The sequence below is a fragment of the Phragmites australis genome, chromosome 11, assembly GCF_958298935.1.
Source record: "Phragmites australis chromosome 11, lpPhrAust1.1, whole genome shotgun sequence".
NCBI classification, from domain to species: Eukaryota; Viridiplantae; Streptophyta; class Magnoliopsida; order Poales; family Poaceae; genus Phragmites; species Phragmites australis.
In genome coordinates, this window is record NC_084931.1 from 32,802,459 (window position 1) to 32,853,459 (window position 51,001).

The 51,001-nt window shown below is 43.9% G+C and overlaps 5 protein-coding genes across 5 annotated transcripts in view; 2 read left to right on the forward strand and 3 right to left on the reverse strand.

Moving 5' to 3' along the window:
- Positions 1–6,491: 6,491 nt before the first annotated feature.
- LOC133885117 (alkylbase DNA glycosidase-like protein mag2) lies at positions 6,492–7,639 on the reverse strand. The gene has a single exon (XM_062324767.1). It carries the CDS (start codon positions 7,560–7,562, stop codon positions 6,708–6,710), a length of 855 nt encoding a protein of 284 aa, XP_062180751.1. The 5' UTR covers positions 7,563–7,639; the 3' UTR covers positions 6,492–6,707.
- Positions 7,640–17,928: 10,289 nt separating this feature from the next.
- On the forward strand, positions 17,929–22,656 carry LOC133885671 (sugar transporter ERD6-like 4). Its single transcript, XM_062325409.1, has 17 exons — positions 17,929–18,364; positions 18,453–18,542; positions 19,126–19,185; positions 19,275–19,340; positions 19,590–19,655; positions 19,746–19,821; positions 20,072–20,136; positions 20,227–20,319; positions 20,476–20,556; positions 20,641–20,725; positions 21,194–21,240; positions 21,311–21,373; positions 21,452–21,511; positions 21,687–21,752; positions 21,834–21,893; positions 22,069–22,183; positions 22,270–22,656. The coding sequence occupies exons 1-17, from the start codon at positions 18,059–18,061 to the stop codon at positions 22,380–22,382; spliced, it is 1,512 nt and encodes a 503-aa protein (XP_062181393.1). The 5' UTR covers positions 17,929–18,058; the 3' UTR covers positions 22,383–22,656.
- A 4,531-nt stretch (positions 22,657–27,187) lies between these two features.
- On the forward strand, positions 27,188–33,969 carry LOC133884873 (sugar transporter ERD6-like 6). The gene is made up of 17 exons (XM_062324451.1): positions 27,188–27,713; positions 27,813–27,902; positions 30,129–30,188; positions 30,274–30,339; positions 30,606–30,671; positions 30,762–30,837; positions 31,030–31,094; positions 31,183–31,275; positions 31,439–31,519; positions 31,606–31,690; positions 32,445–32,491; positions 32,569–32,631; positions 32,709–32,768; positions 32,950–33,015; positions 33,103–33,162; positions 33,339–33,453; positions 33,543–33,969. The coding sequence occupies exons 1-17, from the start codon at positions 27,399–27,401 to the stop codon at positions 33,653–33,655; spliced, it is 1,521 nt and encodes a 506-aa protein (XP_062180435.1). The 5' UTR covers positions 27,188–27,398; the 3' UTR covers positions 33,656–33,969.
- Positions 33,970–35,687: 1,718 nt separating this feature from the next.
- On the reverse strand, positions 35,688–37,053 carry LOC133885557 (GATA transcription factor 15-like). The gene is made up of 2 exons (XM_062325285.1): positions 36,268–37,053; positions 35,688–36,130 (listed from the first exon to the last, which is right to left on the reverse strand). Exons 1-2 carry the CDS (start codon positions 36,658–36,660, stop codon positions 35,825–35,827), a joined length of 699 nt encoding a protein of 232 aa, XP_062181269.1. The 5' UTR covers positions 36,661–37,053; the 3' UTR covers positions 35,688–35,824.
- A 13,520-nt stretch (positions 37,054–50,573) lies between these two features.
- LOC133884874 (3-ketoacyl-CoA synthase 4-like) overlaps positions 50,574–51,001 on the reverse strand; it is a 2,348-nt gene continuing 1,920 nt past the window's right edge. The window contains exon 1 of the mRNA XM_062324452.1: positions 50,574–51,001. This exon is cut by the window's right edge and continues 1,920 nt beyond it. The gene's annotated coding sequence lies outside the window, so the exon portion shown is untranslated.

Sequence of the window (51,001 nt, forward strand, 5' to 3'; positions counted from 1 at the left end):
GCTGAAGGAATACAATTGCCGAATCAGGATAGAAGAAATAGACATCTTTATAGCGTACAATTGAAGAAGCCACTATATGGGTTGAAACAGTCAGATCCCAGGATGGATTTGTGCATATGAAGATGATCTAAATATCATTGGTACAAAAGAAGAAGTAAGGTTGTACTTGAAGTATGAATTTGAAATAAAAGATTTAGGTAAAATCAAGTTTTGCTTAGACCTGTAGCTAGAGTATATGACAGATGAATTTTAGTACATCAGTCAAACTACACTCAGAAGTTGTTACAGTGGTTTGGTTTTTGAAAAATAATTTTTCGCTAAACCCCTATGGTCGGAAGATCATTGCAAGCAGTTCAAGATCCCTATAGATCAAGAGAAGAGATGGAGGAAGTATTAAGACCGAAATTTCCATACTTAAGTGCAATATGTGTGATGATGTATCTGGCTAATTGCATTAAGCTCGACATAGCGTTTGCAGTAAACCTACCTGCACGATACAGTGTAGAGCCCACTAAAAGGCATTAGAAGGGTTTGAAGGGTATTCTGCACTACTTGTAAGGTAGCAAAGAAATGTGTTTGTTCTACATAAAGAATTAAAACATAAGTCTGGTTGGATACACAGATGCTAGGTACCTGTCAGACCCGCATACAGCAAAATCACAGACTGACTATGTTTTCCTATGTGGTAGAACTATAATATCCTGAAAATCGTTGAAACAAAGTCTTGTATCTACTTTGACAAACCACTCAAAAATAATAGCTTTATATGAAACCGCACGGGAATACGCATGGCTTAGAAGAGTGATCAATCATATCTTGTAGTCATGTGGTTTGAACAATACTAACACCCCTATTATTATCTATGAAGATAATATTGTATATGTTGCACAAGTGCAATAGAGATATACGAAAAATAACTTAACAAAACATATCAACCTAAGTTCTTTTATGCTCATTAATTGCATAAGCTGAATAAAATAAAAGTAATGCATACCAAGTCATGTGAAAATTTTACAGATTTATTTACTAAGTCTCTTCCCACATATAGTTTTAAAAGATGTGTTCGTTGCATTGGGATGATGAAACTTAGAGAGTTGCATATTTCAGGGGAAGAATCTTCACATAATACTAATATGAAGAATTAAATCTTAGTCAAGAAGATTATGTGTCCAAAGTTAATTATGAAGATTATTTGAAGTATTTTGGGTGAATTGTACTCTTTTTCGCTTAAATGAGTTTTTCTGAAATTTCTCATGTTAAGGTTTTTAATGAGGTAATTCGTGTGATCATGTCACGAGCTATGTAATTTTTCTCAGAATTTTTCTCACTGTGTTTTTTTAAAATTTTGATGAGATATATGTATTTCGCGAGAAGTGTCTAATAGGGAGTGTTAGTAAACCTTAAGTTTTACGATAGAATTTGGACTCGTCTCGATCTCTAAAGATTTGGTATTCTTGTAATAGGTCTCTATCTTTTAAAGATTGATTCTATCTCTTAAAGATTTTTAGCGCTATATATACGAGCCAGCACCTCTCATTATAAAAAATAAGTAACTTTTTTCCTACATTATATCTTATTTATAATTATTTTTTTTAAAAAAAATCGCTAGACTACATCTAATAGCAGCGATTTCTCAACAAGCATCAAAGCAGCTGGCAAGCATCAAAGAAGCTGGCCAGATACCAACTGACGATGGCTTACAGCAAAAGCCGTTAAGAGTTGGCTCATACTGAAGCAGTTATGCTAATACTTGACGAAGGATTTAAATAAGAGACAAGTTGACCGTATAACTCACTGGTGGATGTTCTGAAACTTCAACGTCAGAAGAATCGGAAGAACCGATACATCTTTGTAGACAAAAAGCTACAGGATAATGTATATTTTCTATAAAAGAAACAATAATGCAGTCACTTCAATACCACCATGCTTTCCCGTTTCATTTGAAAACAACACAGTATACTCAATCCAGAATCTCCAATTTTACAGGATAAGAAGCAAATACAAATAGAGATTCAAGATTTGAAGTATCTTAAGTCACAATTGATCTGTCGTAACAGCCCATACGAAGCTGTAAACTCGAACAATAACCCAAAATCTTCAGAAACGCTTGCGAAGTGAATGAAAGAAGCCTTCATTTCACTGCCCAGCATCTCCCTGAAAGCCTCGCCCGGATGGTTCAAAATATCAGAAGGAATCCTGCATCTTTCCGACGGCTTTATGCAGATATGATTCCCAGGGAGAGATCTCCGGATGGCTTGATCACTGTTGCAAGAATCAAGACTGCAACTTGCTGCTCCGATGCATCCGATGGACACATACCTTCCACGCGAGTTCATCTGAAGAAGAAACGGCAGCCGTTGGACAGGTCAAGTGGCGGCTAAATCAAATCTTCTTGCGCGGGACAATATGCGAATTCCCAGGCTCTATGAGCACGAACAATCCAGGAACAAGATTGGAGTGTAGTCAATTCCCTTTCCAGGGTCATTGGAGATGAAAGATACATATACCCACATAGATATATTCCTCTGGTCCCCAGAGGTATTCACCGGCTGCTTTTCTCCTTCAGAATATGTTCTATGGATTGTACACTGGATGGCTGAGATTGTAAAGAAAAACATGGTGTAAAGAGTGGATGTTCTTAGCCCACATCATAGTATTCTCCATTCTCCAATGAATTATGCATCATACTACAAATTACTTTCTTGAGTTACATGCATGTCCTTGTTTCAAGTAACAGAATTTTGGGAGTATCTTTGTCGAACCAAGCACTAGAATCATGTTAGCCGTGGAACATGTTGAGAGGTGATTGCGATCAGATGCATCAAGCTGGTATGCCAATGGGCAATGGTAAATAATAGGACATCAGATAGAGACAGGAATCTAGGAACTATGAGGCCTGGAAGCATTCAATCAGAGGTTTGATTTGCGCACCTTTGCAGTTCTGACTTCTGAGGAAGCACGTCCTTCAGGGCACCTTACAGGGACAGCCACTGCCTATTGGCTGATACGCACACGTTACGAGCTCTGTGCTCTCAGCCATCAACCTGCATGCCAGCCTCATATGTGAGACACCACAGAGAGCCTCCATGCTGCTGCGACAGCATTTTGCAGACATGACATAATAAGGATTTACTGATTAAGGGTTTTAAAACATGCAACAAGTGCCTTGCTGTTAAGTGCAGTTTCAGAATCATGAGGGTAGTAGCATTAGCATGGACCACAGAGAACAGATGTAATTCCCTCTTCCAAGGCCCTGGCAACAGGTGAAATGTATTCTTCAGTGCAAAAGGGCTCAACATGCCTTGCTTTGGCACATAATCATCCATCTCTCATCATGCATGGGGCATGCATGCAGCCCAGATCAAGCCAACTTCAGGTGTACAAAAGTCTAGGCTTAGATTTCCTTTCGCTCACCAAGCAAAAGTTAAAACCCTTTAAAGCCAACTCATCAGACATGCCACTTAGAGGAGAGGCAAACAAAATTTGTCAGGTCACCAAGGGCATTCACCAGTTTCTACTTAAAGAGCAAGTCCAGCTAGTAACTTAGCTGGATTATAGGTGCATGCATCCACAGCACCATGCCTTTCTATCTTGTGGTCTCTGCAAGGATGACAAACACAAAACAATAAATTTGATTTGATATCCTACTTTGATGTTACCCTCTCTTCTGCCTGTTTTAGCGCTGTTTTTTGCCACCTTTGCTTCAGAACCCTAGTTCAAACAAACAGAGGTGACCTGGAGAATGGAACTTTGATCAGAACTTGAGCCATATTACTTTATCACTGATAAAGAGAAAGTGTCTTCGCCTTTTTTTAATCATTTTTGCATGAATACAAACACAACATATTGTTTTGCCATTTGAAAAGGCATAAGATACTGATTTGGTAATTTTACTATGCTAATGCTTGGGAGGAGAGCTGATATGATGGCATGCAAGTACTATTTTTTCCTGTAAAAAGAGGCACTCCATGCGTGCGTAGTGATGAACAGTTGTTACATTTCCTCAGTGGGGTTCAAATGATCAATGCTTGTGCATCAGAGAAGCAACTGCGCGCGAAACAAACTATTGGCATTATCAGTGACACAGTGGGCTGCTGAATTGGGGTTTCCAGATCAGGTCAGCTCCATTTCGATCGGGCTAAATACACACAGCAGGACCAGAATCTATGATTTTTCCCTTTTGAAGCAGAATGTCACCCCCTCTTTGCGAGCTTTACACACCTGCAATTTCATGCAAAAGCTTGATTTGTTAAGGCAAGGTGACGGAGTACAATTGTAATTATGACAAGTCATCCAAACATCACTAGATTAACTTTAACAACAGATGAACTCATGGGTCCTAGGCTCGCCGCCTCGAGACACAAAAACTCATGATGCTGTATCTAGCATCATGCACCACCAGTCATCTCAATACATAAGCTTTAAGATGCTAGCAGACACAGGCATCCTACTCTTTTGAATTTCGATCACAAGCTCTCCATGTCCCTTGGCTCATAAACCAGCCAACCTTATTCTCATCAGCCACCTTTAATCCACCATCATGATTCCATACAACTTACAGCTCACACACATATAGGTAGCTCCAGGGCTTATAAATAGCTGCCCTTGTTGCAAGAGAAACCAAAACATAGGAGCTTCTGAAGAGTAAAAGACCCAGTCTACACACTAGATACAAGAAACATTAGCACCAGCACTGATTCAGTATCTTACCAGGGATACTTACTCCAAAGATGTCTGGGTCACGGAGCTCCTCTCCTAACTCCATGCCAGTGTGGAGCCTGAAAGAGAACAAGATGTTTGAAGAGGCGCTCGCCTACTATGGCGAGGGCACACCCAACCGCTGGGACAAGGTGTCCAGCGCCATGGGAGGCATTAAGTCCGCTGAGGAGGTGCGCTGCCACTATGAAGACCTTGTCGATGACGTCAAGATGATTGAGTCAGGGCGTGTGCCGTACCCCAAGTACAAAACACAGGGATTCTGGACCTGAGGTAAAAGTCTATGACACTTCTGTAGCAAATTGAAGCCACAAATAATATAACATGCTATGTTTCTGAATCCATATAAGCTTTCAGTTAAGTATAAGCATGCTAATTAGCCAAAGTCACGAGCATCAGGCCTGCAACTATGAGTAATTCAGTCACTGTTGCCATACCTTTTTGTGAATAGTTTGGCCATGCAGCATCATTGGTGATTGAAGTCATACACTTAACATGCAAGAGTATTCAAGTATTTTACTGTAGACATCCTTTGGCACCTTGAAAAAGGATCTGGGTCTGATTGGTCGATCTTTGTCCTCTAATCTCACTAATCATGTGGCATCTAGTCCTAGTACTATCAGAAATATCTCCTCCCTCCAAAAGAAAAAAGCTTGGATTTTGTCTATGCCCTCATGCTTCCATCTTGCAGCCGACACACAGTTCTCATATTCCTTTACAAGTCACAGCTTATTATTGTTTATATGCCTAGCTTTTTGAGCAGTGCGGGTGGGCATGCTTTGGGTGGTTTCTTTTCTTTTCTTTTTGTTTCTTTATGAGTGGCAATTTTGCACATGCAGTGCTTTACAAATTTGGAAGCAGCTGCAAGCTACCGAAATCAATAGAATTAGATCTTACAGGGTACATGGAAGAAGAAATCTTGAGAATTTAGATGAACTCACACTGCATGTATTTGACTTTGTTTTCAGGATGAAGAGTTGGACGCTCAAATAGGCAGAGAACAAAGCTGTGTAAACTGTAAAGTAGATCTCTAGAATCTAAGATGGACTTAGGTTCTTGAAGGAAGCAAAGTAATACAGCTATGGTTGGAGAATAAAATGAAGAAAAGCTGTGTACATGTATATAGTAGTAGGTTAGTAGGTTATGAGCTAGATTAAGTCTCCATGTGGACGTAGGATCTGGTGTACATTCATAAACTGCATGTATTCATTGTCCTCTTGAAGTTCAACTAAGTCATGCAGCAAATTATAATGTAAACTCATGTATTTGTGTTCATTATCCAAAACAAAAGGTTCTGGGCTGCATTATGTTGCCACCAAAAGTAGGTTTAGCTGGCTATTGTATTCATTCTGAAATAGAAATACACTACTTCATTCTGAACTACACAACTTTAATAAACTAACATAATCCTCATGACCACCACCTTCGTCTTCAAACATTGGGCTCATGAAAGAGAGATAACTAGACTGTACTCAAGAACTACACAAAGAACCTAATGCCAGAATCAGCTACATCCGAGCCCACCAATACTCACTGTTAAAGAATTCTTTGTATGTATGTACAATCAACAGACAAATGACAGTATAATAAAGCGGTTCAGATGGAAACATTTTCAAGGAACAGTCTGGGCAAGTTTAAACTGATTATATATCGATTTCTCTGAGATCTACAATCAAGTGAGGACTGAATAATGAATCAGAACGACAGACATGAACAGATGGAAATACCATATCAGTTCCAACCACAACATCCTCCCTGTTCTCCACAAGAATTGGTACAGTAAGCCCTTAAATTATGCTCCACGACAATGCTTATATCTAATACAAGTACAATCTTACAAGCATAGTAGCATTTGACTCTGATAGTGTGAGCATACACACGTCACAAAATTTCACTAATCTGGGAAACCATCTACCACAAATTCATCTAAATTTAACAGCTTTGGGACAACAAATACATACCACCATCACATCAAGATAGTACATACCTAGCTACGAGTTCACATTGCCCTTCTTCTTGGCCGCGGCGCCCTTACCCTCCATGAGGCGCCACATGTACCACGCGCCGACCGACCTGTACGGCCTCCACCGCTCGCATAATGCAGCCATCTCCTCCGGCTTGGGCAGCGCCTTCAGCTTGTACAGCTCCTGCACGCCCTTGCGCACGCCGAGGTCGCCGCACGGCAGCACGTCGGGGCGGTGCAGCGAGAAGATCATGAACATGTGAACTGTCCACTCGCCGATGCCCTTCACCCTGGTGAGCTCGGCGAGGAGCGCGGCCTCGTCCATCGCGCCGATTGCCGATTCAGAGAGCTCCCCAGCGGCGAATCTGGTGGCGAGGTCGCGGAGGTACGAGGCCTTGCGGGCGGAGACGCCAATAGCGCGGAGGTCAGTGGCGGCAAGCGCGAGAACAGCGGTCGGGGTGACCGCGTCCGAGGCGGCGGCAGCGGCTGCGGTGGATGGGATGAGAGAGAGGAAGCGAGCGTAGATGGAGGCGGCGGCGGAAGTTGTGAGCTGCTGGTAGAGGATGGAGCGCGCGAGGGAGTGGAATGCGGCGAGTGAGGGGGAGGCAGTGAAGGTGGGGGCCTCGGTGGAGGCGATGACAGCGGATAGGAGCGGGTCAGCCGCGTGGAGGTGGCGCAGCGCGGCTGCGAGTTCACCAGGGGAGGAAAGCGCGGGAAGTGCTGGAGGCGCCGGCGCCGGCGGTGTCACGGCGGTCGTGGTGAGAGGTTTAGCAGGTGCTGTCTTGACGATTTTACGGGAGCGGAAAGAGATCTTGGTGGTGCGGCGGTCGGTGACCGGTGGCGGTGCGTCAGCTGGATATCGCGAGCGCACCGGCCGTCCCATCGGCGTCTCTGCGGGGATAGTGCGGTTGCAACGGAGGGCGTCGCCAATTCGCCGGTGAAGAAGTGTTTTTTTTTTTTTTTTTTTTTTTGAGCACGATGGAGTTGGAGGTCAAAGGAGTAGGCGACTGGAGGTGGGCCTAAATGTGGCCCACTCGTGTTCAGTTCGCGGACAGATGACGCGACCCAAGTCGGCCCACCTAATTTGGATCGCGGGGAATAATCGCGGAGTTTATTTTATTTTTATATTTTTTATTATTAATATTTAAATAAATAGACTACTGATAGTAATATTAACATAAATAGACGTCGACCATCCTTAAAAGAAATTTCAAAGGACGATAAAGATGGTAACGTGACACCGGAGGCTCTTACCGTACTCTGAGAGGACGATTAGTCCTTACGACTCTCTCAATGGGCGGGTAGGCTCCACCCTCGAGCCCCCGCCGTGCAGTGCCTCTTACCACTATTTGATAGGACGGTTAGCTCTTATTGCCCTCCTAGCGGCGATTAGCCCCATCGCTTGAATTTTTTTAGCCTTACTTTTGTATACGTCAATTTGAAAAATATTGCACATTCATTCAGTGAAAAATATTAGTTATGTAAAAAGTGGTCAAAATGGCATCACAAAATAGTTATTTTTTGAAATTTTGGATCAATGTAAATTTATTGATATTTGTTTATTTATTTGATGAAAAATTATATGAGTAATTTTTTATTAACGTAATATTGAGATGATACAAAATCTAATTTTTTGAACAATTGTAGTTGTGAAATACTATTAGTATAAAACCCGGTACGGAGGTTACAAACACTGACAAACATTACATGGAATATGGGGTTTGTCGTTACTGCGCAAATGTACCATAACCATAAAGACATGACGACAACAAACATTAGCATGTACGGTACGCCTAAAGACTAACCTAATAGCGTGCCGCTGCTAATCCTAACATGCCTGAGTGAATAAAAATTTGCTTGATTATAGTAGACGCTCTCTACTGAGTGCTTCTAGGATATTCGCCCTTTTTCAGGGCATCGGGGCCACCCACCTTAGCGCAATGAGCCCTCTCCTGCTTCTTTGCCCTCTCTACTTCGCATTCTTGAGCCACGGCGAGCTTCTTCGTTGCCTTCCTCATGTGTTCCTCCTTCTGCCCCCTTTAGCCGTAGTTCTTCCTGCTGTTGCTCGTACTCCCGATGTTCATACACTTTCCTCCTCCACTGCATGCTCATGTCGATCCATCGCTTTTGGTCTTCATTGCTTCATGTCGAGCAATTTCATGAAGTCACACATAGGTGGAGGAGACTGGACAAATGAAACAAGATGTGAGATTAATAAAACAGTGCATGAAGACATTACACTTGTGAGAGTTTGATGGAGTTGAGGAAAACATTGTAGTTAAGAGAGCTGAAGAAGGAGTGATCTATCCATGGATGAGGGTGGGGTTTTTTTATGGTGACTGGGGGCTGGTGTATTGATTGAGTGCATGGGCTTGACTGGGGGCTGGAGCATAGAATTCTCTGTGAAAGATGAAAAAGTTATGGCATTGATGCTAGGCAAAGATTCCTCGTGTTAGGATAGAGGTGTTGTCATTTAATTTATGATTAAAGCTCTGTAGTGTGGTCATTTCATGTCTACAGCTTGCGTTATGACAAAGTTATTGTCATTTCATGGTTAAAGCTGAGTCGTGTAGTCACTTCGTGTCTAAAAACTCACGATAGAAGTGTTGTCATTTTATACTTAAAACTCTGTTGTGCTTGGATAGTACATTCATATAATAAACTTACCATCAAATTGATTAGACATAAAATTCATAAATAGTTCATAACATAGTACGTTAATATAAGATAGTAATAGTATACCCATCGAACTGAACTAATGAAATATAAATGTAAATAAAAGAAATAGTTGTGGCTGGTATTTACATAGTTCTTAGTGGATAGATATCGAATACCTAGATCATCTCAAGATGGTGGAGGAAAGTAACGACGCAAATTAACAAAAAAAAATACCAGTTGTGCTAGTCAATACTATCAGGGTAAGATGGTTGTCGTCTCTGAGCTGGTGATGTGAAGTTGTATGGATGGGTACCAGTAAATCCACCATCATTTTCAAGGTCATCAATATCCTTCGGAGATGGAGGCCTTCGAGGGAGGGGTCGTTGTGGCATAAAATCATCGTCGTCGTTGTCATCTTGAACTATCACGATAGTAACACGTCCTATTTCCTTATCCTTTGTCCGTCATCTTGATGTGGTGCGTGAACGTCCTCTTTCATTGTTCCTTGAACCTTCTCCTGTATTGCTGCAACAACGTCGAGGCATTAGGGGCATGAAATCATCATCCTCATCATCGTCATCAATTTGTGGGTGAGTAGTAGAGAGCACCCTTGTACCCTTTAGGTTCCCTAAACGTTGTTGTCTACTACACGAATCGAGCATTACACCCCCGTCGAAGTCATATACATCACCAAGAAGTTTGTGATTTCTTTGTTGATCAACTGTGCATCTTCCAGGAGCATTCGAATCAATGAAAAAAAGATAAATAGTATGACCAAATAGAAAATGACGACCCTAAATGTATGATGCATACTGATCAGGCAACATCACTATTGCTCTTTGCCTCCTAGAGAAACCTAGCACAGAAGAATGGTCGGCTAGTTCGCACACTCTGAGATCCTAAGGTCCTTGATGGTTACATGTTGGAGTACAGCGGTTAACGTAGAATAGAAGGGTTTAGCATGCAATTTGACCATGGCTTGGATTAGGTTATTCTTCTTTAAGGGACCATCCTTCTCTTCACGCACAACCTGCAAGGAGGTATTAAGTGCTATATGGATCTTTTTAGGTATCTATGGAAAGCCTGTACTCGAAGATCTCGCTATAGATTTATTGATCTTTCACTGCAATATTATGACTCTGCACCAAAGCACGACTCCCTGATTATTTAAGAGATATTAAATATCATAATTAATATGTAACAAAGCTTAATAAATAACTAACAAATAAATTAGAAATGTGAAATGGCAATCTCTGGTATGCTACGTTTGGTATACCACCGCCATTGTGCAAGTGCGGGATTGTATGCGAAATGAAGGTATCCTATGAGCTCGAAACCTATGTGAGAAGATTCTTCTAGTGCTCAAACATTGATTCTTCATCTGTATGTTATGGGGTATTTAATTTATATCATATTTCACATAATTTATCAACTTTTGTTTCGGATAGTAACTAAATCATGTGTGCAGTCGTCCATTAGGCTTTGTGACTTCATAATGTGGATCGACTTTGACATCAAAGTCGAGGACAAGGAATGGGTCAACTCGTTGAAGAAATACAACTAGTGTGCGGTCACGTGGGATTAAAAAATGCAGTAATGACATGGTACGTAGTACATAGAAAGTACACACGTCCGAATATTTAAGACTAGTTCATGAATGGAAGACGCATCATGAAACAAACATATAAGTTACAAAATTAAAGGTAAAATCATACTGTTATCTCCCTCGCTGCTGTCAGTCATTCCCACAACTATGGTCCCGTAGCCGCAACCACTGGTTCGCCCTCATGTGGCCCCTAGAGTAGGTCAGGGTGTCCAGTGGACCAATCTACCTGGCAGGCCTTGTAGCGATCACAAGTGTCGAGGTCTCCTCTTGGGTCTGCTGTATCGATAGTGGGTGAAAGGACAATGATGTCACTTAGAGGGGGTGAATAGGTGTTTTTACAAAAATTCGTCCCCTTTTACCGTTGGTCTAAACTTGCAGCGAAATATAAACTAACGGGTTTTCACAAGTGAAAAACCTAAATATGTTAGGCTCAACTAGTGTATAATCACCCTAAATAAGTGTGAAAATTACAATCCTAAGGTGACTAAAATTATTCAATTCTAGCGAGAGATATGCAATAAAATTTAAATTGAAAAATGCTGAAACACTGTTCATACTCCTAAAACACTGTTCATCTGGAGTATCCGGTGTAGTCCGGATACTTCGAATTGTACAGGTCCAGAAACTCCGGTAAAGTCCGGATTCTCCGGGTTCTGTACAGAACTGAGCCCAAAACTGAATATAAAGGATGGGTAGAGAGTTCTAGCTCAAACCAAGTGATATCGTGTGTTTACAGAGATGATTCCACATAGATTCACGGAGAACCTACACTCAAATACACACAAACAAGTAGATCGGGCAATATGCATAAAGATTTGAACAAGAACTCAAAAGTAAAGAAACAAGAGAAGAGACACAAGATTTATTTCCCGAAGTTCGTATTCACCATCGTGAATTCTACATCTCCTTTGAGGAAGCTCCAACGAGCCGGGTCTCTTTCAACCGCTTTCCTCGATCCACTATTGATTTCTTCCCTTGCGGAGACGAAATCGAGTCCTTCACAAACTTCCGCGGCAACCCACAACCTTAGGTGCTCGTCGGCAACGCCTAGCCGCCTAGGAGGCTTTACCTCCAAAAGTAACAAACACGACGACGAACTTCTTGCAGAGAACTCAAGTGCTCAAGATTGGATTTTAGCTCACTTGCACTCAATCTTTCAATCTCTCAACCCAACTCACTTTTCTTCTCAAATCACGCACTAGAATGTAGTGGGAGAGGTTCTTTTAGCTCTAGCGGATGTTCTTTTCGTGCCCTTGCAGCTGCCCCAAAAGATGGGGTGAGTGGGGTATAAATAGCCCATTTCAAAAAACTAGCCGTTAGGCGCTTTTCTGGACTTTGCCGGAGTATCCGGCCTACACCGAAGTCTCCGGCCACTCCAGGTACCGGAGAATCCGGTCTTCACCGGAGTCTCCGTGTACAGCACAGCTGACCTCCGAAAAATGGCGATAACTTTTGATCCCGGAGTCTGATTTCGACGATTTTGGACTCTATAGAAAGTTTATTCAGAAGGTTACACATCCCAACTGAATTCATGACCTAATACATATGGGATCAAACTAGTAACACTCCAAAATCCATTTTAGATACTTCCACACTTTCCGCTCCGAACTTTTAACAACAAACTCTCACTTTGGGTTTAGTTGGGAACTCACGTTGCATCCCTCTTAATAGTGCGGCATACCTAGACTCAATTTCAAAGATAAAACATATTTGAACCAATTTGAGCCTTTTGAATACTTTCAAGTACCGCTTCTTACTTTCAAACCTTTGAGGGTTGCTAACTTCAATAAAATCTTCACTCCATCTATTCTTGATTCCTCATGTGATTGATGCGAATCACTCATAGCTTCTCATGGCCTTGCACGGTCTATTGTCGCAAAGCTTCACTCGCTCTTCACCATCGCCTTGGTCCTTCGGCGTCAAGCCATTTTCTTGCCCTTCACCACCGGATGGTCCATTGCAGCCGAGTATTGCTTGCCCTTCACCGTCTTGCCATAGAAAACCATTTTGTATTCGACATCTTCAGAGAATTCACTTTTTGATATATAGAGTCTACTTTTGTTCTTCACTCTTGGCATATGTGATTTCAATTCAACTTATGTCTTCTTATAGATCCTAACCCCAACTCACTCTCAAGCACAAAGCACATGAGTTAGTCCATAAACCCTAAATGACAACTTTTATACCTTAAATTACTTGATCTTCACAAATAACTTATTAGCCTTCATGCATATTATCAATTTTCATATAGAACCTAACATCACTCATTCTTAAACACATAGCGCACGGGTTAGTCCATAAAACTCTATTAACAAGTCATACCTTTAGTTACTTGATCTCCACAAGTAACTTAGCCTTCAAGCTTATTGCTAATCTTATTGAGCTTCTTCTTCTTCTTATGAGCATCACTAAAATCTCAATTACTTTTGATGCAATTCTTTGAACTCATGGCATTTCTCAAAGAATCCATGCTTCATCATTTATGCATCTCCTATGGAATAACCTAATAGCGATTCTCAATATGATTGTTAGTTCATAGGCATTGTCATCACTTACCTGAGCATCACCTAGAGCTCATGCATATCTCTCATCCATGCATCACCTATGGAACAACCTACTAACAAACTCAACACCATTGTTAGTCTATAGGTATTGTCATTAATTACCAAAACCACACATAGGGGCTAGATGCACTTTCAGTGGGGCACTGAGCAACTGGGACCACGTGATGACATCGTAGTCTGGTGTGGCACCGAAGAAGTCCCTCACGAGGTCAAACGGGGGATCTGGCCAAGGCTAAGCCTCTTGACTCGGGTATGACGACTACGATGGTGTCACCGTCATCCTTGTATAATCACTCGAGGGGCCTGCGAATGGATGAATTTATTAGATACGATAAATGTGAAAATGAATGTATTAGTATAAAATGCAATGTTGTATTTGTATGGTATGCAGGTGTAGCAGTAGATGGCCAGACACGAATGCCAAAGTAGCGTGTGAACGGTGGAAGTTCGAATGATGGACGTGCGAACGATCGAGGTGCAGATGAAGACATCCCGGCTTCATCACTGTAGTAACCTACGGATGGGTAATTATATTAGATATATTATTGAATATATTGAATGCGGCAGTATATTGGCGCCGATTACATGAGAGGCCTATGAACGATGAAGGTGTTAGCACTGGCCATAGTCTATGTGTCAGTGTCGATAAGTATGTAGGTGCTCCTGATGTATTTTTTGAAATTAATAATCAGTAACAAAAGAATATCGCTAACCGTCTTGCGTATGAAAATGTGTATTTGTTGTGTCCGACCCTAGAGGCAGTGGTCGAGGTGGCGGTGTGGATGCCGATCCCGTTGGAGGTCGTTGCACATCAAATCTTCTGGACGACTCTGCGTGGACCTCACTTGACCTGAAAAGAGCACTGGCGATGTCTACGGTGGCTCGGCATGAGGTAAGCTTCAGGGCGTGCAAGGTCTTGTCGAAAACCCGCTTAACAAATCCTGCTACATCCGCCGTACTAAGCTGCATCCCTTGCCCGAGACGCTCCATAGTTCCAGTCACGTCTCTCTGGATATCATTTATGATATCGGCCTGTTAAAACAAACATGAAATGAGAATTTCAGTTTATAATGGTTCTTTTAGGATTATATGATAAATAAACAAGACGTTAATTAAACATACCGCTAATACAGCGGCCTCGTCCCAATGGCCTGGGTAGGCCTCCGTTGTCAAAGCGATGTGTTGTCGGATAGTATGTGGGGTGTAGGTGACCCCTGTACGTGTACGCGGGACGTACCACCTTAGGTACTCCTCGAAGCTCGAGTCGGTGAAAGGATGAGTCTCCTCGGCGAGATCCTCAAGGGCATGGACCCATGCCAAGATGTATGGTGCCAAGTGATCTGCTTAGATGTTACCACCCGGTTGCCCTTACGTCTATACCTACAAGTCAACAACATTAGATAGACTATAAATGAGACGAATGCTATGGATTATATATTTGATTTTAGTTACATGTGAATGTGGCCCGGAACCGTGTGAACGTTGATGGGGGGCACCTGGAAGCGTCTGAACTGCCTCATCACGCGGTGGTGTGAGTACTCCTCAACGTAGATGTCGAAGACAAGCGGAGTCCTCGTCGTGGCTGCACAACGGAGACGGACTGAAAGGCGCATATGGTGATATCATTAAGTGGCTATAGGGGGTCCAGACCACGTCCTCTGGACGCAAACGGTCGAACTACGACCTAAAAAGCCCGTACGCGTTGTGGGTCTGCTCGTGCCCCTAGTGCGACTATGAAGAAAAATAGTAAGAAATTAGAATTAAAAAATGTGGCAAGTGAAGCAGAATTATGTTTCATACGTACCCAACGTCGACACTACAACGAGCTCATGGTGAGCCTGTCCTCCTCAGGTTTCCTGTACCATTCCTCAGGGTACGGGGACTGGTGCACAGTGGGCCGGCCGATCGCGAACCACTCATACGACCACAACTGCAGCAGGAGTGGGCACCCAGCAAATATGGGTTGTGGCTTCTTCTTCTTGCACTTGTCGCACAAAGCCCAATACGTCACCGCCAGGATAGCGGAGGCCCAGCTCAATCGGGAGACATCATCGGGCTCCGCATCTGCGATTCCCCTCGCGTACGGAACAAGGGTCCTCGACACCAAGTGGCAATGGCTGCTGGTGAGCATAACCCAGCCGAACAACCAAAGCAGGTAGGCCTCTAAGTGCCTCAAGACCGAGTAGACATCGGCGTTCGGGTAGATATATGCAGGCTTGAAGTAATACAAATGATGATGAGTAAAATATTTTTGAAATCATAAAGTAAATAGGAAGGTAAATTGCAACGTATCTGAAACTGGAGGATCTACTTCTTCGTGGGCCCTCATAGATCCGACAAGAACTCAGGCACCTAGGCGGGTGCGTCGTCTGTCCACTGAAGAGCGGTGAACCGCTAGAGCATGACATTCATCCAATCTGTATCCATGTTTACGACTCCAATTATGGCTCTAGCTCAAGATAAGCCTAACAGGTAGGCTACGTCTTGCAACGTCAACGCTATCTCGCTGCAGAGGAGGTGAAAAGTTTGGGTCTCAGGCCTCCACAGTGTAGCGATCAACGAGAGATCGAAATAGAATCACCTCGTGACTGCCTCAGAGTTCTCTGTCGCTCAGACCTCCACCAAACGACACAGTGGAAAGATTCCAAATGTGTCCATTAAGCATGCATTAGCACTAAGGCATCCTAAAAATCATGTTAAAGTATTTAAAAATATTTCAAAAGTACAAGTCTTTAGTCTATGCACCTTTCCGCTGTGTATATTTTGAGTAAAAACCGTGTAGGGTGGTAACGAAGACCCAAAACCTTTAGAAAACAACTCAGAAGAAATCCTCCCTGATGATCCAACCGAGCCAGCGCCGGTCTGACCGTTATTGACGAGCAAAGTCATTTTTACCTCTGTTTCAGGATGGTCTAACCGTCCGAGCTCACGATACGACCGTCAATACTGCAGGGAATAATCGCGACCAATTTGGCCTACCAAAATTGTACCCTCCCGACCGTGGTGCGCGTGGAGGCCCAAGTTTATCATGAACTCGTGGGCCGTCCACTCGCCGACACCCCGTCGTTGAGCTACTGAGCTCGGCGACGAACGCAGCGTCGTCCATCGCCGCGACGGTGCGATCGGTGAGCTCCCCGGCGGCATGGTCGTGGATATTGGCGACCTTTCGGGCGGACACGCCTGGGCTCGCGGCGTCGAGGACTCGACGGCGAGGAGAGCGGCAGGCGCGACAGCGGGGAAGGCGAGAGTGCGCTCGATCTCCCAGTGAGTCGCTGGATGCTGAGTGTGCATCAGGCTACCACGCACAGAAACTGCCGGGGACGCATCCCCATCAAATCCGGGAATGGAAATCTGCACATGTTCCATGGACCTTTGGCCTTGGCAGCTTCCAAACAACCGCGCGCACATGGTCCTTTCACCAATTTCCCATCGAGGTCATTATTATTATTCTACGCGCCACGAGAAGCACGACGGCCCGATCCAAGAAGGAGAGATGCTCGTGCTCGTCCCAGCTCCCACATGAACATGACGTGGCCGGGACGAGCAGCTCTCGATCGCCAGCTACCATGGGGTTGGCACGAACGTGCATGCATGAATGCCATCTATATTCTCGCAGCATCCAAACAAAAAGCTTGTAATCTATTGCAGCCAGCATGCGGCCGTATCAGTCGGTCCAAGCTCCCCGCTTTCGGAGGCAAGATCTTAATCATCTTCAGAAAAAAAGGGTTTCTCGAGCATGCATGTCACTGTCCATCCAGCGACGTGATGGATGAGTTCATCCCGGCGTCCTTGTTCATTATCCAACTAAATTTTGGTAGGAGGTTGGGATGGGCAGAAGAAACTAAAAGACCATTTCCCGTCGACACGTCGTTGTTGATCTGAATATGCGTCGGCCATTTCACGTTGGCAGAATAAAAATATTAGTAAAGTTAGATCACTACAAGTATATAAACTCATTTGAGACCTTGGGTAGAAGCTTGGGTGCTCAATGAAGATAATTGTATTTTTTTTATCAGAGAGGTTTATATGATCTTTTCAGTGGTAAATATGTACCTGTGGATAGCGAGACACTCGTAATAGTATATATTATGTGTGTACGTATGTATAATAGTGCATGTGAGTGTATGATTACGTCTACATCCTGCACTAGGATTTTATAAAAACTACTTCTTTATCTTAGTTAGGTTTACATGGCATAATTAAAACGGCAAAAACGATCTTATTAGACAATAACCACAAATGGAAAAAGAAACACTAACAGCATTTTCCATAATTGGATATGTAAATTACGATCGGTTTAAGACAAGAATGCAGAAGTACCCCTTCTGTCCAGCTGATCGGCTCGAGAAGCCCTCTGAGCGACTGACCGGTGGGCCCTCCCCAGAGTCCAGACAAAGCAACCGCTCCCCACTCTCCCCCATTTCAACGGAGCGACAGAGTCTCCCTCTTCGCATCGTCCTCGTCGTCTCTTCTTTCTTCACCCTCCGAAACAGGGGAAAAGAAGCAACCTTGCGGGCAAGTGGTGATCGAGAGAATCAGACGAGCGACGCCATGAGTAGCAGAGGCAACAGGGGAAGCGGCGGTGGCGGGGGCGACGACAGCGGCAGCGACCGCGACGGCGGGCTGCAGAAGCCGCTGCTGGCCATGAACACGGGGAGCTGGTACCGGATGAGCTCGCGGCAGATCAGCGTCGCCGCTGGGGCCTCCTCCATGGCCGTCCTGCGCGAGTCACACGTCTCCGCCTTCCTCTGCACTCTCATCGTCGCCCTTGGCCCCATCCAATTTGGCTTCACTAGCGGCTTCTCCTCCCCAACGCAGGACGCAGTCATTCGAGACCTCAATCTCTCCATCTCTGAGGTAACTCACAGCTGTAGTGACCTCTATGTTTGCCTCTTCTTGGGTTCCGCGTTTATTCTGGTCTGAAAATGTTGACCGTGCGCTGCAGTTCTCGGCGTTCGGATCGCTGTCCAACGTCGGCGCCATGGTTGGGGCGATCGCCAGCGGGCAGATGGCCGAGTACATTGGCCGCAAAGGGGTGAGAAATTTGCTCCTTTCCTTCCTTTACAGTTATTACCGGTTCACTAATTGGATGATCAGATTGTTACATGTGTGACAGTTAAGAAGGATCAACATCACATTTCGTTTCAAGAGATTTACTTTTAAAAACTTTTTTAGAAAGAAGGTGAGGATGGCGTGATGAGATTTAAGAGCCTTTATGTAACCAACGAAAAAACTCATCATTTTCGGTGATAGAAATTAAATACGATACAATTGCAGAAAGTAGGTGGGAGTTTTTTTCTTCGAAAATTAAAAGTAGGTGTGAGTTTGGAAATTAAAAGTTGATTATTTTCTCTCAATTGATGCTTGTGGGATGTGGAATTTCTGGTACAGATTGCTAAATTGGGACTTGACCTTATTTTCAATGTTCATGACTTTGTTAGTTATGTTTCTATTTATATGGTAATCATTAATCAAGCAGTTGGCGTGGCAGAAAATGTGTGAGTATTGTTTTCTACTAAAGTTCAGTCTTTTGTTCAATGTATGGCAACATTTCAATATTTAATTGCAATAAATTTTTAGTACTATTTTACTCTAACTGACATGCTAACTGCTTGCAGTCATTGATGATTGCTGCGATACCGAACATCATTGGTTGGCTTGCGATCTCCTTTGCAAAAGTACAAAACCTCATGTTTCCTAAGTTTATTTTCACCCATTGTTGTTTCTGACAACATAAGATCGATGGCTGCCAATGTCTGTTTTACAGGACTCCTCATTTCTGTATATGGGACGATTGCTCGAAGGATTCGGTGTTGGTATCATATCATATACGGTTCGTATGAGAAGACTTCATGCCTGCTTATTTTGTGCATAGAAGGTTTATGATATGAGAATTTGAATACTTCTACGGCTGTAAGTTGTTCGCTTGTTTGGAAAAGACAATAAAAAAACCCTTGAGATTTCAAAATTTTGGAGACAAAGTGGACCATCCCAATGCAAAGTTTGTTTGTCGCCTAAATAACCTTGGAGGCTTGGACTGGTTGAAAGACTAACTCTTGATCTGTGAATTATGTGATACCAGGTACCAGTATATATAGCAGAGATATCTCCTCAGAACATGAGAGGAGCTCTTGGTTCTGTGAACCAGGTGCGCTTCCTCACAAGCATCTTATCTTTTTGTCAGACCAGTACTTGGTTTATTTATGTTTGACTCATTGTGCTATTGTCCATCCCACAGTTATCTGTAACCCTTGGTATATTGGTGGCCTATTTGCTCGGCATGTTTGTCCCTTGGAGGCTTCTTGCAGTGATAGGTAATGCGGCTAAACACTAATGTATTAGTTTTTTTGTGTGTGTCGTTGCTATTAGTTTACACTTAACCTCAGATCTTTCAGTTTGCAAGATCGATAATTGCAAAAGCTTTTGTCTGATATGACTATAATCCTAGAATTACATGAGGCAAATATTTTTCACTATAGATCCTATAGGAAAAGTGAGGACTTGTATATGTCCCTAGACTCCAGATGATTTCTTACCCAAATGTGTGTGATGCCATGCTTGCAGGAGCCTTGCCCTGCACAGTGTTGATACCTGGCTTATTCTTCATCCCAGAATCTCCAAGATGGCTGGTATATGCATGCACAAGTTGGATATGAACTATAAAGTATTGCACCAAACTGAAACTTTTAATGGACTTTTTTTTCTCTGTATATCTCCAGGCAAAGATGAATTTGATAGACGATTGTGAGACCTCTCTGCAAGTTCTGAGGGGATTTGAGATTGACATCACTGCAGAAATGAATGATATAAAGGCAAGAACTTTGTTTAATTCCTCTGGACTGACTGACCACAATCTGTGCAAATTATTTTCAGTTTAGTTATTAAGATTTTCTTTAACACTGGGCGTACAACTTTAAGTACATCATTCTTCTGGAATCAATGGAATCAGCTTTGGTCCCGTTATGCAGAGAGCAGTGACATCAACGACTAAAACGACTACAATCCGTTTTCAAGAGCTAAACAAAAAGAAATACCGCACGCCTCTAATTGTAACTTCCTTAACTTTGTTGGCCTATTCAATACCAAAATTAGTAACTATAGTTTGTAACTTTGATTATGTGTCAACTTGGCAGATAGGAATTGGCCTACTTGTTCTGCAAAATCTAAGTGGAATCAACGCTGTGCTGTTTTATGCAAGTAGCATCTTCAAAGCTGCAGGCAAGTTGTGCCATCTTTCTCTTGTCTGTATTTTTTCCCTTAGTAATTTGGCATAAAGTTTTAGGCGTGACTTTTGGATACCGTGCAAATTTAACTGGAATTGTGGGAGAGGTATTTGCTAGATAAATAGGTAACCTATATAAGTGTTTGTTTGGCAATATTTCTTCCAGACACAGGAATAACATAGCAGACTACAGGTTCTCATACCACTGAAATTGGGACAAACTGATCTTATTTGTTATGCGCCATTGTAGGTTTAACAAAAATGATAAAATGAGTCACCTTGTAATGTGGTTTATCATTTTCCTGCTTTCATGAAAGATGGCATTTCATTGTTTATTGTAAAATGACTATCGTTTCTACTATCTTAGATGGGTCCTATGTATTAATAATTTCCTATGCCCTTTTGTATGACAGTGATGTTATAGTCAATTTTTGCTTTCAAATTTAACATCAAAATATTTTCAGGGATTACAAACAGTGACTTGGCCACTTGTTCACTTGGAGCTATTCAGGTGTGTAGCTAGGAAGACCTGATTTAGTTTCTCTGTAATTTGTATTAAACTGCTCGCAACATTTCATCAGGTTCTTGCCACTGGAGTTACAACCTGGTTATTAGACAGAGCTGGGCGACGGATTCTCCTTATTGTAACATCTGCTTCCATGTGAAATCATTATTTGCAAGTTTTCTGTAATTGTAATTTAACTCTTGACTTCAAATTACAGATTTCTACTGCTGGCATGACTCTAAGCCTTCTTGCAGTTGCTGTTGTATTTTTTCTCAAGGTATGTTCAGGTTTCTTTAGTCTTAGATTTTTATGAGAAGATGTTCTTCGTCTGCACTCTTTGCAGTAGGATACTAGTGCATGGCATATGAAGATTTTGATACGCAATATTATTACAGTCTTATCTCAATCCACTGAATATTATTCTATTCTTGTTAATGGCTTATTTGTTTCAGGATACGGTTTCACATGATTCTAACACATACTCCATCTTAAGTATGATCTCCTTGGTTTGTCTAGTTGTAAGTCTCAGTTATGTTTCATCTGAAAATTTGCATCTTAATGTGGAATCTATGCCAAAAGTCTTAACTCACTATGTTCAGGCTTATGTCATTGCCTTCTCTTTTGGCATGGGTGCCATTCCGTGGCTCATGATGTCTGAGGTACAGTACTTCGTTCGTCTTATATAGCTCGTAAAACGTCTCTCTCCCAGTTTTGTCATTCCACTGAATAGCACTATTCGCAAAACCATAATTTTGGAGCAAGTGTCTGAGTTTCACAAGTCAGGCAAATGCTGTAAGTTCTCTGAAGACTCAATTCAACTTTGTATATTGTCAGATCCTCCCGGTTAGCATCAAGAGTCTCGGAGGAAGCTTCGCAACACTTGCCAACTGGCTGACATCCTTTGGTATAACAATGACAGCAAATTTGTTGCTCACCTGGAGTGTTGGAGGTCCACACTTTTGTGCTTCGCTCTTGCTTAGGGTAGGATTATGAACCATGAAACCTGATGTTTATTTTTTTTTACAAATTAAACAGGGACTTTTGCCGCCTACATGCTTGTGAGTGCTTTCACTCTCGTGTTCATCATCCTTTGGGTGCCAGAGACAAAGGGAAGAACTCTTGAGGAGATACAATCGTCATTTCGCTGAGCTTTTATAGCCTGGAGCATGCGTGATAACTCTTCAGAGTTTTTGTCCACTTTTTAGAAGCAAGGGGTGATTTGTGCAATAGAATTTTTGTCAATTCTTCCCAACACAATTATTCGGTGAAGGCCAAGCATTCCTTTTGTTCATACGACACTTTGTACATTGTTGTACAGTATTGTGTTGGCTTATCCACAATTCACATGCAATGCTTGTGCGGTGACTTGTCAAATTGCTCCCTTTTTTGGCCTTAAATGTAAACACGAGTGCTTTAGCACTACCTGATCAATCTCAAATTCTCATGTAAGTTTCTTGAAGCATGCCTGTTTTGGAATTCCTCTGTTCGAGAAGAACTTCTGCTAACTGACACTCTGGATCTTGTTGGTTCACACTTTCGTCGGGGATTGTTTTGGTAATGAAGGAGCAGAATCTCTCTCTCTCTCTCTCTCTCTCTCTCTCGCACACAGAGTCTTCTGATTATTGACAAGGTTCGGTCAATTTAAACTGGAAACAACTCAAATCAGGATGAAAAGGAGGATCCTTTCGTGGGTCCAAAAAATGTATGCAGAGAAGCCAGCAGGTGGTGATAGATCGTTGGTGGAGTGACCTTTTCTAGCGCGCCGGCCGTCCCGTCGGCGTCTCTGCGGGGTGTTGGTTGCGGCTGCGACGGCGGACGGAGGGCGACGCGACGCCGGTCGCCGGAGATGGAGTTCAGTATGCAAAGAGTAATCGCAATCCATGTCGGCCGGCCCAATCGGGATCGCGATCCAGTTAAGCCCATGTTATGAACACGTTGGGCCGTCCACTCCCCGACGCCCTTCACCAGCGAGGAGTGCTCCCTCGGAGAACATATCGTCCATCGCTATCTCGCCGGCCGCGGGGTCGTGGATCTAGGCAGCCTTGCGGGCGGACATACCTGAGACCATCGGTGGCGAGGTTGAGGACGGCGGCGGGGGTGCCCGCGTCGGCAGCGGATGGAAGGAGCGCGAGGAATCCGGTGCTACCGGAAGGTGAATGTCTCCAAACAGCCTATCAGTATAGGGTGTCTATTGGTTGTCCGCATCAGCCTTACTCGCATGGATCATCTATATAGGCCAACAGAAATAAGCAAAACGGTGTTATATTAGTTGAAAATAAAAATATTTAGTTATATTTATATTTATCTATATAGGTTAAGTTAGGTTTTTATTTTTTATCGAATCTGAGATCATATGATTATATATAAAAGTTAAGATTATAATTAGTTATTCGTATGAAGATGATTTTATGATATTAATGAGTAGATATATCTATATAAACAGATACAGATGGTTGCATCTGTCGAGCTAGTTTACGAAAGTAAGCTTTCCTCCTAAGTTATATTATAGGTGTATATTTGTATCTACCGAATCAGACTGAAATCATTTACACGGATAATCAAATATATATATTTTTTAAATTATATATATCTAACGAGCTAAAATTCGCCTATACGGATAACCAATTACCTTTAGAACCATGTGACACCGGTGCTACTCGTGTTGATCTAAATGATTTCATTGAACTCTAATCTCGAAAGACAAAATAGCTGATGCTACCAACAATAGAAATTACCGGTGATGCATCCCAATCAAAACGAGTAACAGGAAATCTGCCGTGATCTGCACATGCAACATGTTCCTTGGCCTTGGCAGCATGCGAAGAGCCGCGCCTGATTATTTCGTCACGGAGTCATTAGTTCATCAATTATTCTGCGCTCCACGCGAAGCACGGCAGCCAGATCAAAGCAGAAAAATGCTTATGCTCATGACGTGGCCGGGAGCAGCTAGCTCGCCGGCTACCAACGTGCGTTGGCGTCAACGTGCGCTCGATATTCTGCAGATTACAAACAAGGACCTTTAGTGCAGCGCCGGCCATTTCTGTCAGTCAAAGTTGCCCGCTTATTAACAAGCAAGATGCGTAATCATTTGTTGAAAAAAAAGTTCCTCAAGTATGTCTTTCTTTTACAAACCGTGAGGAGAACAGCTTATTGTTAGGGTTTTAGCGGTAGAACACCAAAATCAAGAAGTCAAACGCAATATCAACACACCAGATCGATATTTTTTAACAAGTTTTGGCAATCTTGCCTATATTCATAAGACATGATTATAGATGCTCCTCCTTATATGATCTGATTTATCGTCCTACAGTTACAATGATAATGACCAATATTTATAAACTCGAAAATATAAATCTAACTATAACTTTATTTCTAATCCTATCTAATTACACATGTACTAACACTTATTGTATTAAAAAGAAGAGTGTTTCTTCGGTATGTCACAAGCCAGCTCGGCTCGGTCCAGCTCGTTAGTGAAATGAGTAGGCTCGGCTCGTTAGCGAAACGAGTAAAAACTCTAGATCAGCTCAGCTCTTTAAAAGCTCGAGCTAGCTCATTTGGATCGTGAGATGGATCGTGAATGCCAGTGTACGTCGCACCAGAAGTGCTCTCCCTCCACGGCTACGACGTCTCCAAGGCCGACCTCTGGTCCTGCAGCGACATGCTCTTCATCCTCATGGCCGGCTACCTCCCCTTCCAGTACCACAACTTCGTTGGCATGTACCGCAAGATCCACAAGGGTGAGTTCCGCTGCCCTAGGTGGTTCTCCTCTAAGCTCACGTGCCTCCTCTGCCGCATCCTCGACATCAACCCGCAGTGCCGTGCCACCACTGACGAGATCATGGATAACGAGTGGTTCAAGATTGGCTTCCGTCGCTTCTCCTTCTGCATCGAGGACAACCACTCCTTCACTTGCTTCGAACTAGACGACAACGACGTCGATGCATCCACCTCATCGCCCAAGCCCGATACGTCACGATTCATGTCGGCGGCTCCAGTGAAGCAGATGCTGGCGATGTTGGAGGGGGTGGCGGCTGGCATGACGGTGCACGAGAGGGAAGACGGGATGATCAGCATGGAGGGGACACGGGATGGGTCTCGGAGGCCATTCTCCGTGACTGTAGGCCTCGTATCTAGGCTCTGCGTGCTGGCCCCGGTGGTAGGTGCTCGGTCCAGTGACCGTTTTTCCCCGGCTGTGGGCCTTCGTGTTGGAGGTGTTTGGTGGCTGCTTTTCTTCTTGGTGGTGTTACGTGTTGGCGGCCGGGGGCCGATGGCGGCACCCGACGGTCGGTTTGCGTGTCGATGGGTTACGACGGTCAGTACTCGCACCCAGTTCTGCGCCCGCCTGTCGGGGTCTGCGGGTCTGAGGGCGGCGGTGGCCAAATCCGTGCCCGTCTACGTGTCGATGGGCCTTGGCCTGGTCTTCGGGACGACAGTGCCTAGCTGCTTGTGGCGCCGACTGTGCGTGGTGGCTCTTGGCTGGGAGTTTGGCTCGTGTACGGTCGGCACGTTCCCATGTGCCTTTTCCGTCACCCGGTCTCCCTGGGCGAATTGTTGTGATGCTACCTGGCCTTGTTGCCCCTGTTGTTTGGGTGAGGTCGTTCTCGGCGGGGGTGGTGGCTGGGCTGTGCTGTTGTGGCTGTGGCTGTGATGTGCTATTGCGGTTGTGCTATGTTGTTTAGTGCTACTTTGTTGTGGTTGGTCGTGGCAATATGTCGGCGGTGTTGCTCTCGCACCATTGCGGCATTCATGTGTCGTTGGACTCCTCCCCTTGTCGATCTGTCCCTCCCTCTAGATCTGGCCCGAGCGAAGCCCAGTGGATGCTGATGGTGGATGGTGCGTGCACGAAGTGTCGGCTCTCAATGCAGCGGTTGTGACGGGTGAGACATGGCCTCTGTACATGTGCTTAGGGGTTAGGAGTCGAGAGTGAAAGATGAGTCGGCTATCTGCTGGTGCCAATGTCGATGACACCCGCGGGTGCCAATGTCGATGACATTTCCTCCTTAGAGGCGACATTGTAGCGTCTCCCCCACCCTGGGGGCATCTCTAGGTGAAAACCTATCCCCAGCTTCATGTCAAGTGATGATGGCGTTGATGTTGCTTCCTTCGTGAAGGCATCATTTTCCGGAAGCCTTCCTGCACTCATTAGCGACACTGGTTCTTCTGTTCAGGATGCCTATGCCGTTGGTGCCTCCGGCTGCTTTTCTAGGTTGGCGCCTTCGCCTCTGTTCGGCACGGCGACACTTCCAGTTCATACGGCATTCCTAATATCAGTTATTGCCTGGTGCGCACTCCTCCGAAGCAACGTGCCCGCTGACTGACTGAGGGTTTGGTTCGACGTGGGAGCAGGGCTCCACCAACCAAGCTATTGCTGGCATAGTAGCAGGGTTTCGTTGGCTTGTTGCTCAGGATGTTAGTTTGGTGTGCGAGTTGAGTTAGGTTGGGCGTGGCTATTTGTTGATTGTGTCGTGTGTTGTGGGCGTTGTTGTGTTTGTTCGGGATAGTTGTTCGCTAGCTTCTTCTGTAGGTTTCTCCCCTATGTCCTCACTTCACGGCGGCTTTCTTTCAGTTTGGCGCTTCACGACAGAGATTTAGTCCAATGCGCGCTCCTCCGAAGCGACATGATGCCGACTTGTGTGATAGAGAGGTGCAGCGTGGGAGTAGGGCTCCGTCGACCAAGTTGTGAGGGTGTTAGTTGTTTAGTTGGCTTGCACGCGAGTTAAGTTGGATTGGTCCTGTCTGTTGTCGAGTTGAGCGGAGTTGGGTGAGTATCGCCTATAGAGTTATAGTAGTATTATCGTATCAGGGTTTGTGAGGTTTTCAGATTCGATTTTTCTTATAAATTAGATTAATATTTTTTTTATAAAAAAATCGGCAATGCTCTTACCGTACTTTTGAAAAAAAAAAATCCAATTATAGATGTGTACATGATGAGCCGTTATTATAGTTCAGCTCATCAAACCGCTCTGGCCCCCCTGCCGACTCCGGAGTCCGGACACGACAACCACTCCCCCCCGGCCCCCAATTCGACGGGGGTTTCCTGACACTGGTGTCGTCCTCGTCCTGTCCACCGTTCTCCTCGTCTTCCTTCTCCCATCCCCAAAGAAGAGGAGGGGGGCAAATTCAACCTTGTGGCGACGGGGTGATCAGACGAGCGAGGCGCCATGACTAACAGCGGCAACAGGGGAGGCGGCGGTGGGGGCGGCGACTACGAGAGCGGCAGCGACCACGAGGGCGGGCTGCAGAAGCCGCTGCTACCGAACTCCGGGAGCTGGTACCGGATGGGGATGGGTTCGCGGCAGTCCAGCCTTGCCGGCGCCTCCTCGTCCTCCATGGCCATCATCCGCGAGTCCCACGTCTCCGCCTTCCTCTGCACCCTCATTGTGGCGCTCGGACCCATCCAGTTCGGGTTCACCGGTGGTTTCTCCTCCCCCACCCAGGACGCCATCATCCGGGACCTCAACCTCTCCATCTCCGAGGTACGTCCTGGCTGTGTCTGTGACTGTAACCTCTACGTTTGCTTCCGATTTTTTTTATGAACTTTCTTCTTGTCTGAGATTATTAACCGTGCGCCGCAGTTCTCGGTGTTCGGCTCGCTGTCCAACGTGGGCGCCATGGTCGGGGCGATTGCCAGTGGGCAGATGGCTGAGTACATTGGCCGCAAAGGGGTGATAAATTTTCTTCTTTTTATTCCTTTACAGTTATTACCGGATCTCTAATTACATGATCAGTTTGTTACTTGTCGTCTGACAGTTGAGAAGGTTCAACGTCACTTTTTTAGAGCTAGAGAGAGAGAGAGGATGTAACTAAAGAAAAACGTCACCCTTCTCAGTGATAGAAATTAAATAAGATATGTGTATGATCCAGAGTGGTGACTAGAGTGGTTGAATAGATGTTTCAATAAATTTCTTACGAAATTGATTACCTTCTCCTATACGATCACCCAACGCACCTAAAAAGAGAATCAAAATAAAACGCAACACAAATACACAGCGAAAAAACTACACCTAACAAGAAAGTCTGGAGACTCCAAAGATGGGACCGGAGAGCGGAGTTTCCAGAGAGTCTGGAGATTGGATCGGAGAGTCCAAGATTCCAAGAAAGATCAAAAAGCAAACTTGAAGATTTAACAAAAGGTGGGTCTCATGATATGAATCGAATACTAGGTTTCACAGCAAAACAATCTATGACATATCCCCACATAAAGGTTGAATCTTGAAAAAAGATTACTCAAGGATCAAGAGATGAACATCGGGTGAAGAAGATCTTCAAGATGATGGCCTAAAGGCAAAGAAATTCAAGACTCTATCACATATACATGTGTATGTGAATTTTATGCCTTTAGCATAAAAAAAAACAACCTCCAAAGTGTGAAAATTTCAACTCAAAAAGAAAAACGAAAATCAACACTGAAAAGAAAAAACTTGCATACAAGACAAGAGAATCAATAGAGAGAAACTAGAAGGAGTGGAATTTAGACATATGTAACAAAATAAATTTCATTACTCAAAGAATCAGCCCTATTTTAAGTGGATTACGGAGATTTTTCTCTCAAAACTCTCACATATTACATAGGCTAAGCATTTCATCTTCCTCTATTCTAAAACCTTAGCACAATACTCTCATATGGGTGGCACAAGAGACTCAAATGGCTAGTTCAAGGCTCTCTCTAATCCTACCTCTCTATTTATAGGTCTAGAAAACTTGACCCCTTAGTCACTTTTATCTACTACCGAGGATATTTTGGTTCATTTTTTCTCTATTCATTGGACAGCCGCGGTACCTTCACGACTTAGCTTCGCCTTCGACGCAAGCTTCATGATGGTGCCACCGACTCCTCTAGTCCTCCCACGGTTTTGAGACCAAACCGCGAAACTCTTTGTACGTTTCTCAAAGCGTGACACGTAACTTGCTTACACATCAAGCAAGCGCTTTAATTCCGACGCGTGTACTCCGTCTTGCGATTCTGACCGTCGGCAAGTCTCTCCCGCTTCCGATCCCTCGGGCCGCCTTGTCGCTTGCACCAACATCTCTTTCGCTTGACTTTGTCAACATGACATCTTCATTCATCTTCTAAGCTTTGCTTGACTTCCACGTGTATTGCTAAGATCACCTTTGGCTCCGTCTGGCCTCCTTGGTTGTCTGGCACCAAGCACCCCACTTGGTTCCGATCACTCGTCGTCAATCACCAAGTTGCATCTATCACCTGCACACCATGAGACAAGCAAACACATATCTCCAACTCCATCTGCAGTTAGTACATAATCAAAATGCTCAATTGAAAACTCAAATCAACCCAGAGCACATTCCAATCGAAATTCAAATCCTACTCAACTGTGGACTCTCTGAAGAAAAGAGTGGACACTCCGCAAAAATGCGGACTCTCGGAGAAAATGTACGGACTCTCCGCACATCCCAGTTTACTTCAAAACCATGGACTATTCGAAGAATTTTGCGGACTCTTCGCAAAAGTGTGGACTCTCCGCACATCCCAGTTCACTTCAAAACCGCGGACTCCGAAGAATTTTGTGGACTCTCCGTATAATCTAGGTAATCCGAAACTCGGCAAACCAAATTGGCAACTTTATCAATCACTCATCATATATAAATCAAGATACATTTTAACTTGTTTTCTCAATATGATTGCAGGGTGTAGGTGACAGTTTGGAAATTTAAAATGATTAGCTAATTTTTTCCTTAATTTTGATGTTCGTCAGTCCGTTTGCTATCTTTGCCGTTGATATTGTAATCATTAATCAAGCAGTTCGCGTGACAGAAAATATGTATGCGACGTAGTTTGTTCCAAATGTGATTCAATGTACGCCAATATTTGAATAGTTAATTGCTCTAAAGCTGTACTGTTTTAATCTAATGTCCTTGCTAACTGTTTGCAGTCATTGATGATTGCTGCGATCCCAAACATCATTGGTTGGCTTGCGATCTCATTTGCGAAAGTATGACACTACATGTTTCCTGAGTTTATTTCACACATTGCTGCTTCTGACAACATATGCTTGATGTCTGTCGATGTCTATACAGGACTCTTCATTTCTGTATATGGGACGATTGCTTGAAGGATTTGGTGTTGGTATCATATCCTATGTGGTTAGTATGAGGAAACTTCATGTCTGCTTATTTTGTGCATAGAAGTCTAGAAGATTTATGCTTAGAGTTTGATTACTTGTGTGTCTGTAAGGTGTTCACTAAAGGGGAAAATAGATCAACTGAGATATCAATATTTTGTAGACAAGTGGTCCATCCCCTATTTCCCAATACAAATCTTATTTGTTTCCAAAAGAAATTTGGAAGCTTGGACCAATTACAACACCCAATCTTTTTTAGACAATTACAACACTCAATCTTGATACCAGGTACCAGTATACATAGCAGAGATATCTCCTCAGAATATGAGAGGAGCTCTTGGTGCTGTGAACCAGGTGTGTTTTCCTCCCAAGCATTTTATCCTTTTGTGAAACAAACACATGGCTTATTTATGTTGGACTAATTATGCAATTGTTATCGTGAAGTTGTCTATAACCATTGGTATCTTGTTGGCCTATTTGCTCGGCATGTTTGTTCCTTGGAGGCTGCTTGCAGTGATAGGTAATATGGCTAAATCATGATATATTTCAGCTCACATGTAACTGCAATTATTTTTGGCAAATATGACTTGGATCCTAGAAATACAGTAGGAAAATATTTTCATTCCAGATACTATTGGTATTGGAAGAGTCTACTTTGTGAACTTAGTGTGTCTAATTTCTTATCCAAATGTGTGTGATTCCAAAATTGTAGGAATGTTGCCCTGCACAGTGTTGATACCTGGACTATTCTTCATTCCAGAATCTCCAAGATGGCTGGTATATACATGCGCAGGCTGGATATGAATTTTGGAGTAATGCACCAATCTGAAATTTTTAACGACCCCTTTTTTCTATTTATCTCTAGGCAAAGATGAACATGATGGATGATTGTGAGACTTCTCTACAAGTTCTGAGGGGTTTCGACTCTGACATTACTGCTGAAGCCAATGATATAAAGGCAAGTACTTTCATTCATTCCTCTGGATTGACTGACTACAGTCTGCATGAACCTCATTCAGTCTAGTTATTGAGATTTTCTTTAACGCTCGGAACATGGCTATATGTACCTTATTGTTCTGGAATCGATGGAATCATCTTTACCTTGGCTTCCCCTTATGCAGAGAGCAGTAACATCAGCAAACAAACGGACTACAATACGTTTTCAAGAGTTAAACCAAAAGAAATACCGCACACCCCTAATTGTAACTCCCTTAACTTTGTCGGCTTATTTCATACCAAAATTAGTAATTACGTTCTGTAATTGTGACTGTGCTACAACTTTTGGCAGCTTGGTATTGGCCTACTTGTATTGCAACAGCTTAGTGGAATTAACGGTATACTTTTTTATGCAAGTAGCATCTTCAAAACTGCAGGTAAGTTGTGCAGTTTATCTCTTGCCTGTATTTTTTATAACTAGTTGGGCTTAATTAGTTTAGGCGTGAAGGTTTTGATACCTTGAAAATTCAACTGGAAGTTCAGGAGAAGTATTTGCTAGATAACCAGCATCAGTATCTGTTTGGCAATATATTTCTTCCAGAGGTAGGTATGCTGTAGCGGACTACAGACAAACACTGGAATTGGGACAAACCGACCTTATGATTTGTTATGTGATATCGTATGTTCAATAAGGATAAAAAATGGATCACTTTATAAGTGATACTACCTCCGTTCTCAAATAGATGTCGTTTTAGGAATTTGATTTTGTTCTTAAATAGATGCCGTTTTAGATTTTCAAGGTGTTGTTTTACTAGAGTGCCTATATTAAAGTCTATTGGAAAGTAAAGTTTCAATTCAATGAGTGTGGTGGATTGGTGGCTTATGTGCCATTGATTGAATGTTGGAGAAATCTAGAGGGATAAATATATCATGTATGAAAAATTTATTGCAACCTTGTTATGTGTGCCGAAGGCTAAAACGACATCTAAAAGAGAACGGAGTTAGTAACATGGTTTATCATTCTCTTTCCTTGATGAAAGATGGCATTTCATTTTTTATTGTAAATAAGTATCAGGTTTCTGTTTCTGTTTCCCCGTCAAAAAAAAAAAAGTATCAGGTTTCTGTTTCTGTACAATAGTGATATTATAGTCGCTTTGGTTTTTTTTTAATTTAACATCCAATGTTCTTCAGGGCTCACAAACAGTGACTTGGCCACATGTGCACTTGGAGCTATTCAGGTGTGTAACTACTAACTAGGAACACCCGATATGTTCTATCTGTAATATATATTAGGCTGCTCATAGCATTTTGTCAGGTTATGGCCACTGGAGTTACAACCTCGTTGTTAGACAGAGCTGGCCGGCGGATCCTCCTTATTGTAACTTCCACTTCACTGTAAAACAATTGGTTTGTAAGTTTTCGGTAGCTTGTTTTAATTCTCACTTCAAATTACAGATTTCTGCTGCTGGGATGACTCTAAGCCTTTTTGCAGTTGCTGTTGTATTTTTTCTCAAGGTAATTTCAGGTTTCTTTACCATAGGATTTTCATGAGAAGATAAAAATTCTTCTTCCGCACTCTTCACACCAGAATACTAGTAGATGGCTTATGAATATATTGATACGCAATATTATCGCAGGGTCTCTCATCTCAATCTAATTAATATTATTCCGTCCTATCATGGTTTATTCATTTCAGGATAATATGTCACATGATTCTAGCATGTACTACATCTTAAGTATGGTATCCTTGGTTGCTCTCGTGGTATGTCACTCATTTATGTTTCATCTGAATTTAACATCCAAATGTTGGAATCTGTGCCAGAAATTTTAACTCGAATGTTTTCTTCAGGCTTATGTCGTTGCCTTCTCTTTTGGTATGGGTGCCATTCCATGGATCATAATGTCTGAGGTACAGTACTTAATCGCATAACTTGTATCTCTCCCAAGATGCCTCCTTCCCAGTTTTGGCATTCCACTGAAGAGCACTATTCACATCACAACAATTTGGAGCAAGTTTCTGAGTTTCACAACTCAAATTACAATGCTGCAAGTGCTCTAAAGACTTCTGGATTTGTACATTTTCAGATCCTCCCGGTTAGCATCAAGAGTCTCGCAGGAAGCTTCGCAACACTTGCCAACTGGCTTACATCCTTTGCCATAACAATGACAGCAAATTTGCTGCTCAGCTGGAGTGCTGGAGGTCCATACTTATGCACTTCTCTCTTTCGTAGGGTAGAACTATGAACAATGAAACCTGATGCAGGCTACTTTTGATTCCAAATTCAACAGGAACTTTTGTCTCCTACATGATTGTGAGCGCCTTCACTCTCGTGTTCGTCGTCATTTGGGTGCCAGAGACGAAGGGAAGAACTCTCGAGGAGATACAATGGTCATTTCGCTGAGCTTTCCAGCATTGAGCAGATACGACGACTCGAGTTTTTGTCCTCTTAGGAGGCGAGGGTTGATTTGTGTGATCAGAATTCTTGGCTATTCTTTTCCAACTCAATTACTGGATGAAGGCCACACATTCTTTTTGTTCATACAACACTCTGTACATTCTTGTACAATGTTGATTTAACTTATCCCCAATTGACTTGTAAAGGCTTGTGCAGTGACTCTTATTCACATTTCTTTCTTTTTGCCTTCAGCACTGTATGTTCAACAACACAATGTAAAAATAAATTCTAAAGATGAGAGATTTGGTATTCCTGGTTAATCTCAAGCACATTTATCGAGCTGGCTGCTCTGAAAATTTCTTAGCTCGATCAGAACTCCTGCAATATGACAATGTAGATCTTGTTAATTTTGGACGCACACTACACTGTCAATGGTTCTGCACTGTTCTTGGTTCCTGATTCTAGCACTTGATGGCTGTTTAGAACTATTTGCTTTGTAACTTGAGCTGCAATGCTGGGTACCTGGATGTTTCATTAGACCAGAATGCAGTTGCTGTATGCTTTAGAGTAGTGTTTTACCATCAAACTAGTCACTGGTTAGTCATCAGCTCCGTGGTATAGATTCTAACCGAAATCCTTTCTGCTCACTTGGGCAAGTGTGGTAGTGATTCGTAATTGTAAGCAAGGGCTTGTCCGGCCTCGGTTTTCTTGAATCGATTACGGTTGCCGTGAAAAATGATGCTGTCCGACTTGCCGACGGCACCAAACTTGCAGGTTCAGTCCAGGATTGTCAAACTTGCATTAGCAGCTACTGAAATCTAAGCAACTTAGCCTTTTTTTTAGAAAATGGAGACCTCGCACATCATCAAAGCAACTGATGCACATCTGATCAGATAAACACATAATCAGGAGGAGAGGAATTTACGGTTGTCGGTGTTCGGCCATCAAAGAAGGGGGGGCAGTCGGTATTTCAAATAACAACCACCCCCATGAGCATGAGTTTGAAATTTTGAGAGATAATTCTCAGGTGTACTCCCTGTCTCCTCCATTGTTTGCATAATTTTTCGTATTGATTTGGGACGTACATAAGTGAATTGGAGGGGGAGAGATAACGACCACCCCCCACGAGCATCTCTTTTTTTTACTCTCTCTCTCTCTCTCTCTCTCTCTCTCCACAATTCGTGTGAGTTTAAAAATTTTCGGAATGATTATCAGGTGCACTCCCTGCCTCTCCCAATTTTCGCAGAATTTTTCGAGGTGATTTGGAGACAAAAGCGAATTTGGGGAGGGGAGGTGAGGGGTGGTCGGTATTCCAAATAACGACCACCCACACAGCTGCATTTCTCTTTTTTGGTTCTCCCTCTGCTGAACTCACTCGAGCCTGAAATTTCGCAGGGTGCTGAGACACTATCACGCCCGTCTCCACCAGTTTTTCTAGATTTTTCAGTGGTGATTAGGATCGCAGGGAGGTGATTCGACCATTGAAACTCTAGGCAGGATGTGAGCGGTGCAGCGGAAGCGAAGGGAAGGCAGCAGGGTGCCAGAGTCCCAGTTTCAAGCTGCCGTGCTTCAGGCTCAACTTGAAACCGGACATGTAGATCGGCGAGAGGCCCCAGTTGGATGCAGTCGAGTCGAGCGCCGATGAATTGTGCACAGTTGAGTTTACCTGAGTTGTTCCTTGAGCAATTAATCACCTGCTTCTGTGCATACTTGAGACAGATAGCACAAAGAAAACCCATTCATGTTTCTTCAGAAATCATGCTCGTTGCTCGTTGCTCGTCTAGAGAGAGAGAGAGAGAGTTTTGGCAAGTCGGTCATTTAAACAGGAAGCAACTGATACTATAGCACAATGTAGACTGAAGCAAAAGGAGGATCCTTTCGTTGGTACAAATGTATGCACAGCAGGCGATGATTGATCGTTGGAGTGACCTCACAACAGCACAAAAGTGCAAATATCCGGTTATCGATAGATCTTTTGGATCCGATGATGATGATTACTCAACAGTGAAAAATACTGTTAGTTAAATTACAGAAGAAATGTACCAACGAACAGGTAATTTGGCACGCGAGCTTCAGCTTCCAAACTTGCATGTTGGTCAAGCACTACAACTTTCTGTTGATTTCGATGCTGAACTAAGCTGATAAAAAATCACTACTCTAGCTAGTAGCCTAGTGCTAGTAGTACTGGAACAGGGTGGGCCTCTCCCGGACGGCAAACGCCGGCGAGGAGGGCATCACGTTGAGCATCCACGACAGGCAGGGCCCGTCCGCCGCCTCGTCGACGACGTCGCCGTACATTGTGTAAGACGCCGGCTTCGCCGCGGCAGGGCCGTAGCATCCCCACTGCGGCGGATGCTGCTGTCGCGCGTACCCACCGCATGCGTACGCGCCGACCCCGCTGTCCTGCGGCGCCGGCGCGACGGCCGCCGCGGCGCGCCTCTCTTCCTTCTTGTACCGGATCCCGCAGGCGTTGCACAGCGACTGCAAATAGCAAACGTGAGATCAACGTGTGATGCGAAGTTCGATGCATGCATGGCTGCACAAACGGTGTCGTGCGAAAAGGTGGTTATGTTAACAAGTGACACGATGAGCGCGCGGCCACCCACACGACCACACACCTTGGGTCCCCGCGGCCCGTTCCGCCAGAGCGGCGTCGACGTGGTGTCGCAGTTCGCGCACCGCCGGGCCGGCAACCCGCGGCCGGACTCCTTGCAGGATACCCCGCCGCCGTCCTGCCTGCCGCTGCACGCGCGCGTGGACGCCGCGTCCCGCGCGAGCCCCGCCCTCGCCTCGGCCCGGCGCGTGGACGGCGTGCCGAGCGACAGCGTGCAGTCCACCGGCCCGCCGCCGTACCTCGACCCGCCCTTCTCCTCCTCCTCCCTGTTGTAGCACTGTCCCCCCGCCATGGGGAACAGCATGGAGAAAGCTGACGCGGCGGCGCGTCCGCACCGGCCGCCGCAGCCCCCGGCGTAGAGCAGGCCGCACGTGCACGGCGCCAACTCCTGCAGCATCCTGTGCAACTACTGGCTACAGCGAGCACGGTTAGCTACTTGCAGCAGGCCGGGCGCCGTGGCATATATCGGGATAAGACCTGGACCGTAGTGCGGTGGCAGTGTGTGAAGCGAGGGGATCGAGGGGCTGTCGGTTCTTGGAAACGGCAGAGACACCGACCGTGGCTGCGGCCTCAGCTCACACGCTCGTGCGCACTGCACCAGTGCACAGTGTCGTCGGCGCGGCTGCGATCTCGAGCGTTCGGTTGGGTGAGGCGGTGTCGACTGGCGAATGAAGCAGCTGTTTGTGGCATGTGGCTCTGGGCGCGGTGGCTTCTTATAACGACGACGTGTGATGGGGTGTTGGCTAGATTTTGGTGGTGCGGCGCCGGAAGCGAAGCGATGCGGTGCGGTGTGCGAGAGTGCGTGTCTGCAAGTGCCTTCACTCGGCTGCAGGCTGCAGCTTGCAGGTAGGGCGCGCGGGCGGTCAAGGGAGGAGGCGCAGTACGAGAGGGCGGTCAAAAGAGAGGTGAGGGCACGTGAAACGGGGAGCAGTCTCCCACGCATTCCTACGGCTGGCGTAGCGACGTGGGTGCGTGTCGTTTGATGCTTAAAATTCATTTTTCGTATCATCTTCTATTTTTATCTTTAATAGCTATTTTATTTTTTATTATTTTTCTCTTTCATTTAAACTCATAGCCATTCTCTATAAATAGTGTTACGAGATCTTTTGCCAATCCTCCCACCTGACTAATCCCTGCCACATTGCTATACAAGACGTTATCATATCTGCTAGAGCTAGATACAAACGGAAGAACCATCAGCAAAAATACTATAGTACAAGAAAGATATTTCACCGGAGTTAGTCTTATACTTGCAGGAGAGAAGAGCATTAGAATCTCACTTCCCCGATCACGAGGCGCACAGTCCGACTGTTCCTCCTCCTGTGAATCCATGGGATACAGAGGTGTAAGTTTTACATTTTGATATTTTTTAAAACATATTCTATCAATAGAACTCTAGGAAAATAACTTTTAAAAATATATTTTTTTATAACGTCATGCTATCGATCTTCTATTCAATCATGATGACATAAAAATAATCTATTTTTTAACGTTATTTCTCATAGATCTATGCATAGAAAAAGTTTTTAAAATGGCTAAATTCTAAAAATTTCATAGATATGAAGTGCCTCCTTCAGAGAGTACGTACTGGCACTGCAGTACAGGTATGGTTGAGGCAGAGTACAAGTGTATGATGTGAGGGCATGGCATGTATTTTCTCTGTTGCGCATTTCACTGCTGCTAGAAAAAAATTCTTCTAGAAAACTATTGCTAAAAAATAATAATCCAAAACTTCTTTGTTTTTTAAATGAATTAGCAAGAGAGTTATCTATTATATTATTAAAAAGAGGACAAGAGCACCACATCCACCTAGGCATCTACCTAGTTAAACTAGGCCTATGATGATCAACACCACCACAGAGCATCTCAAAGGTAGAATCTAAACCGGCCGCCACCCGAAAACACGTTAATGAACACCCAAACGACACATCCAGGGGGGGCACAACGGCAATGACAACACCGTCACTCATTCAAAAGAACCAAAATTAGGTTTTCACCCAAAAGGCCTCCCGGAGAGGTAGGAAACACCACAGCACCACTCTAAAGAGGGAACGACGCCTAAGAGAGTCACCGACATCGGCGTCGATAAGATACCGAAACAGGGCTTTCGCCTGGTGTTCCCACTCCCAACAGTGAAGAAGCGGGCCAACAAGGACAAACCACTAGCACAACACAATCCCCGGAATCGCGCTGCCAACAACATAGTCGACGGTCCCTCAAGCACGTGTAGCCACAAAGCCATCGCCAAGCTATAAAGCCCGCGTGCCATATCTGGGGAAGGAGACAAATCTCGCAAGGAGAGGAGCCTGCAAGGCACTAGTGAGGTTGTGACGAGGGAGAGTGCCGCAAGAAAAGGCTCGAAGCGCCGAAGCCCAAAGAGAACTGACACCTCGCACATGCACCACCAACGAAGCCACCCCTGAACCATCAAGCTTCTTGAGTGCTGGATCAGGCAGAATAGACCGATCTTGCAAGGGGAGCAGCCGAGCAGTCCAGGGAGACTACAATGATGATGGGTGTCGTGGAGTACATTGGGCATATCCAGCCTTGGCGACCGGTAACAACATGGAGTCCGCCAATCGGAGCTTCAACGTGACCCAACAGAGTGGACTATCGTGGAGAGCTACGTGGAGTTCCTGAAGTTGTTGTGCACATGTCTCCGTCTCTGTACACAATTCATCGCTGGGACACGACCACCTACAGCGCGCGCCGCCAGAGCGAGTACCTCCACCTCCTAGACCATAGCCATCGCAGCACCTTCACGCACAAACCATTCAGCCCGAGCAGATAAAAATGTCAACCACCACATCTCAGGGTGGCCTGCACAACGATGCACTCATCGCAGGGACCGGTGGACAACGCACCGAAACCAGCCAAGGTGCACTCTGGGGATGAGCAACGCACCTTGCCGGCGAGTGTGACAAATGTCTTCTTGTTACCGTCGTGGCCAGGCATCATCGTGATGATTTTGGAGGTCTCATACCCGGGGCATGACACGCTCAACACGCTATGAAGCTACGCGAAGCATTCCTGCTTCATCTTCCCGTCCTCACCGACAAGATATGCCCCCCATTACGCACCTGCACATCACCGCGTGGATCCTGTAAGCGGCACATAGATCCCGACCGCTCGCCCATGCCGATTTGCGGATCCTGGTGGCTCCTCGCCGTCGGAGTTGTCCACTTGTCAAACATTGCGCGTTCGCACACGATCGCACAGATCCCATCGGTGGAGCTTTGCTCCTGGCTGTCCGCCCTCGTAGACACATGGATCCAGGAGGCAAGTGCTAGTAGCCAGAAGATTTGTCCGCCAAATGCACGTCCACACACGGATATCATCGGAGGCACAATGATCTGGTCATCCAATGTCGAACCGATCACTAAAGCAACCTAAGGGAAGAAAGAGAGAGGGAGGGAGAGGAAAGGGATGGAGGGGCCGCAATGAAATCTGTAGCATCTAGGCTCCTAGGTAAGTGGTAAGTATTTCAGTAATTAATAATAATCATATCATTGTGACTAATAGAGGATCAGGCTCAAGCAGAGGTCGAGTCAGGGCTCCCTCAGGCCTTCTTTGACATTGACAGTGACTCCGACTCTGACTCTGATGATGTTAAGTATCTTTCATGAGTCATTAGGGCACACGATGCCGATGTAGGAGGTTCTTCTCAAGCTGCCCCCCCCCAGACCCTAGTCCCTATCTCTTCAGCACCTGAAACAACTACTCTCGTGCCCCCTGCTGCACAGACTTTCGAGCTTCCACTCATTCTTCAGCAGATGCAGCAGCAGGCGGTAGTTCAACACCAGCAGGTACAACAATAGCTAGCAACTCAGGCAGCGATGTAGGCCAAGCTCCGGGAAGACATGATTAACCAGCAGGAGCAGCAGATGGTCTTCTTGCAGTCTCTTCAGCAGCAGCAGTGAGCCATGTTTGCAGCACTTCAGGCAGACAGGGAGAACAATACTCGGATGTTCTCGTTCCTATTTCAGCAGGCAGGTTTTCAGTTGTCAATCGCAGCTCCAGCACCAGCTCCTGTCATGACTCCTCCTAGCAGTGCTAGTGGTCTCTTGACGTCTCCCGGTCTGTTGTGGCGCCTCAGAGGTTAGTGACTGCTCAGTTGTCTACTCCTATGACCACCAATCCTCTTAGCTCCGAGGAGCCTCTGCAGCTGACTGTTCCTGACTAGAGCTCTTCTGTGGTGCCACATGTAGTCACAGAGACTGTGCTTGACGAGCCAGACCCTGTGCTATAGATAGTGCTGAGCTAGCTTGCTGAGGAGATGGCAAATCAGGGTGTTGTCTCTTCCAACTCTGTCCCTCGCCCAGTTGCACCTTCGTTAGAGGATCATGTCGCGATCGCTACTATCGACCCTTCAGCATATCCTCTTTTTAGCTCCAGTCGTCGTCGCTGCCGCCGAGCTTCACTCTTCTGCGTTCGACTCTGAGTCTGACGTTTCTTAGTTTATGGTGGCACCTTCTTCGGTAGTGATGCCTCCTTCATCTCCTCCAGCTCCGGATGGGTCTTAGATGTATTCTCTTTTTGGTGCTTAGATGCCAAAGGGGTGGAGTTTTAGGGAGTCGGTGTGTTAGGGCGAGTTTGGAGAGAGTTAGCTTGAGTGGCTAGTGAGCTTATTAGTTTCATGGGGAGTTCAGAGTTGTTGGGTACTTAGGCTCGGATTGTTGGATCTTCTGGCTTTTGATGTAATGACAAGTTATTTGGATATCTCTTTTGGTGTATTTCACTTGTCATAACATTGTGCCTAATTTCTTGCTTAGCTTAATTCTATTTTAGTCTAGCATGATAAGTTGTTCTTGTGCTAGATTGTCTCTTGTTTAATTATTTTATGCCGTTAATTGCCTAGTATGAGAGGGTGTACTTCAATTCATATATTTATCTATTCATTTGTGTTGTCATCAATCACCAAAAGAGAGGAGATTGTAGCATCAAGGCCCCTAGCTAAGTGGTAAGTGTTTCAGTGATTAGACAACCGTATTATTGTGACTAACAAGTATATTTTGAAAGATATATAAAAAAAAATAGTTCACAATGATATATGTGTAATCTTGGTCCCTATGTTGATTCAATGGACGATCAAATGACATGTGCATCAAGATTAAGGATCTTCTAGTTTTAAGTGTCATAAGGAGCTGAAGAACACTTAGAGTTGTATAGGTCTCTTTTTTCTTTAGTCTTTTGACCGTATTATAAAGGGGGTTATGAATAGTAGCTTGACCTAGTTGTATCTAGACTTGGTTGGATGCATATTTGTAAATTTCTAGCACTAGGTAGCTAATAGAAGCCCATGGTTGAAGTGTTGAGAAGATAGAGCTAAAGAAAGGTTGAATTGGTCGAGCTTAAGGAAATTGTCTTCATCGGAATATCCACGCAACCTTCTAATTGAACTCACCAGAGTATTCAAGTCAAAAAATTAGTGAGATCACAGGATGTTCCATCGCTTAACGATTCATTATCGCTGGAGCTTTTCCTATGCGTTTTGGAATTGAAATTTTCTGAAGTTTGCACTAGATAGTCCAATGATCGGTTTGGATATCCTCAGAATATTACTTGCAGTAGCCGGTTTGAAGAGTTATACTCATTGGATAGTCCGGCGTTGAGGTGCAGTACACGCCGGAGTATTTTTTTTTACAGAGGGTTGCAACAGCTCACTCGGTGTGGTTATATTCAACGGATAGTCCGATGGTTGGTGTTGTGACGCCGGAGTATATCACCGGAGTAAATCTTGCAGAGAAGATTGCATCAACTGTGGTTGACAGAATTCTGCTCATCGTATGATCCGATGTAGGAACTTATGCTTTGCTGGAGTGTTTTACAACGGCTAATGATAGATTCCAACGGCTAGTTAACAACTAAATTTTGAGTAGTTAGCACTGGATGTTCCGATGATGGGGAGACAGAGCACGCTGGACCTTCCGGCGTTCACAGAAAATGGGAGTTGTTGGGCAACAACTAGTTTTGGACATCTAACCTATAAATACCCCACATCTCATCTCCCTGCGATCTCTTGCAACCCCGAAGAAACCAATACACGTAGTGTGTCATCTAAAGGCAAGAGAAAGCATTTAGGTGATTAGCAAAGTCTTAATTGAAGATTAAGGACTTTATTTGTACTTGGAGAGTAGCAAGTGTGCATTTAGATGTAATTTAAACTTGATCTTGGTCAAGTAAAGTTTATAGCTTGTGTCTCTTGGTGGTTGGCAACATCTAGCCGGTCTTGATGATTGGAGGTGTCTTGGTGAGCTTTTGGAGATCTTGTTGGAGCCCCAAGAGAAGTTTTGTGCTTAGTTTGATGTCCGCTAATCCGGAGATGGAGAAGTGATAATTATAAGGGAGTACTTGAGTCTTGATGGTTCAAGGGAGAGCTATATCTTTGGTGAATGCTTCAACGAGAACTAAGGGGAATACCAACTCCTCGATATATTGGGAAAAAATCCGGTGTCCTCTTGTCTAACTCTTTACATTACCGCATTTATTTTAAGCATTTTCATACTTGCAAGCTTCTTATTTTCACATATTCTTAGTTTCTTTGCTTACTTAATTAGTTACTTTATCATAGTTTATTCGTGTAGTCGTATTTTATCATCTAAGTTAAAGTTGCTACATGTTATAGAAATCGATAGAAGTTCTAATTTTGTGTCCAATTCACTCATCCTCTTGTACCATTCGATTCTTTTGGAATCTGCTTGGCTCTATCGATGGCCGTCGCCATCACCGCCGGCCGATAATGACGGTGGCATCTGCACCACTCGTGAAGTCAGGGCCGAGGGCTGAGAAGTTGGGTCACCCTGAGTCGCCAAGGGGAGCGACGCTAGGGCCTGGAACACCCGAAGATGGCCTTTTTGAAAGAGAAAAAAACTGCTCTGTTGTTTCGTTTTCGTAAGAGGGTATAGATAATTTTATGTACACTGGTGATCAGAGCGTTATCATGGTATGAACTTCAACCAGTGCTATACATCACTATATCACGCTTCTCTCTTAACTCTCACGTGCTCTTTCACTTGGAACAGGGAACGGAAAACAGCGTTCTGGGCTGGGCATTAAGGATACATAGTTACATATGCTGCAAACATCATGTCCCTGCTTTCCTTTGCAAAAATGAAAAGCATATGTCCCAACATTTGGCTACATTATCAAACGGAGCAGGGTGTTGCAAACTTCTAAACAACAAAGGAAGAGCCAACCAAAGAGCCCTGGGGCTATAAACATGAAAAAGGAAAAGGAAGAAAATCGAAAGAAGCAAAAGGGAAAAGGAGGCAAACCATCCATGCATCCATGCAGGATAAACTCTCAAGAAAAGACGTGGAGTTATCTAATTGCATGGAATGGATGGATTTAGCATGCATCGCCATGATGAGCCCCTCGACCGTTCAAAAAAGCCCCAGGTCGAATCGAATCATCAGAACGATCGATGTGCGAGTAACCTCATGATTGACCCGTACGTCTCAAGTTCTTCAAATTTTATTTTTACTTTCCGTTTAATTTTGAGTTTAGATCTTCTCCTTCTCGATCGGACTGGTTATTCAATTAGAGGCAGGGATCGGACTGGTTATTCAAGAAGAGAAAAAGGATGAAAAAAAAGAAGGGAAAAAAAGAGGAGGGGAAGTAGGAAGATGAAGAAGTAGAACGCTGCTTCTCGATCCGCCGCTGCCGGCACACGTACGTATACGTAGCAGAGTGCACTCTCAGACGCACCAGCCGATCGATTAATGCTCGCTCGTGCGTGTGGCAGTGCTGCCGCTGGGACTGGGAGCATTACACTGACTACCGTACCGAACTGGCCGGCGGCACGTACACTCATATCCTGACTCCTGCATCCCTACCGTAGCTCAACATGGCCTCACTTTAGATAATACTCTTACTTTTATCTATGTGCTGTTGTTGTTGCACTAGCATATAGGAGTATACTCTCGATGATAATGATTAGTTAGGCTAAAATTTAAAATTGGATAATATATATAATTGTATTTATCGAAATAGATAATATATCATCGTATTTATAATTTTAGTATCCGTATTTGACACCTCATTTATCAAAAACCAACTTTCAGTACACTGTACGTCAAAAAATGTGAGTTCGGCCATATTCAGCACACAAGATGTTGAATATGGGCTACAGTGCCATATTCGGCATTGTAGCATATGAGGTGCCGAATATGGCACCTGTAGCTCATATTCGAAATCTAATATGATGAAAATCAGGTGTATTTGATACATGAGGTGCCGAATATAGCCTGTAGAGGCCCCGTCATAAAATGACACCATCAAAGTATCCGCAGCCGGTATAGACCATATTCGGCATACGAGGTGCCGAATACGGTATATTTGGCACAAGAGGTGCCAAATATGATTGGCCCGTGTTTTTTCGACGTACGGTGTATCGAAAGTCAATTTTTGGTAAATAAGGTGTCGAATACGGATGCTAAAATTATAAATACGATGATATATTATCTATTTTGATAAATACGATCACGTATATTGTCTAATTTTAGATTTTGGGCTGATAAGTTAAAAGGGTAGTACCATTTCCACATTACAGATTAGATTTATACATTTTATTCATGTCAGTGGCCAGAGTTTAAAAATGTTTATTGCTTCGGTATCTGTCTAGATATGATCAAGTAAAATGTAAGTGCGGAGATGATTAATACGAGTAAGTAAATTTTTCCCAAGTACAAACACCTGCCGCGATTTGTCGTGTGGCAGCTTAACACTCCCTCTTCGTGACAGAGGCTTTGGATTGTAGCTTTGCATGCCTTGTGCTCTGTGCTGAATCTTCAGTAAACAAAGGCGACTAAAGCTGAGATGCGAATACCCAGCTCACAGAGAACTACAAGTAGGTCTGTTGTAGATCGTCGTTTCAAAAAGTTGTCCCGACACGGCCAGAGCTAGGCCTAGAGATTGGTGTCGTTTCATTGCTTGGAACACATGTATTCATGCATGCATGAGACCCCTGCTTGACCGTGATACCTTTGTTGGCTTCTTATCTCTGTCCCTCTTTCTTTTTTTGGACGAGAGAAAGAGAAAGAGAAAGAGAGCGATGCACAAAATATAGTGCTACTGAGAGACAAAGACAGGAGGTAGACTGAGTGTATGTTCGGCAGAGTTTTTAGAGTAATTTTTTTTAATTAGTGAAGTTTTATTAAATAGTAATTTTCAGTTTTTAGTTTTATGAGTAGAATCTGTGGTAGTGATTCTTTAAAATAAATTAGAAGCTGTGGAGTTGAAAAAAAACAGTTTCTACTGATTTATTTTCTGCACAGAATCACTTCCTCTATATATTTTATTTTAGATAATCACTAAAAAATCGCTTTCAGTAATAAAATCATTTCCTCCAAAAAAATCAATCTTCAAAAAAAATTAGATCAGAAAGAACTCTATCTTGAGACTCGAGCAACGAGGTATCTTTCGGAAAGCAATGTTATACTGATGATCTTTGAGCTCTCTCTTTTCTCTAGGTTTGAACCGTTCATCGATCAATCGATCCATGGCACACACTTGTACATTAACATCGATCTGATTACTAGCCAGCCAGTTACAAGATGCTTCTGACATGTTACAGTTTAATAATCAACCGCAACACGCTTGTGGGTGTAGATAGTGTTTATCATATAAACTATATAACTGAAACTGGTCAAGACTCAAGACCCATTGACTACTGTATGCATAACGCATTGCACACGGACTGAACTGAAGGAAGAAGCTGTCAATCTTTTCCCAGCCAATCGCCCCTGTCCACGTCACCACGACACTGAGATCTCCTGGTGACGTGTACCGCCACAACAAGACCACACTGGTTCGGCAGACCGAGCAGTGCAACAAATGCAAACGATTAATCGTGTTGGCTGCTTACAGTGGCGGACCCAGAATTCATATATTAGATATTCAAAACTAAAAAAATGTTTAATAAAAAATCACAGATTTATAATAGTATTACTGAAGTGCACAAATTGCTAATTTAGAGAAATTACAAAATAATTAAGAAAACTACAATTCAATTCGGCGCTTCTTTATGGTTTGAAAACGTTATATGGTACCATTATTCTTAACTTGTATAAAAAAGTCATGCTCTATAAATACGTTATATAGAAACTTCAGCACTGACTACTGACGAATTTAGCGAAACTTGATTAATCTTTATGATAAGCTATCTGATTTCAACAAATTACATTGAAATTTCAGCACAAAAGTAAGCTATCTAATTGAATAACCTCATGTATTCAAATCAACAGAACAAAATTACAAATATTGGAGTGGAAAATTTAAGAGTGTGCCGGCACTAAATTAGCTCATCTTTCGTTTCAGCTCTAGATGTGGCATGTGCCCTCACCACACTACCCGTGTCGGTGTATAGAATAGGAGGTACTTATTCTAAAGATCCACACCGGTCAATATCCAGTTGGTAGACGATTCTTTCCCGGACCAGGGTTCCATCGTGCGACCAGTTTACATCTTCACGACTGGTATCCTTACCCCATAAGGGATTCTCATGACCAGCATTTGCTGGTCACAAGACAGGTACTCATCAAACCAGTCTATTCTCATTAAATACATTCCACTCAGGTGTTTTTCTTCCCTAGTCACTCATTCCCAACAGATATGTCGTGGCCGACGCAGTGGTACCATGCTCCGTCTCGTAACATTAAACGTTATGGGTGGGCTCACAAGCATGTCAGGCTGCTTCACAGGCACGCGTGTGAGACCCGTGATGGGACATAGCGTACCGGCTGATCGAGGTGGCGTAGGCGTGAAGATGTCCAGTAGATGGGATGGGCTCAGCTGCTTTATCAGAACAAAAGTCGGCACATGCGTCGTCCATTTTAAATAGCCAAGAGGTGGGAGGTTTAGCTAAGGTATGTGTCAGTAGAAAATGGTTCATTTGTAAGTTCTTCTTCTCTCTAGTATATAAAGAGAGGAGAACCTAGTTTGTAGGGCGAGAAAACTCATATGTATTAGTTCACAAACTTTGATTACAAAATACATAAAATATAGTGTTGTTATCATTCGGGAGGTCTAAACTTAGATAACTCTTGTGTTCCTGAGTTCATCACACACAAACACATATATACTGCAAATATTGTTCACATGCCCCTTGAACGATATACCCCAGAATCATTGTTAGGGATTAATCCTCGATAGCCCATCTGCCCCACCTAGAGCAATGAAGCCCTGTACGGCAGGACGGGTCACGGTTGGTCACGTGGATGCTTGGTCCTGCTGTCGGCAGCTCGCCCGATTCTGGCCTACCGTCGGCCACCCGCTTGTCCGACGCCGCTCGTCCGCCCTGGGCTGGTCCAGCCACCGCCTGTTGGAGCCACATGTGCTCGTCCCTGTAGGCTACATCGCTACGGGCCTGCGACACTAGCTGGTTGTCTGGTCGCCTGTCGCCCTGCCCACCGACCACCTCTAAACCCTAGCTATAGGCATGAGCTCACGGTGACACAGTTTGGTGCGCGGAGGCGAGTCACGAGACAACGAGAATACGACTTGAGGTGTTGAGGTCACGGTCTGGTGGAACCTCTCATAGCCTGTGGGGTGATCGATTGGATGAGATTGGGCTGTTAAGGTGGGCTCAAAACTGAATCTAGCCCATCTCAAGTTATACACATATATATATATCTTGCATATACTTGATTTTTTTCCAAAAATTATAGGTATCCGGTTGAATACCCATGAATCATGACAGGTTCGCCCATGCTGCTGACTGAGCTTCTTTAGCTTTGACGGGTAATGGTAAGAGGGTCCACATGACATGACATGTAAGTGGTCTGATTCTACCATGTGGTTTATTTTAGTCATCCATTTCTCTCACCTGATACTTATTTCTTCTTATATATATTTTATTATGTTTTTCAACTATTTCTCTAATACGGATCTTAATATAAGTGAATGATCCCGACAAACCATATGTTCGCGTGCACGGATGAAAATTTCCATGACGATGTTGACTGTATCTATCTCCCTTTGCCTTCTCGGGTACAGCATGCGGCCATGCTTAATCAGATGTTTTTGCTTAACCGATCGTGTTCTACACGTAGTGTTTTTGTCCTCTCAAGGGTTGCAGCTGATTATCAGCAGCAACCATAAAGCACTGAGAAGTTACGAGATTATCCGGAAATCTTGACTAACCTCGTACGTAGCTAATGAGACCGAATTTATGTCTGTCAGGCACGACGCCAGTTGGACAAACCCATTCTAGTTCAACAGATTCCAGTGGTAAACCCTCCCTCGTGCAGATCAGCAGATTCGTCTACAAAAGTCATTGGAGCTCATCCAGACAGGCCACCTAATGTTGGACTTGGAAACAATGGAAAAAGCCCATCGGCCATCGTTTTCCTGGGTTGTGCAAATTGACTCCAAAATCTTGCGCGGTTGCAGAGCAGAGCAGGCCAAGCCTGGGAGGTAGAACAAAGATGGGCTGGCCCTTGCCAAACCCGAAAGAGAAAACTGCAGCTCTACGGCCTCCTGTCAATATTGATGGTTTTCTTCTTCCCCGAAGGATGTGGTAAAGCGCGTTTCCGCGCTAAGGTTAGTCCTCCAACCTAGTTTGGAAATGTGCTAAGATGTACCCACGTTGGTTTGTGGGATATGCGTGTGGTGTGCACGTCCTGACTTATACTCGCAAAAGGAAAGAAATAAAAAGTGAAGCCGGTAATCATCCTTAAAGGCTTAACAATCATAAATGACAGGACCCAGTCCTAGAAAATTCATAGCAATCCTCTCGAAAAGAAAAAAGGAACTTCACAACATTTTATTTTTCACGTAACAGTCCTAGACGCACAAGACAGCGAGACACTGGCTATACTGACAAATGGGCTCCTCTGCAAAAGTCCTACCAAATCGACAATGACTCACCCTTCCAAAGAAAATAAAAGGATCATCCAGCTTTAGTAAGGCCAGCTCTAACAGGATCAGTATTTCCTCTCCGTATTACTGTACTCGGTACTGTACTGTCCTTTTACCGATTCTTGACTCTTATATTCGTCTCTAATAGATGTCGTATCACTGTTACAGAGATACGGTTGAGAGGGAACATGCTCTAAATTTACAGACTACTGTAGTGATCTTCAACACTGTTTATAGAGTATGACTGTGGAGCTAAAAAGAAGAAAAAAGTAATAAAAGGTAGAAAATAGGATAACTATTGGAGATAAAAAAAATAAGAGATACTGTAATAATGTTAGAGGATACTGTAATAGTATTATAGAGAATAAATTTTTAAAGTATATGTTGAAAATAATGCATCTGCAGTTCTCTGTGTCATAGGGTTACTTGATGTTTGCTTCACTTACCACTTGCTAGTTTATATTAGTAGTAGTACTAGATTAAGAGCCAGCTTGTCCTTTTGGCAGCAAAAGATTTCACGTTGGAGTTGGGAGTTCGAGGCTAGTTAGACCATATTTGCTAGAGATCTACCTTTGAGATTCATATAAAATTTAAAAAAATTAAGATAAAATAAAAAAATATCTATTTTCAACCTAAATTATGAATAAGATGTCTCAACCGAAGATCCTTTAACTGTCACAGCTCCAACACCAAAAATTCCCCCTCTAACTGTCACAGCTCCAGCACCAAAATTTTCTAGACCTATGATTGCCCATTCTTAGAGTTAGAACTCATCCAAACAAACCCTTATTCCTAATATATTTAGAGGGCCTTCTTGGCATCACCTCGATATGATACTATGACGTGGGCATGTGACCCAACACAAAGAAGATGCACAGCCACAGTAAGCGAGGGCCAAAGATAATGAGCATAATAATGATAGAATACCTAATGCCTTTTAAAGTACAATAATGTACATCTTATATCTCTTTCTTAACAGAAGAAGTAAAACGATAGCTCAAGTAACACAGATCTCCCAATCATCACTCGGTAGGGCATGTTATTGGAGATGGATTATGTGAGGTACAAGATACTTTTCCAGTGGATGTTGAACGCCATGGTCAAACTTTTCATGATTGAAATAGTTACCGACTTGGATAGCACCACTTTTAAATCAAAACCGTGGACAATGAGAATGCCTAGAAAAGAACCTAACCTTTTTTTTTTCCATGGTACTGCAGCTGACATTATCTTTACCTGACTGCAGCTGACATATACCAATGTTTTCCAGGAAAATGCTCAGAAGTTTTCAGAGATCAAATGAAGCATCGTCAAGAGACAGAGAGACACCAAATAGCTGTACCACACTAGCCCTTGTCAGCTGAATATCTGACGAATTAGCCTTCATCAAGGGAAAAAGGAATGAAAGAAGATAAGAGAGATAAGTGGAACCACTCCAAGATAATACTAGCATAATTGAACAGGACAAATACATACTCCATCGATAAGTAACAAGGTAACATAGCTAAGAAAGAGCAAGATTTCCAATTGAACAGGACAAATACACGCTCCATCGATCCGTACAAGACACCCTTCGTCATCAACATGAATCCCTCTGTAAAAAGAAAAGAATGGCCCCTCCTATGGACCACTGTCTAGTAGGAGTAAATGACAATCGGCAGCAATGGCTAAAAAGACAAATGTACATACAACGATAAGCTATCTTAACTCGTCAGCACTCTGCTACTGCAAACTTACCGCAAGGTGCAGAGGCAGGCAGGGCCCCCATGCTCTCGCAGGCCAGATGATCCATGAAGTACAGACCAACGATCCAATGCTAACAGAGCAGAGCAGACTTGCAGCGAGCCTGGAGATTCTCCGAATGCAATTATGCCCTGGAA

Bases quoted from the DNA above. Each gene is read 5' to 3' on its own strand.
- LOC133885557 (XM_062325285.1), bottom strand. From the start codon at position 36,660: ATGCTGCAGGAGTTGGCGCCGTGCACGTGCGGCCTGCTCTACGCCGGG. The intron at 36,131-36,267 runs GTGTGTGGTCGT...TGCTATTTGCAG, and splicing joins ACGGGCCGCGGGGACCCAAG to TCGCTGTGCAACGCCTGCGG.
- LOC133884873 (XM_062324451.1), top strand. From the start codon at position 27,399: ATGACTAACAGCGGCAACAGGGGAGGCGGCGGTGGGGGCGGCGACTAC. The intron at 30,189-30,273 runs GTATGACACTAC...ATGTCTATACAG, and splicing joins TTGCGATCTCATTTGCGAAA to GACTCTTCATTTCTGTATAT. The intron at 33,163-33,338 runs GTACAGTACTTA...GTACATTTTCAG, and splicing joins CATGGATCATAATGTCTGAG to ATCCTCCCGGTTAGCATCAA.
- LOC133885671 (XM_062325409.1), top strand. From the start codon at position 18,059: ATGAGTAGCAGAGGCAACAGGGGAAGCGGCGGTGGCGGGGGCGACGAC. The intron at 19,186-19,274 runs GTACAAAACCTC...TCTGTTTTACAG, and splicing joins TTGCGATCTCCTTTGCAAAA to GACTCCTCATTTCTGTATAT. The intron at 22,184-22,269 runs GTCCACACTTTT...CAAATTAAACAG, and splicing joins GCTCACCTGGAGTGTTGGAG to GGACTTTTGCCGCCTACATG.
- LOC133885117 (XM_062324767.1), bottom strand. From the start codon at position 7,562: ATGGGACGGCCGGTGCGCTCGCGATATCCAGCTGACGCACCGCCACCG.